The 71,523-nt window shown below is 43.4% G+C and overlaps 3 protein-coding genes across 5 annotated transcripts; 2 read left to right on the forward strand and 1 right to left on the reverse strand.

Moving 5' to 3' along the window:
* The first annotated feature begins 3,543 nt into the window (after positions 1-3,543).
* On the forward strand, positions 3,544-31,721 carry ACSL4 (acyl-CoA synthetase long chain family member 4). 3 transcript variants are annotated; one of them, XM_057399446.1, is made up of 16 exons: positions 3,544-3,638; positions 18,310-18,356; positions 20,641-20,880; positions 21,180-21,357; positions 22,075-22,184; positions 22,271-22,409; positions 23,131-23,281; positions 23,898-24,021; positions 24,788-24,859; positions 26,994-27,133; positions 27,585-27,757; positions 27,966-28,040; positions 28,253-28,444; positions 28,977-29,091; positions 29,781-29,938; positions 31,550-31,721. In XM_057399446.1, exons 3-16 carry the CDS (start codon positions 20,653-20,655, stop codon positions 31,705-31,707), a joined length of 2,013 nt encoding a protein of 670 aa, XP_057255429.1. In that variant the 5' UTR covers positions 3,544-3,638; positions 18,310-18,356; positions 20,641-20,652; the 3' UTR covers positions 31,708-31,721. The 3 variants fall into 3 exon arrangements, with proteins under 3 accessions (XP_057255429.1, XP_057255427.1, XP_057255428.1); XM_057399444.1 differs by having other exon boundaries at positions 3,547-3,638; positions 20,379-20,880; XM_057399445.1 differs by lacking the exons at positions 3,544-3,638; positions 18,310-18,356 and having other exon boundaries at positions 19,521-20,880.
* Positions 31,722-39,227: 7,506 nt separating this feature from the next.
* Positions 39,228-39,818, forward strand: KCNE5 (potassium voltage-gated channel subfamily E regulatory subunit 5). Its single transcript, XM_057399465.1, has one exon. The coding sequence runs from the start codon at positions 39,228-39,230 to the stop codon at positions 39,546-39,548; it is 321 nt and encodes a 106-aa protein (XP_057255448.1). The 3' UTR covers positions 39,549-39,818.
* Positions 39,819-48,527: 8,709 nt separating this feature from the next.
* NXT2 (nuclear transport factor 2 like export factor 2) lies at positions 48,528-53,308 on the reverse strand. The gene is made up of 4 exons (XM_057399464.1): positions 53,233-53,308; positions 51,134-51,220; positions 50,471-50,615; positions 48,528-49,635 (listed from the first exon to the last, which is right to left on the reverse strand). Exons 1-4 carry the CDS (start codon positions 53,245-53,247, stop codon positions 49,457-49,459), a joined length of 426 nt encoding a protein of 141 aa, XP_057255447.1. The 5' UTR covers positions 53,248-53,308; the 3' UTR covers positions 48,528-49,456.
* Between the last annotated feature and the right edge of the window lie 18,215 nt (positions 53,309-71,523).

Below are 71,523 nucleotides of genomic sequence, written 5' to 3' on the forward strand. Positions count from 1 at the left end.
TACATCAAGCTGCAGATGCCAGTTTGTATGGGTTAAGAAAGCAATCGGGTTTGTCTTCCGTTAATTTCCCTGTGAAGAGCAGAAATAGACTGCTCCTAGCCAAGAGTCTCTGAGCTGCCCAAGTCATCACCTTCCCAGGAGCTGACCAGCCACCGCTGGCAACAGCACACTGTGGGAACTTGGTCCTGTTCTTTGTCCACTGTGGCCATTCCAGCACCGCAGTGAACACGCCAGGGTACAGCATGGTGGAGCCAAACTCAGCTAATTCAACATTGAAGATTATAGGAGGTACAAAAGAGGTGGAACAAATTACAAATCTATTCTCTTCCCTATTTACTGTTTAAGATGAAAACAGACAGAAAGATGAAAAAGGGCTCACGTGTCTGTTTTAGTAGGGACAAAATGTGTAGCATTTGTTTACCTAAATACAGGCAGGTGAAATCAAAAGAATAGTTAATCTGCATAACCCAGACGTGCCTTTAGGCATCTTGCACAATCCAGGCCCTCTCATTAGTGCTGATTGACGCTGAGCAAAACAACAGGGTTTGAAACAAATTAGAACAAAGTGAAAGTAATAACGGAGCACCCTAAAATTCATATAGCCCAGACCAGGCAGTGATTCCATGCGGGCTCCATCCGAGGAAGCGATGCACCTTGTGGTGCTCTGTGAAAGAGGGCGATTACATACAGCATCCCCATTGCTTCTGCAGTTGTTGCCAGACTATTGTAGCCTCCTGCAAGGTGTTGTGTTTCATCGGAGCAAACTCCTGTTACCAAATATAGCTGTGGCTTGGTTTGTAATGTTGTTGTTTTCACACTCTGTCCCACTCCATATGGTGTGGGGGAGGATTGTGCTGGACTTGTGCATGGCAGAGATGGAGCAGGAAGCATTTCCTCTGCCTTTACATGGTGTTAGGGCCGTGCGCCTTGTCAAAAGCTGGTTATTTTGTGCTAATTCTCTTCCCAAGAAGCCTGAACGCCTGAACATGTAAAACCATGTGGCAAACTCCTGCATGAATCACAGGGATATTTGTGGCCTCTGGCTTTCTGAACCGCACTGTGAGTAATCCTGGTTGCTCTCATCAGTGCTCCTGATGAAACCCACTGCGTACGCTCTGAGTAAAGGCCGTTGGAGCCTCCAGCTCACCTCAGTGTCCTAAAGGAGGCAAAGCTGGGTGTGAAACCGGCCTGAGAGACCTGGGCCCCTTTGAGCTGTGGGCAGGAGCTGGTGTTCACAGATCAGGAGTGGTCAATGGGGCCCTGGGGCAGAGCCTGGACCGTGCCCAGTCACACACACAGACACACATGCACACAGACACACGCACACACACACATATACTCACACTCACACACAGACACACACCCCGCACACACACACTCTCACACACACTCACACACACTCACACACACATACACACACATACCCCACACACGCTCACACACACCCCTCCACACCCACACTCACACCCACACCCACCCACACTCACACACACCCCCACTCACACACAAACACACCCACACTCACCCACACTCACACACCCCCACCCCCACCCCCACATTCACACATACACCACACACACACAGTCACAGTCACACTCACTCACACACACACACACACAGTCACACTCACTCACACACACCCACACACACCTACACATACACATCCACACCCCACACATACTCACACACACCCCCACACACTCACACACACCCCTGCCTACACATACACCCACACTCACACACACCCACACTCACAGTCACAGTCACACTCACACCCACACAAACACACCCCCACACCCACCCCACCCCCCACACGCACACCCCCACACGCACACCCCCACACCCACACTCACACTCACTCACACTCACACACACACACACTCACACACACACTCACACACACGCTCGCACACGGCAGGGCCCGCCCCCTCCCCATATCCGTCAGAGGGGCGGCGGCGGGGATTGGCCGGTGGCGGGGGCTGGCCCCGCCCCTCTCCCCCGCGCTCCTCAGCCATTTTAGCAGCCGGGCCCGCCGCGGGCTGCGTTCTCCGCGGGCAGCACCGGGACTTGCGGTCGGGCCGGGCCGGGCCGGGTGAGCGCGGTAACGGCCGGGGAGGGCGGCGAGGGGCGGGGTTCTCCGTTCGGGGGCGGGACGGAGCGAGGCAGGTCCCGGCGTTGCCCGTCGGCAGCACCTGAGGGGAGCGGGGCGCGGGGCTGGCGTTCCCCTCCGGGCCATCCTCATCCTCCGCCCCCGCCGGGGGTGGGACGCGGCCGCAGCCCGCCCGGGCGGAGGCGGCCGGGTCAGCCGAGGGGAGCCGCGGGAGGTTACGTGGGGTCAGGGCTCTCCCAGGCTCCCGCAGCCGCGGGCTGCAGACGCGCCCGGGCCCGGCACCGGGCGGGGGAGCGCCGCTGGCCCTGGGCGGGGGATGGCACCGGCGGTTGCCCGGGAGCGGGTGCTGGGAGCGCGGGGCGCCTCCGGCCGCGGCCCTCGCGGTGCTCCCCGCGCGCCTCCCCGGAGCTGCCTCCGGTTGCTGCTCCCCGCCTGTCCCGGGGCCCGCCCGCCCGCTGCTTCCCGGGAGCCCGGCGCGCCGGCAGCGCCATCGCCTGCCCAGAGCCCCCCCCCCCCCCGAGGTGCGGCGGAGGGGGCCGGGCTCGGCTATGGGCTGATGCTGATGTAGCGCAATGTGATTCACCGCTCAGCGCGGCGCACGGGGCACGGCTTGCTGCTTCGCATCATGAGAGCACCTGGTGAAGTAAAGCGAGGGGACTGGTTGATGTTACCGTGCTGCTCCCCTCAGGAAAGCTTCGCCCTGCGGTGTTCTCAAACGCCTTTGTACAGTAGGGCTATTTTGGGCTTTATCTGGAAAGCGGGTGTATGTGCCCCGTTTTTTCCTGACATAATTGTGTCATATTCGATGTTTTTTTTCCAATGAGAACACTCGGTAGAGGTTACAGAGAAATTTAGTGTAAATTAAGGGTTGTTTCCTGTAAGGTGAATGGACAGCTGTAGTCCCCGGTGGTTATAAAAGATTGTCGGGTTAAAGATAACATCTGACCTTCCCTGCTTCCCGTTTCATCTTGAACTGCTGTAGCATACAAATATGAATACAATACAACATGCTTTGTCATTTACTGCTATATCCAAACTTGCATTTATAGCCTTGCGCATCTGAGGTGCAAAAACTAGCAAATAAAGCTCCAAACAGGAATTAGAATCATCTGATCTTTTTATCTGTTAAATTCTACCTTTTGAATCTGAGATTTGTCATCTCGGACCAACTGCAGGGATTAAAGACATGGCTTTATTTTGTTTTTGTAAGACTTGAACATCTTATATTTTAAACGGATAAATCCCAAACCCCAAGAGGCAGAATTAGCAGTGTTCCAGTTACAGGAAGGTGGTTTGGTTTAGCTCTGTTTTTCTTTTGCTCTTCACTGGTGGATACCAAGTTTGTGTTTTTAATACAGTTCTACAGAAGCCTTAAATATTTGCCCACAGAAGTTATTTTTAGGAGATATGTGTTTTTCACTCTCCTCTCATTTCTTTGTATTTGCCAGTTCCTTGTTGTCGTAAACTACAGAACTGCATTAACTTGCAACAGGCAAGACGGCTGCCACCCCCTGAGAGCCCTGCTCTGGTAAGGTTTTCGTGATGTGTTATTATCTGGGGACTTGCATCTCATGCAGACTTTACTCATGTGTTACCTGGAGGCTGTCTGTAACGCACACTGTGTTACCCATCGCCTGCTCATTGAATAATCTGACCTTTACCAGCAGCTATAGAATTTCAGCAGAATAAATTACTGGTGTTCAGTTGCCTCACATGAGGATTATGCTTCAGCCCCTTTACAAGACCAGAGAAACCATTCTCGAACAAGCCACCGAGGCAGGGCCTTGGATACAAATACATCCCGAGTGGTGTAAGATACATATCCAGTAAAACAGATGCAGCCTATTACATTGACTAAATGAAGGTAATACCCAAATGAAATAGTAAATAGTAGCTGGAGCCAAGTAAACATGCAAAATCTATTGAAGTTAATGATTAATAAATAGAATCGGGTAGTTAACGTGACAAATGAGTGCTTGTTTATAAGAAAGCTGTTCTGGATAAGGAATTGCTTAAGCCAAAAAGAGTTGATTATTAAGGGAAATCCTCATTGTATATGCAACCAAGCGTGTGGTCACTGTGGTTCAGGACATTTATTCTCAGGAGAGAAGGAAGTTTCATCGAAAGAGGGAAGCAATTTCCTGAGAAAATGTAGTTTTGTTCCATTTGTTCCTGGAGGGGGTTGTTATTTAGATGGTGCAATGTCTTCCACACTTGTGGAAGGCACATTTCAAAAGCTGGCGGATTAATTCTCCTGCAGCTAAAGAGTTGTGTTCATCATCGTTTCACAGTTAGCTTCTCTTCTCCCTGTAACTTCGATTGCTCTCTGTCAGTTACCAGTTGGAAGGTGCTTAGTGCAACGGAATACCTGTACAGAAGGGAAAGCTTAAGAAAGTATTTCTCCTCTGGAATTATTAATACTTTGCTATTGCTTTTTGTCTCCTTGGGATTTTTGGCTGAGGGTGGGTGAGGGAAACCAGGATTGCCCATCATCTGACACTCCAGTAACTGCGTGTTTGCTCCAAATCTAGAACTCTGTAGTTGGGCAGGTAAAAACGAAAGCTGAACGCAGCACTGGTTATTTCTTCTGTGGCTGCTTGCTCGCAGAATAATTGCACTGAAAGTAAAGCACACACTGCAAGTGGTGCAGCAGGTTCCTGTAATGATCTGTGGTGGGCGCAGAGCCTGTCAGCACCAAGGCCCTTATTCACAGGTGGGTGTTTGTGGTCTGGGTGGTGGATGGGGAGAACCTTGCCTCAATCCTGGAGCTGTGAGAGCTTTCACTTGCTTTATATGGATGTGAACTAAAAGACAGTGTGTGGAATAAGGCTTGTGCTTGCAAAGAGGAACAGCTCTGGCCAGCTGCCAGAGCTGCATGGGAGATTCAGTGGTTTCAGTTTTGGTTTTGCAGTAGGTACCTGGTATGATTCACATTGAGCCACTTGGCCAAGAGCAGCAGAAGTAACTGGACATTAACTTAAACGACAGCAAGTCTGCTTTCCTTGCCCCACTTCTTACAGCTATCAGTTCTTACCTAATATTCATATAAAGTGTACTTGTAATCAAGGTATTGCTTTGATCTTGTGCCAGATGTGCACAGCATTATTTACCCAACAGTGCATGATACACAGGTTAGGAATGAGTTGTGGGGGTGGCAAATCCTTACCCTGTTGTTGTTGCCCTGCATAGAAAGCCTTTCTACTATTTGGGCTACCATGCTACTTCAGAGCTGTGCTGCCATGGCTCATAGTAGCTCAGGAGTCAGGACTAAACTTGGCGCTGGCTTGAACTTGATCTTCTGCAGAGGTTAGATACGAGGAGTGTGTGAGTGAGGCGTGGTGGTACATCTGGCTGCGGAGTTATTTTGCATTTTAAGATGATCCCAAATATAGTAGAAAACTCAGAGGGCACATTGAACTGTTTTTCAGCAAGAAAAGAAATAGCACAGGCTGCCTTGGGAAATGGAGGAGCAGAAAAGGTGACTGTGGGCTTGGGGCCGGGAGGGGTGGGAAGTGTTTGCCAGCATCGTGCCAGGATGTCAGTTTGCGTTGTGGGTGATTCGGTGTTTTACAGTTTGTGAGCTGCTGTTGATGGAAGTGAAGTTGGAGCTAATGCCACTGCATCTAAAAGTCAGATATTTTATTTGCTTTGCTTTTGGGTTAACAGCTGTGCAGTGTGGAGGACGTGAGGAATTGCTTCCTTCTCTGCTTCAGATACTGCTAAGCACTTGGAGTTAGCACTGAAATCAGAGAGCACTCTTCACCTCAGTAAAGTGGTTTGTAAGGAATCTTAGATACTGAGAAAATACCTTTATTCCCCATCTCCTGTATTTAAACTTTGTGTGTTTTTCATAGTAGAGTTAATGCCAAATCAGTGGATGTTGTGCAGCTCGGAGCTCACAAGGTAGAGATAAAGTGATCCAACAATTAGCAGATTTAAGAGTCTTGGATTTAAAGTAATCCAAGGTGGATCCTTGGTTATCACTTTAAAACCAAGACTCTTAAATCCATGATACTTGAATACCACTGTTGTTCAGTGAGAGCTAGACTAATGATCTAGGATTTCCTTGAGTGTATATGGATGTGACTGTTGATTCACAAGAGTGTGTTCCTGCTTCATCAGTTCAGCATCTTTTTCTAAAGGCACATTTGTAACTTCCCTATTAGATAACAGATTTATTTGCTTTTTAATTCTTATTATTCATTCATTGCTCTGCCAGTAGCAGCTGTTCAGTGTCAGAAACTGGAGCCGAATACCTGTGAGTGCATCTGTTCTACCTTAAACTGTGCGACGATGCTGCAGCTCAGCTCATGATTTTTGCTCATTGCTTCTGTTGGTATGCAGGGAAAATGCCTGTATCCCCATACACTGGTAATGGGGAATATTTTACAGCATAGGAGTATAATGGCAGTTAGAATATTAACATATATATCAATTAAAAAAATCTAAGTATGCTTGAAAGCCTGTGAGACTAGAAACGGGTTGACGTGACAAGGACAACCTTAAAATAGCACGTCACATTCCAGTACCTGTGCTCTTCAAATTTGTACTAATTAAAGACTTTTACATTATTAGTTTAATAACTCTGAAGCGGTGTTTTGTTTTAACTCTCCTGACTATAGAAAGAAATTGAGAGTAATGCCAGGGCAGTTACAGAAATGCCCAGAGGATTTCTTTAAAGAATTCTCATGTAAAAATGTCTCTTAATGGCATGTTTAGCCTACCCCATCGTGCTTTCGTTAGAGTATATGCATGGCCAACATGCAGAAACGTTTTAACATATAGCTAATGGTTATGTTTTGCAAAATCACTTGTTAGATCTGTACAGCAGACCTGGCTTGTGTTTGGTTTTAACTATCTTATGCCACTGTGCAGCCCATTTTAAAGGGAAAATGGTATCGGTACAGCTTTATGTGTGACTTACATTCTAGGAGGCACAACAGTAGGTTCAGGTAACATGAAAGGAAGGTTATTGTGCACTGTTGTACACGTTACAAGATACAAGACATTCTGAACTACGTCTTAACTGAGGTTTTCCTCTGTACGTGCAGTTACTCAGTTCCAACTACAGTTACTACAGGTAGAAGTGTGGTTTATAAAACTGTTTGTGTGTTTGCAGAGTAACTTTAGAACAGGAACTGCAGTGGTGACAGTCCCTTTAGCTGAGGTTCTTAATGAACATTGCTCTTCCACAGCAGCCCCAGCACACGTGTGCAAGGCAGGGCTCAGGGAGCAGTGGTGCCTGTTGCATACCCCTGTGTGGTTCCACATCTCTGGGCTGCAGTGGTTGCGGTCAGCAGGGACTGAGCACTCAAACACCTTCATTCCCATGCTGGAATGTTTGACCTTTAAACAATGCAACTCAAATGTGTCAAGCACGCATGCGCTGCTGTGCGTTTCTTAACTTTCTTCCATTCCCAAAGGGCTGTGTTTTCAGCCATGGCTCTGCTCACGAGACCCTTCCCACTTCTGCAGTTGTTACATCCCTTACACACCATCTGCTCAGCTCCATCGTCAGGAATGGAGAGTGGCCCATAAAATAACTGAATAACTGTCCTTGTTGAGTGACCCTTAACCTTTTTTAAGGGTCTTCAAAGAATCCCAGACTGGTTTGGGTTTGAAGGGACCTTAAAGCTCATCCAGTTCCAACCCCCTGCCACAGGCAGGGACACCTTCCAGTAGAGCAGGTTGCTCCAGGCCCCATGCAATCTCACCTTGAACACTGCCAGGGTTTACACTAATCCTGCTTATACAAAGAGTAGAAAAATATCAGCATAGAGAAGAACTGAATAAATTATAATATTAAGTATGTTGCACCACGAAGAGATTCTGCTCAGTCAGCAGTTTGTGAGCATGTTCTGGTTTGTATTTCCCAACTCAGTTGCTTGGAAAAGAAATAAAAACCAAATAAAGGGTTTGTGCAGAGCACATGTGTGCCCTGAGGCACTTCTTCATTACATCTCGCAGTGAGAACAAAGGTTAACACTCGTGTTCAGTTTTCCTTTACAGTCAAAAGTGTTTCAAAGTGCGAGCTTTTCCCTCAGTTGCACAGATGCTTTTACAGGGGGAAGCACTGTCATACTGTTACATCCGATAGCTTTTCCTGGGATTATTTTCCAACATGCTCATTTCTGGCTGTAGACCCCAGAGGCCCCAGCTGTAGACAGCCAGAGGGGCTGACTCTGGCCCAGTGCAAGGCAGTTCCTGCCCTGAGCCTGCTGTAGGCACTGGAGAGAGCCCACTGTTCCTCCTTGGATCATGTCTCTGCTCTCCCCAGCATCACTTGGACATGGCTCTTTACTCCTGTAATGGAGTTTTTCATATTAGCCACTCTGCTCGAACATACGGACTTTACTCCTTGGTTCAGGATAACGTGTACTGGTGAGCCTGAAACTAATGTCAGCCTCGCATTGGTCTTCTGAAGAGCAGGCTAAAGCTATGCCACATCCAGCTTACTTGGATCAATAGCAAGCTCCATTAACAACAGTATTTGCTAAAACAAGAACTTTCCCAAAATAAAACCCTCCTATTTCGTGTGCATGCAGTGATTGCTCAGCTGGGGACAGGCTGAGGTGGTATTCTAAATAAGTGTCAAAGAGTTTTGTAAATTTTATGTCCATTTCTGTACACCAGGAGCCACCTGCACAACCTGAACCAAGAAGTCTGCTGAGAAAGTGGTGGTTAGAGAAACATCAGGCTGCAGATAATGAGTGTGTATCTAATGCTTTGCAATGTCAGTTCCTCACATTCAGTGAAGCATGAGGAGCATTCACTGTCTGTCGAGTCAAATACTACAAAACATTTGCTGTAACTTCATGCACTGCTGCAGTTTGCACTACTGCACTGATTTATGGCAGGGGGCACGTACAGCTGAAGGAGTCCCTGTTTAAATGAGTGCAGCCATCCTTGTCCTGTTGACTTTGCAGGACTGGGTGAAGCTAATGGTACAGTTACAAAGAGTCTGTATTGTGGTACTTGTTGGTAACAGGATGCAAGTATCCTGCTGGAGAAGAAAACTACCAAATTGGTGTAACTGGTCAGAATCGCTGTAACTCTTCATGTGGCCCAAGCAATGTGTCAGATGCTTTGTTCCTTCGTCTCCAGTAGCTGTACATCTTTTGAAAAGACTTCACTAAGTTCAGCTTACCTGAAGGATGTGATAAGCAGAACACACAGTGAGTCATTCTCAACAAGTGTTTTGTCTTGGAAGCTGCTCAACTGTAGCTTATGAAATGTCACTTCTTCAACTGTGCCAGTTGAGTCTGAGGAGCTGGAAGCTGCATATCACTGCACACTGCGTGCTGGCTCATAGCAAAAGCCAGGGATTTATGAAATGAGGACATTAATTTCATAGCTGAAACTGTCAACCCAGTAGTCAGCTGCTGTTTCCTGTGCCACACAGCCACTCTGGGTTAGGAAGAGTATCAACTCCTGCCTCAATAAATCACAAATTGTGCATATTAAAGTATTTTGGAATATGTAAAATCTGTAATAAATTTCTCAAAGGACCTTTTGGTGTTTAGGAATAGGGTTTGGGGCTTCTTTTTGGGCTTTCAATAAAGTGCATTAGTTACCACACTGCAGCTTCCATGTGCCTTTCTCTTAACACTCATTTCCATGCACACACCAAACGTGCAGCAGCTGCAGTCAGTGCTCACTCACTGGCTTCTGGCAAAAGGGAGGGGACAGACTGGGACAGCAGAAGATGGGTGGAGGCTATTTCTGTCAGCAGCAGCAGCAGCTCTGATGCTGGCAGCTCCCTTTTATGCTTGTCTAAAGTTCTTACAAAGCTACAACATAGAGGTGCAAGTAATTTTGTGTCACTGAACTAAATTGAGGTGACCGCTTCCTCCCTTGCACTGGTGCCTGTGGGACTGAGCAGGGACCCGTGGCAGACAACTGGCTGAACTTCAAGGCTGATTGGCTGCCTGGGAGTTTTGCAGCCCAAGGGCACAAAGTGGGATCACTGCAGTCCGGGTTTGCATCAAATTAGCTGCCATGAACCTGAACTTGAAGACTCTGATAGAGAGCCAGCAGTCTTATTGCACTGTTTTCACTCCTTCATTGGAGCCTCCATTACACTGCATCATGTTTCTGACAATAAATTTGCTCAAGTTGTGTTATACCTTAAAACTTGCTTTAAGTTCTGACCTCTCTAATCTCTTTTCTGTTCTTAGTATGGTGCTTTTGGGGGCTTTTTTGCACAATGAAAACATACATGCTAAAAGAATGACGATACTGTGTAGGTAAGGGGTAGTTTTATAGCACTACTTCCCATAGCTTTGTGTGTTACACAGAAGAGTTGAGACAGTAAATCTGCAACTAGTGGTAACGTCAAACAACAACGAAGTGATAACAGCAATAGAAAGGAAAAATGAAAAAGCAGCAAGAGGTTCTGGTTTGTGGTGCCTGTGGTCATCCTGCACGAGGCACAGAAGTGGGAAGTGAGGCTGGAGTAGGTCCTGTCCATAGCAGCCCATTAGTTTGTCATTTTGCACATTACTTTCCATGAAGACAGCTGTGTATACGGCTGATTCATGCTGTGTAAATACACGCTATAATGCAATACTGAGTTCGATAGCCTTGTTTTTGTGCTTTTGGTAGATAGATGTGTTTAATTTTCATTACGAAATATGGATTCTGTTTATTTCATAAGCATGCAGATAGTTTTGCATGTTTATGAGCTCCTGTGTTTGAACAGCGTGTTCAAAAGTGCTTTCATTATGAAATGTATCACCGCAGGGAAGAGGAACAACTGGAAGGTGAAACTAAGCTTGCTGCAGGGTGAGAAGGTGGGAGTTAGGAAAGGGATCAGGGCAAGATTTTGCCTTAGAAAATCACAGACAGCATCCTGCTCATGAAGTACTGACAGCCCCAGAGCGGCACCTCTGAATGCTCAAAGGTGGTTTGATGAATGATGATCTCATACACAGAATGGTCAGAAGTAAGTGGAAGGTTCTTTCCAGCTCATGTTACCTGATGACAGAGGATGGTGGCCATCCTGTGCTCTTCCTCCCCCCGTTCCCCAGTGTAAGAACATTGCAGTTACTCAGGTACAACATACACCCACTTAAAAAGTTTCTGTTTGGAAAATGTTGCTGTTTCCCCACCTTTCTGAGTTGTGATCTGTGCCCACACACTGGATGCAGATGTAAAGGGGGGTGTTTGACCTTATTCTCTGAAAGGGTGAGGTAAGGATAAGGTTTCTGGTGGCTGTTTCTCTAAAGTAATTCATTGGTGTTCCTCAAAGTGGTTTAATAAATTTGTTCCATATTACCTCTTGCTTTATAAGTTAGCCTTTTCTTAAAGGAACAAATTAAATTATCTTTTTTATTACTAACCATATACTGCTGTGTGATGAATGGTGTCATACTCAGGATGTTTCTGTCCCTTTTTCAGAGAAGTTACCAAAAATAAGCTAAATGGTCAACAGCATCAGTTTCCTCTTCGCGCTTCCTTCAGAATCTGTTACATCTAAGACCACTTTAGTCTATACAGATTCCTTCTTCTGCAGCTGCTACTGTGACTCATGCTTTATTCATACTAAAGGTGATCTGGTTACCTAAATAGCAGGTTGTGCCATCCCACTCCTCGAGCTGTAGCATTGTGGCTTGCTGCAAACGGTCACACGCTTTGTTTATGTCTGTGGGCCGTCGGGGCTTGAACAAATTCCTTTCAGGAAGCTGCTGGCTGTGTTGGTGCAGGGCTGTCCTGTGCTGGCATGTTCTGCTCCAGGGGAGGATCAGGCACGATCGTGATTACGCAGTTACACACCTCCTTGATCTGGTCTCGCTCTGGGCTCTCTCCGTTCCCAGCTCTGAGCACAGGGTGCTGTGACCCAGTCCTGTGAACGTGTCCTCCGTGTTCTGCAGAAGCTCCTTGGGTATTTTGGGCTAAGAACAGCAAAAGCTGCCTGAAACTGCCTGTACACCTTCAGCATGTCGGTGCCTGTAAATGAGTGTGATAAATGTGTGTGCATGGGTACTGTGGTGGTGAAGTTCAAAACGTCGCTGTTCAAAACTGTCTCAGAGGTCCTTTATTTTTCTCCATTTTGTTAACTTCTCCAAGGATTGTGCCAGTTTCTACCTGGTTCTCCTGCCTCAGTATAAATTCTTATGTTCCAGTTACTTTTGCGTTGTTCTGCTTTGGTAGTGTTACACTGCTCCCAAGACTGAGCTGTTAAAACTTGAATGTGCACTTTGCCTTATAGGAGAAAATGTACTGAAATTCTCTTGGTCATCTCAGTACCTCTTTGAAGTGCAGGTAAAGTCCAAGAACTGTTATAATCTAGTAAATCTAGTAAAACTTTAGAGTTGCAGCATGAAGTAAAGCTGCAGTATGAAGTTGCAGTATGAAGCTGCAGTATGAAGCTGCAGTATGAAGCTGCAGTATGAAGTTGCAGTATGAAGTTGCAGTATGAAGTTGCAGTATGAAGTTGCAGTATGAAGCACTGTCTTAGCAAACTCTTTATCTGGGAAATCCCAGTGTGGATCTAGAGATGAGAGACATCTAGAAATGCATTTAGGTATGTTCGGCTAGAAAGCGATAGGACAGGGTCACCATGAAGCAAGCAAGAGACTTTTGCATTAAGACCATAATAAATTTCAGTTCCTTAAACGTACAGAATCCATCCTCTCTGTTTCACTGGGGAAGATTGTGCTTGTGCAGAAGATGGATCCACTTGCTCCCAATGCTCCTCATTTTTATTGACTCCAAAACTGTTTTCATTACACAGTGAAAACGAAAACCAGAGCTGGCTCATGCTGGAAACCTCAGGGGCCACCAACTCAAATGTCCATGGGTGGGAACAGTTTATTACTCTTATTTCCTAAGAGCACGCCCAGTTCTCTGTCAGAACGTCTGCAAGGACAGAGTTTCTCCAGATGGCAAACAAGCAAGCCCGGTGCTTTTCGCTTAGTCACAAAGAAGGGGGGAATTTGCGTTTGGATGGGAGCTCCACGGAGAACAGGGCATGTGTGTGCCCAGCAGCGGTGCTCCTCCTGCTGCCTGACCGCACGGAACTTCGAACAGCCTGAAAGGACTTGGGAGAGCGCCCTCCCCAGCCCACAGGACCCTTCTGCGTAGGCAAAACCCTGCTAACGCACTACACCAGGAGGAACATTGACTTCTCCTCCCCCTGCCCCCTTTAAGCATGTAATGAATTTCACTGCCTAAACTATGACCAGTACCTGAGACGAAAGCAACGGAATGCACCTGATGAGAGAGACTGGAGGTTTCTGAAAGCAGTAAATACACAACTGGTGGCAGAATTTCTCATCAGAATGAAAGCTGAAGAGCCAGTCAGGTTTCCTGAAGCCAGAGCATAGTATTTGGAGCTACGGTCTGTTAAATTACACAAGAGTTGCTTTTGGCAAGACATTTAAAAAGCAGTATGTAACCACAGGGAAAGGGAGAGGCTGCTGGAGTCCATTATTGTGTCTGGATTTCAATAGAGCACGGGAGGTTAATGTTACTGGCCTTTCTCAATAGAGCATTAAGAGGGATTATGATGATCTTTGTCATTACTCTGCATGTTTGCTTGCTGGACCTGCGCTCATGCACTTTAACATTTTACTGTTTGAGTTGCTCCTTTCACTAAAGGTTATTACAGAGCAACGCTGCCAGATTTCAGGAAATCTATAAATAAAGGAAGTAGCTTTTAATGACCGGCTGTCCTGCGCTCATGTTACTGAGCTTTGCTCAGATGAATCTGTCAGCTGAATCCTATTTAAAAAGGAATTATTCAGTGTTTACTTTCTCCTCCTGTTTGTTCTTATGCAGGAATAATTCATGTTACTATTTCATCTTATATTGGGAACGCCATTTTACTTTTCAGTATTTCTCATGCGTCAGCACAAAAGCACACCCGATTCCTCCTTGGTCATGCTGTCCAGATGTTTGGTAACATAACAGACTTAAGGCCAGGAAGCAAGCATTGATGTTTAATCTACGCAGCCAGGGTAACGTCATTAATGAAGATTTTTGCTTTGTTGAGTGGAACATCATTAACATTTTCCAAGCTGAATACCATGGCTTGATCAGAGTCTGAACGTGAACGCACGCACGCCAGGCATCAGTGAAGCAGTTGCATCCAACAGGCATAGCATAAATACAGCATCTCTGGATAAATCCGGAAAAACTGTCACCCAGGGAGACTATTTCCTATAATCCATCTTTACTTGCAAAACAAAAAGCACCCAGTGTCTTAGCTTCCTTATGCTATGACAGGATGTTGTTGAAATGATTATCATAAGTGATGGATAATAACATAAGAGGGGAGATGAGCACCCTAATTGTTAAACAGCCTGTTGTCCATGCATATGTGCCTAATCATAGAAGGGTTTGGGTTGGAAAGGACCTTAAGCTCATCCAGTTCCAACCCCCTGCCATGGGCAGGGATGCCTCACCCTAGACCACGTCACCCAAGGCTCTACTGCCAGTAAGTTGAAAACAGATAAAAGTGAATGCTCACAAGACCTAGGGAAGCATCTAGCAGGTAACTTGCGTAGCTGCAGTACCCCCTTCATGTGCTCATTAGTATTACAGAAACGGCTGACTCGGAAGACTGTAAAGCACTGTACATCAGTTATGTACTTCTGAAAATGCAGGGAAAAGAGAGTTCCTAACTCCTGTCCTAAGAAAACAGCTTCTGTTAAGAAACCAGCTTTGAATTCCTGCTTTATATCAGATGTGTTCCAATTAGGAGACAGAAGCAAAGTCTTCTAGATGATCCATTCATTGCTGAGTGCAGTGAAATGGGGGCATAGTTTCAGAAGTTACCTGAAAGAAGTAGCCCTTTCAGAGCTTGCAGGCAAGAACCTTATGGAAGAGGTGGCAAAGAGGGCTTTGTAGGTCTCAAACTGATTTGATCTTCTCAACTGTGTAATTCAGCAGCCTTAGGAGAGACTGCTACTTTGGTATTTTTGCAAAGCAATTTACTACTGAGGGAGAAGCAGGAAATTAAAAGAAGATGAGAACATAAATCTTGCTCCTTGGGCCATCAGGGCCCAACCTCTCCATTGCAGAACGGTTGTGTAGCTGAACACACAACTAGTCAGTTGGTCCATCTCTATTACCTGTGGGAGGAGGATAAATTCTTATTTGACCTCTTACTCAGCTTTTGCTGGAGACCTTCCACGACCACATAGCCTCTAAACTTTGTCCTTCACCATGCTGCTTGCCTTTTCATGGGCTTGTTTCAAAAAGCTGGGTGGAAGCAGTACAGTCGCTATCTCTGCTGTCGAGACATGGGGTAAGAGTAACATTTGTCATACCGCATGATGAGACTGGGGTATGTATTGAGGGGATGAGGCTGAAACACTTACTTACTAGAAGTATACAGAAGATGCATTTTCCTTCTGAATTTTTGTGCCCTTTGGCCCAAGTGTATTTTGTAGCTGGTGGAGTTTTGAGGTAGTATCAGTATTTTTCAGCTGCCGATTTTCTCCCCTCCTCTGAAACACTGTCTGTCCAAGCCACCTCCTTACCATGTTCATGAGCTAAAATGCCAATGAAACAAAAGGATGCTGCTCCCTTACTTCTCTTACCACAGAAGTGTTGGAACAGCTGAATTTGCTGTTACTTACAGCGGCTGCTACCACTCACAATACTCGGCATAAATTGGATTGACTTGAAACCTTGTGTGCCTTAGGCTTTTAATCAGATTACAGCATAACCAGCACAGCTTGAGTGCAGGCTTGTGAGACAGGGAGCGTTGGAGTGAATGAGCCTCAAGTATTTACAGTGGAGATTTGGGGTAGAATTTACTGAGGCAAAAGTAACAGAAGTGGATCTAGAGGAAATCCCTTCCCAGGTCAGTGTGTGCTCACTGGGCAGCTTTCACTTGTGCAATCTTGCCTTGGCCTTCTACGTTTTCTGCCTTTAGGGCACACAAACAGCTCTTACCCTTTCATCAAATATTTGCTTGCCCTGATGGTGCAAGATCAGGGGAGAAAGTTTCACACCAGCCTGTTAGATCATTGAGAAATCCTGGCTAAGCCTGGCTGGTCCGGTTTCCGCTGCAGGTTGTTACAGCAATAGGTGTATGACACCTGACACAAAAGCATTCTCTTTTCCCTGACTGACATAAAGTGCATATATGTTCTGAGGTATTAAAACAGAAGTAGAGAATACAAAGGACAACAACAGTCTTTTTATTGATCTCTGCTGTAAAACATTGTATTAACTACTTCTTAAGCAGCAATAAGAGAAACAAGATTTCCTACTTGTGGGTTTGCTGTTTTGCATAGACTATATATATATTTAAATAGGAATCCTTGATTTCTATCAGCATCCACTGGATGTGACTTGCCCGTCTCCCTGTTTGTTGGGACACAGTATTTAAGCTGTACAGATATAGTAAGAGCTCTTGAAAACTCTCAGGCTTTGAGCTGCTATTGCATGGGCAGGGTGCAGAAGCACTTCTGAAAGCTGCTGGTGTTTGATCCGATTCACCTCTGGGGTTTTCACTGCTCTTTAACGTACAAAATTGTGTAAGAGGAAAATATGTGGAAATCTGCCTGTAGGAAGGAACAAACCCCGGACCTCGTGTCCTTTCTTTTCTCCCATGAGTAACTTGCATTAAGAATGACAGAGTTTGTTTTCTCAAATGCACTGACGTGATGCAAGAACTGAATCATTTCCCTTGGTTTTTCTTTTTTCGGTGTGTCCAACCCCAAAAGAGCTGCAGTTCGCCACAGGATTCTTCTAACTCTCACTGCTGTTTAGTCACAGGCCTCTCATCTCTCTAAATCTGGAAAACCAAAACGTGCAGAGAGCCTGGCAGTATGCGCTTGCTGTGTTTGAACTTGCTGCCTCTTCCTGGCAAGGGGATATTTCTGTCTGTTTCTCATTTCTGTTTGAAATCCTGGCTTCTTTCAGTGCCAGCACTGGAACCAATCCAGGACTGCTAGGTACTGATTAAACTCCCTTCCAAAAACTGACTGTAACTAACAAGCTGTGTACTTACTCAGGTCACCTCACGGGTTGTTCTCACGGTGTAGCACCACCTTTCCACTTACAGGTTATGAACACTTACTGTGGTTTCCGAAACATTCGGATCTGCCTGAATGCTGGAAAACTTCCGGAAATAGCTGTTCCTTATTCATACCGGATTGTTTTGGAAGATCCCAGAGCTTCCTGAAAGGAGTCAGCCCTGAGCACTTATGCTAAAGCCAGAACTGCGTCTCCATCTAAAGTTGGCAGGCGCTGGGCTGCAGGGGAACCGGGACTTCCTCCGATGGCGTTTTTAAACGAAGCAACTTCTTGTTTTGCACATCCAGGTTTTCTTCCCAAAGCAGGATACTACCCTGGCAGCAGGTGGAACCCTGCCGGCTCCAGTGGCATCCGTCTCACCACCCGAACGCTATGAAAAACTGTTTCCAAAGCTGCAGTGAATGAAGCTGATAGAAAAAGAAGTGTATTTTCTTCTAACTCTGTTACACAGTAAACGGGATCCTTGGCAAGCTTTTTATCACAAGAGGAAGGACAATAAACACTGCTATTTGTATACTTCCAATATTAAACCGTTACAAGTGCTTTGGGCCCTGGCTAGTTAAAACCTTTCCTAGCAAAGATCATTTGCTGCCTTATTAAACTGCAAAGGGTGAAGTTTTTAGGTGCAGGTACTTGAGTTACACTCAGAAATTCTAGTAGTGGTTGCAAACGCTGGGTAAGTTGATGCTGCCTGTTTGAATAGTTAAACGCAGAGAAGATGAAAGCATTTCCTCCTCTGTGAATAGTTGCTTCCAGAGCCATAAACCCTCTCCCTGTTCCCCACACACGCTTTTGCCATTAATCTCATGAGCTTTTGTGCCTATCTAAAAGCTATTTTTCTTCTTTAAAAAACCTGCCAGTTGTTTTAGATTTTTAGTTAAATGAATGACAAATGATGAGGAGAGGAGTGCCTCTTCTTTCCAGAACCTGAGCTCTGATTTCAGACTTTGTTCTGTGGCCTTGGCTGCAGGACAAGAATAGAGTGTTGCATGTTATCTGCTTCTGAAGCTTTTAATTGAGGATATCAAAGAGCATCTCTTCCATCTGTGGCGTCTGCAAAACACAGTGTCAGTGCTTGTGTGAGCACTCACATCGGTTATGTGTTTGGTGTGGTAAGCTTGGGCTGTCGAGGTTTGTGCACACATAGCATGTAATGGTAATAGGGAAAATTTACCTCATGAAGGGTTTTTTCTGTTTCCATATAGGTCTAATCAACACTGAAAAAGCCTCGGTCACTGCTGTCAGATACCTTGTAAGTACCTGTCTCTGTGTGTGTGTGTGTGTCAGTTTTTGTAGGAGTATGTCCTAAGGAAAAGGCAAAGTTTGTCTTTTTTGGGATTTACGGTGTTTTTCCAGCTGATGTCTATTGAGAATTGCAGCTGAAGCATTTTAAATTACCACAGATGTCTACAGATAAGCCAAGTGTCCTGTTCTCATAAACACTTCCTACACTTTTCATCCAAGTGTCTGCTCACACGCCTTTTGTTGGGAGCTGCGGAGCAGTGGGAGCTCTCTGGGGGGTTTATTTCACGTGCAGCATTGTGTCTAACCCTGGCATGCACTGAAGGTTCCTCACTGCAGTCTTAGCACTATGGCTGGCTTTTGTGTTAACACAAGCTCAACTGCTGCTTCTGGAGCACTGGATTCACTGGGATGAAAACACACAGGATTTGAGTATAAACCAGTCAACTTCCATAGCAGAGTTTGGGGAAGTGTCTTCTGCTGAGCAGTTGCTGGTGATGACGTTAACTAGAGCAGAGTAAGCTGATAGTTGTGAAAAGAATGGAGTGTTCACTTTTTATAAGCAGAAATATGTGGAATACTCTCTTTCTGAACAAGTCTGAGCTTAGTGGAGTACGTTATACTGGTATTCAATATAAATGAACTCTATAAATGTCATGAAAAAATGAACTTTGCAATAGTGTTATTTTAGGTATCAGCAGATCTCTTAATTTTCCATTACCGGTGCTGTTGGTACTGGCTACAACACAACTGCAGATGCTGATCTTATTAAAAACCCCAACAACCTATTAATAGCTTTCTGTTATGCTGTTAGTCGCAGTTGTCTGGTTTAACCTGAAATGTTAATTGTAGCCTGCCTCCTCACCTGGGGCTGCCAGATACATTCATCGAGGTTCCTTTTGGGGTGTGCCCACACTGAGTCTTGAGGGAGCCCTGAAAATTCCCCCGTTCTCATCGTTATTTTGATCGGATTCTGTCCATCAGGGACTGGGCTTTGGGGTAAGCTACAGGCAGTGTCCTCGCTGCCCCGTGTCTGAGCTACTGCTCTGGTGGTAGCGCACCTCTGCGCCTGCTGTGAGCATCATTGGTGCTGTGTCTGTGTGCCACCCAGATGAAGATAAGAACCTGTATCTCTTCTGTGCCAGCGCAGCCTAGTTACAGACCAGTGGGCTAGGTGTCCACAGCTGAGGTTTGCTATGATGCTTTTGGTTTTCTCCCAGTCACCTTCGGTCTTATTCAGGCCCAGTTCTCCTTAATGAGGAAAGACTTCTGTCAAAATCTTGCCAAATTGTGCTTTATTTTAAGTTGGATTAAATTGGTCTAAGTGGATTCCACTTTTTCAAACCTGGAGTTCTGAAACACCTATATTGAAGTACTTTTTGGAGGGAGAAAAGCAAATCTGTGTAATCCTTCTCCCAAGAGCCTGAAATTCATAGTTGAAAAGTAACAGATGAATAATTCAGTTGCTGGGCAAAGTTTATAAAGCCGTTTTGGACTATTATATCATTTTTAGATTACAATCTGTAGACTTCTGAGGAATCTGTTTCAAGATACATTTTAATCTGAGTACGCATTAATATATTCTGAAAAGCAGTAAAGAGATGCACTGTGTCTATTCCCTGTAGTACAAATATTTAGGGGGAAAACAACTTGACCTCTGCCATCATTACACAACTGTAGCATTACTCAAGGAGCTTAAATGCAACATTATGATGGGAAGGACAGACTTCATCTCAATGGCCCTGCACTATTCAAACAGAGATAGTGGGGAAAAGCCTTTGAAAAGTAAATATTTGTGGATGCAGCAAACAGCTGTGGAAAAGACTCATCCCTTTGGTCTCCAGAGCAGTACGTTGCTGCATCCTGCAGGGTACGTGCCTCTTGAATCCGTTATCTCAGCCTCCTCTGTCTTGATGTGTTTGAAGTGAACTCTTAGAAGGACTAAACCTAATGGACTGACTGTAAGGTTACTAATTTAATTCTGTTCTTCTTTTTTTCCCCCTCTCTGCTTGGCTCTGGTCTTCACCCACAGGCGTCCATTGTTGGCTCTCCAAGGTTACTAAACTCTTAGCAACTGTTCTGGAACCTAAGCTTCACTTACCTTGCTGCATCGTGCCGCACTGCTGCTTTGCTCTTGCCTGCTTCAGAACACAATAAGAGATTTTCTAGTGTAAATATCTGCAATGAAACTTAGACTAGAAGTACGTGCCATCCTCTTGCTGCCTGTGTACTTGTTGATATATGTGTACAGTATGCTTGTATTTATTCCATGGTATTTTCTTACCGACGTTAAGAAGAAAAAGGCTATGGCAAAGCGTTTAAAAGCTAAGCCCACCTCGGACAAGCCTGGGAGCCCCTATCGCTCCGTCACCCACCTTGACTCACTAGCACACATAAACATTCCTGGAGCTGACACACTGGACAAGCTGTTTGACCATGCTTTGGCCAAGTTTGCGAAGAAGGACTGCCTTGGGACCAGAGAAATCCTGAGTGAAGAGAATGAAATGCAACCAAATGGAAAAGTGTTCAAAAAGGTAAGGTTTGGGGTTGAGCTGCTGGTTTGGTTTTGAGCTGCTTTGCCTCAACAGTGGAGGTTTCCTTAGAGGTCTTCCTTAATCATCATCTTATGATATAAAATGTCCCTTTTCTAGTAGTTAACAGAACGCAGGAGGCACTATTTATTCTACCTCAAGAAAAATGAAAGCAATTTTATCTCCTCTAATGAATGGCAGCGTGTGTGCTTATGGTGTTAGGCACCAACTCGTGTAAGCTCGCAGAGCTCTACCAGCAGCTTCTTGTCATCACAGTTGTTGGTTTTTTCTCCCCTCCCCAGTTAATTTTAGGCACTTACAGATGGTTATCCTATGAAGAAGTACATGAGAAAATGAATCGTTTGGGGCGAGGAATGACTGCCCTGGGACTAACCCCAAAGAGTACGGTTGTGATATTCTGTGAGACCCGAGCGGAATGGATGATCATGGCTCTGACCTGCTTCAAGTACAACTTCCCTCGTGAGTGCTCAACTCATTTGTTCCAGGGTATTTTAGAACCATTTCCCAGCACTCAGTATTTTGAATCTGCTGATCCTGTCATTGACAATACAGGAATTTCATAAATGTAACTCTGCCTATGGTCTGATTCTTAGCAGTTTCCAAGTCTAGTCTATGCGCTGTGCTCATACTTACAAGACTGATAGTTCTGTTTTTGTTGCAATAATGTTCTAGATGTTAGAAGACAGAACAGCACAGTTACTGTTCAGTTGGGCTTTTTAAATACTCTGAAGGTATCAGTAGCTGTTTCTCCCCCCAGAGTGTGGGAAGGTTTTATGGTATTTCCTTTCTGTATCCTGACTTACGCATCTGAAACACGAAATGGTTATTAGAAGAGAGAGGAGTGGCAGAGTAACCAAAATCATGTGCTCATCTGAAGGGGGTTTGGTGACATTTTAAAGCCGATTGAGTTCATGACAATGATGAATATGGGCTTTTTCTTTTTTGTTAATTTTGTTTGCTCTGCCCTTATTGCAGAGCTCTCGTGTGGCAGAAAATTCTTAGGTGGAAAAATTAAAAGCTGGTTTGTTTCCAAATTAGCAAATTCCCCCTTGAGCTAACTTTATCATCATCACCCTCTGCTCCCCGCTCAAGGCTTTGCAGTCAGCTGCACAAGACCTTTTGCATTCAGTATTACTTGACCTTTCTTTCATGTTCCCTCTCTCCTTGCTGTAACAGTTATTACGCTGTATGCCACCCTGGGGGAAGAGGCAGTAACCTATGGTCTCAACGAGTGTGAAGCAGCGTATCTGGTCACCAGCGTAGAACTTCTTGAGAGCAAACTTAAGGTAATTTGGTACCCGCTTCACCTCGTGTTATTGCCCTGTGTTAATTTTACCGTGCAGTCAATGTTAATTTCATTTCTCTTCTACAGACTGCACTGCCACAAGTCTCCTGCCTGAAACACATCATTTATGTGGACAACAGGAGTATCAATAAAGCGGAATACCCTGAAACTCTGGAAATTCACAGTATGCAGACAGTAGAAGAGCTGGGAGCCAAACCAGAGAACTGTAAGTGAATCACTTCACAGAGAAGCAGGCAAGCAATGTTAACAGTGAAATCAGACCTAGGTGAAGAAGGACATGTATCAGAAAATCCCACCCATGCGGGTCTCCAGCACAAAGGCAGTGGCAGGTGCATCCTCTGGCTTCCTTTAAATAGATGTCTGATTTCTGTTTACTGCCCTTCACCTTTGTGAACAGGTACTTCAGGATAACACTTTATAGTAGGTAAAATTTTAGAGTAATAGAAATAATTATCTGTAATAACCTATATTATCTATAATAACCAGAACAATTTAAGACCACCTTTATCAAGTGAAATAGGATCTGGTGCAGTGTTCCCTTTTCTGCTATCCTTTTATTCATCCTACTTTCACTAGGATGAGAAAGCACTTGATCATCTTTTTTGCTTAAATCACCAGCCTGTGCTTAGCCAGCTCTCCCTCTTGAATAAAAGAGGAGGTAAACTGGCAAAGGAGTTTTGTGCAGGGCAGCACACATTCCTTTCAAAACCTGCCTTCCCTCACCTCCTCTTAAAAACACCACTGATCTTTCTGTCATGACTTCTGCATCCAGCACTGAGCACTCAGCAGCACACTGTGCTGAGGCACGGGTTTCACACTGCTTGATTACAGACATTGCCACATTGATTAATTACAGAAATAGTTTATTACAGAATATTTAGAAAGTAAGTAAGAGTTAATAAGGATTTTTCTCCTGCATTTTGTAGCAAGCATCCAGCCAAGCAGACCTGCTCCTTCAGACTTAGCTTTAGTGATGTACACCAGCGGCTCTACCGGGAGACCTAAAGGAGTGATGATGGTGCATAAGAACTTAATAGCCGGAATGACAGGACAGTGTGAGAGAATACCTGGACTAGGGTAAGAAACAGTTGTCATGTGCACAGAGAGGTAAAGCAGAACCTCCAAAAGTACAGAGGTTTATAGGAAGTCTGTTGCTGGCATCCGGTGTTATTAAATTCTGTTATGAGCCCAGTAATATTTAATTCGTAAGAAATAAATCTTGTGTTTGAGTTCACCCTCTTGTTTGAAACTACAGTTGCCACCAGATAAAGAGATACCTTGTGTAGCTGTTTTCAGGCAGCTGGAATCACTGCAGTGATCAGCTGTCTTTCTACCCAGTATATTTTAGAAGGAGATGCTATGATGACTGTCAAGGATTTGGAAATGATTATTTTTAAATATAGCGATTTTATCCGTAATTCCATACTCAGAAACAGCAGTGGAGCATTAAGGAATCTTTGAGTTTCCAAGAGAACAGGGCAAATCCTATAATTCATACTGACTTCAGTAGGGTAGGATTTACCCCATTCTGTTTATAAACTCTTTGAAATCACACCCTTCTTCCATGCAGAAGAATAAGCCCTACTTGTGGCTTAAGTCTTTCAAGACGTAATAACTAAGCACACAATAAAGCTGTTGAAGAGTGTTCTGAGTCCACTTGTGCACCAGTGTTAATCAGACAACCCTGTCCTAGGTCCAAGGATACTTACATCGGTTATTTGCCTCTGGCCCACGTGTTAGAACTGACAGCAGAAATCTCCTGCATCACTTATGGCTGCAGGATCGGCTATTCCTCTCCACTCACGCTGTCGGATCAGGTGAGGGCTGGGGGGGAAGCAAAAGCCAACTTCAGCTTTTGCAGTGTGCAGTCTCCTTGCATGGCTGCCCTCTGCCATTCAGGAAATGCTCATGGATGTGGCACACTTCAGAAAGGCCATTTTTTGGTCAGAACTCAACACAAATGACCATTCCTGTGAACGGCAGCAGCAGGTCATCATACAGGAAGCTTCTGAAAATCACTACTTATATAATACTTAGGAAATCTAAAAGAAAACCTAATAAATGCATACAGCATTATCCACTTGCTATGGGAAGAACAGCTATTAATAGATGAGCTGAAGGTGACGCTGTTTAAAGTGATTTGAAGTTTTTGGTCTCACTTTAGCAGTTCTTCATCCAGTTACTGTAGATCATCTACTCAACCCATTGCCTCTTCCACTGAACAGTTAAATGAGAGCAAATTAAGCTGGAAAAGGATGCTGCTGTATGTTTACCTGGTATAGAGAGTACATCAAGCAGAAAAGGAGGAAGGAGAAAGCAAGTACTAGAGGGAGGAAATAAGAGCAAGATCTGCAGACTGGACTTAACCAAGTTGGGCTTGTAAAACGTGGTTTTTGTTGAAATTGTTGTTAGTTGTTACTTTTCCCATCCTAATGGAGAAAAATTAGGCAGGAAATGTTTTCTGGAGGGGCAGAGGAAGAGGTTTAAATTACATGCTCATGTATCTCACTCTCTTTTTAGTCCTTTTCTAAAGAACTGCTTGGGTTTCAACTTTGTAAATTGACATCTTTTTCCTTACTACAGTCAAGTAAAATTAAGAAGGGAAGCAAAGGAGACTGCACTGTCCTCAGGCCTACACTGATGGCAGCTGTGCCTGTGAGTATGCAGCAGATATGTCTAGCAAAAAAATGATGCTTTCTTCATGCTAGAAACAATCCACTTACTAACTCTTTTTCCTCTTTGTGTGTAACTGTCACTAATAGGGAAAAAAAACCACAATATAGAATTGTAGTTGCCATTGCCTGAACTGAGTGTAGTGGTGCTGCAGATGAGCTCAAGAATAGATGGATGCTGAAGCCAAGACACTTTTTGGTCTGAAACTGTGAATGTGTTTTCATAGTTACAAGTGATGTTTTACTGGGCCGCTGCTACAACAGTAGGACACAGTCGTAAAGTCTCTGACAGGGTTGTGAAGTGTCTGACATTCACAGCCTGAAACCCCTTCTGGCACAGGGGGAAAGCGGGGTGGCTTTGGCCAAGATGGACACTCCAAGGATATGGGTGTTTGGTGAATTATAGAGCTTGGCTGCGCTGCTGTAGCTGTTGGGGTGCTGAGTCTCAGGTGCTTGTCTCCAAGGTAACACTTAGACCAAGTCTCCCTGGCTGTTCTTAGGGTAAGGAGGCCATGCTGTCTCCTCTTACAAGGAAATATGATCAGGAGACTGTAACTCGTATTGCTTCTGTAGCTTACGTTAGTATTTGGGTGACCAGGGTTCTGCATTCCACAAGGTCTTGATGCTATCCAAAAATTACACAAACCACCAGAACATCACCAGGGATGGGAATGTCTAAGGAATGAAATGGAAAATAATTCTGGCGAGTCCAGAGGCACAAACAAACATTCTAAATACTTCATTCAAGCAGGACATTGTAATAAGACCACTCGTTCCTTCCAGCCTCTGTCATTCCAGATACCTTGTCATGCCTCTGTAGTCTTTCCAAAATGCTACAAGTAATTCTGCTTCAAAATACTGTCTGGTTTTGGAACTAGCAGCTGATACTGTGCGGGTGAACTGCGCTGAAAATAGAGTATGTGTTTGCTGAAATGCTAGTTTCTGTCAGTGCCAGTAATGAGGATGTGAAGGAGCTAATCAAAACCCCTCATGAGAGTGCTTTCTGATAAGACTGTGATAGTTTGAACTCTGATATTCAAAGTACCTAATTTTCATAGCTTTCTTTTCGATTTTAAATTGACTTCTGTCAGAAAGCGCGTAAGTCCATCACACCATTGTGCTGTCACAAACTCAAAGGAGCTGATCCTTCCACTTCTGTTAAATACTTCACCACTCTGAACACTGTGTAAGTTCTGTATATTTTAGTGATCACAGGCTTATTACTTTAATGGAAATGAGTTTCTTGTCTGTGGGGTTTTTGTCAGGTAACAAGAATTACTGAAACCACATTGCTTTGAAAGCTGAAAAACTTCTCTTTGTAAAGGAAGCAGTGAAGTGAAATCTCATAGTTCATTCTGTGTGCTTGCGAACTGCTGTGGATAAAGTACAGCACCAGGACTCCTAAGCACGATAAATCTTGTATGGCACATTCCACCCTTTAGCAAAGAGATTGAGCTGAACTTGAATTCAGATCAGTTTGTCGCATTTAAGTTCAGGTTAACAATGTAACTGTTATCACCTGGTATCAACAGTGTAAGCAATACAACATAGCATTACCCAAGATTTGTAGCTGTGGTTGATAAAAAGAAGACATCTTTAGCATGAGGGGAGGAAAGTATTTCACAACTAAATGTGAGGTTCAAAAAGGTGCTTGTAGAAATGCAGGGCTGCTATGAACTACTGCAGTACACCTGAAGACCTGCAGTGGTTACTCAATTACTTGCCTGTGTGCCTAATTCAAGACAAGTGTTTTAATAGGAGATACATACTACAGCACGGGGGTTCTTCCTCTCTAGTGATACTGGTGTGAGGAGAAAACAGCAAATACAGGAGTAAGGCTCAGTCACTCATTTTCTGCTTCATTTTTGATGCTTTGTGCCACCCATTTTGAATAGCTCCAAGCTGCAATATTCTATAAACTGATCACACATTCAAAGCATTACAGTTAAGCATTGCCTAACCAATGATGCAGTCGTTTTTACTCTTACTGTATTACCTGTTTCAAAGGAAGAATAATAATAGGGGTGGTTTTATTCTATGTTGCACATGGAATTTCACTTACACTCGCTAGGCTGGCCTGTGTGGTAATTTTCCTTGCTTTTTTTAACACTTTCCAGGAAATAATGGACAGAATTTATAAAAATGTCATGAGTAAAGTGCAGGAGATGAACTACATTCAGAGAACTCTGTTCAAGATAGGCTATGACTACAAACTGGAGCAAATCAAGAGGGGATACGATGCACCTCTGTGTAACGTGTAAGTCTAATTCACAGTCCAAATGGACCTTTTTCCTTGCGGTTTGTTAAGACAGTCTAAAAGCACAATCAGCTCAGCTACCTGACACAGAGAATTCTCATCTAACACACAAATCTTATCTAATCACTGAAATAATCCAAGTTCTTACTGGAAATGGGTCAGATACTTAATGGTAAGAGTGACTCATCTCCAGAACAGATGACTGGTTAGTTTTCATTGCATTGGGGTTTTTGGTAGTAAAACTGGAATGTTTGTTTAGTTAAGTTACAGGAATTCTACCATCTTTAAGTGTTGCACAAGAGGTAACATTCCCGATTCTCCTGCTGTCCGCTGAAATCTGTGAATGAAGTTAATTTGAAGGTGTTCCAAATAGAAAACTACACAAACCTTCTTCGTCCTTTCTAGAAAAGCTGAGGGAATGGTTTTTAAGGCTTTTTTTCCTTCTTTCAAGGCTCCTGTTTAAAAAAGTAAAGGCACTGCTGGGAGGGAATATCCGTATGATGCTCTCTGGAGGAGCGCCCCTCTCACCTCAGACACAAAGATTCATGAACATCTGTTTTTGCTGTCCTGTTGGTCAAGGCTATGGACTAACAGAAACATGTGGAGCTGGAACAATTACAGAAGGTAGTAAAAATGCTTCTGGAAATATATAATTTGAGATATATATGTATGTATATCATATATATATGAGGGTTGGGTGGGGTTTTTTGTAGTCTGAACAGCTGTAGTGCTTAACTGCAATAAAGTAAGAAAAGCTACTGCCTTATTTATAGTTCAAGTGTGTATTTCATATGACAAAAATAACTGTTTTCTTCCTTGTTCTCTCTCCAAGCTACTGATTACAGCACTGGCAAAGTCGGAGCTCCTCTTATTTGTTGTGAAATAAAACTGAAAGACTGGCAAGAAGGTGAGAGTATGAAAGGTTTTGATTTCAGAGTAACTGATGTAACCAGTGCTTACGTGGTTCCTTTGCCTGTCTGCTTGGCTCGGTGTAGCACATGAAGTGGTTGTTCTTTTGTAACAGTCATCAGTTTGTGTACTTTAACTTCAAGTTGAATATTTTCTTGGCAGCAGAATTTAAAGTTCAGTGTAATTGTGTGTGGATTTCCTTGTTTTCAGGGGGCTACACCAATAAAGACAAGCCTAATCCTAGAGGAGAAATCGTCATTGGTGGACCTAACGTCTCAATGGGATATTTTAAAAACGAAGAGAAGACAACAGATGACTTCTCTGTTGATGAGAACGGTCAGAGATGGTTCTGTACAGGAGATATAGGGGAATTTCATCCGGATGGGTCTCTGCAGATCATAGGTTGGCCTCAGTTTTTGATACCTTAACATATTACAAGATCTTGACTAAACATAATTACAAGCATGCTGTTAATCCTGTTGTTGGCTTTGCTAGAGCTAATCTACTGAAGGTTACCTGCTTGAGAATCACAGGGTAAAACACATTCCCAAAGGTGCTCGCAGCTGTAGGAATATTTTGGACGTGATGCTGTTTCCTGTGACATTATCACTACCCAAGTTTAGCACATGGACTTTAAAGAGTAAATGTAAGATTGATTTTTGGTATCAATTACAAAGCTTTAAATCCCCATCACTTTGGTACAAGTTGTGTGACAAGCAGTGTAGCACTACAGAAATGTGTTTAGAGAAGCCTTTATAAAGTTGGTTTATAAAGCTGTTAGCTGCTTTCAAAGTTTATTAAGATGCTTTTATTCATGTTTATGAAGAATCTTGCATAGCACTGCACATATAATACATATACAGTGGTTTTGCAAACGAGCCTGTGGAAATGCAAAAGTTTAAATGGAGCCGTTTTTGCCTTCTCCTACTCCTAGATCGTAAGAAAGACTTGGTAAAGCTACAAGCAGGAGAATATGTATCTCTGGGCAAAGTAGAGGCAGCACTGAAGAACTGTCCATTGATTGACAATATCTGTGCTTATGCCAAAAGGTAAGAGTGGTATTAATTTAGAAACTCCATCGAGGGTAAACATGAAATTCAGGCTCTGACCCAATTCTCTGACACTAGACTGTAGTTTTCCATGGTTTCCATTGAACACACACCCTCACCCCACACCCCCAGGGTGCAAGTTATAAACAGCATCTCTGAAGTAGTACAGGCAGCCAGATTCCCTAAAACCTGAAGAAGTGACCTACCTCTGTTGGCATTTCTCCTATCCTAATGCACTCCAGCTCCATCTCATCCCTTCCCTAAACAGGTGTCATTATATCTAGCATGTGTTTTGGCTTTCTGGCAAAATACCAGAGTAAAGTTAATCTGGCCGCTCTGCACCTGATCCAGAGCTCTCCACGGGGTTTTGGAAATTCTCCCAGTCTCCTCTCCCTCCCCTCAACTTAAACACGCTACATGAAGGGGACTGAAGGGAACTCGCTAAACACCAGATGTAGCTGCGGAGCTAAACAGAGACGTGCTCATGACATTACTGCAAAGCATGATACCAGTCAAACCTAATGTTGTAAAACAACTTAGAATACCTCTGATAAGTCATCGGTTGTGAAGAGTTGATGTACAAGAAGGATTCTGTATGGGGGAATCTGTGGGAAACATCTGACACCCCGAAACAGAAGTCTCAACTGTTTGGATCTTTCTTCCTTTCCCCCCTTGCCACCGTATGTTAGCGACCAGTCGTACGTGATCAGCTTTGTGGTTCCTAATCAGACGAGGCTGACAGCATTAGCGGAGCAGAAGGGTATCAGTGGAACCTGGGTAGATATTTGTAACAACCCTACGATGGAAGCTGAAGTCCTGCGAGAGATTAAAGAAGTGGCAAACAAGAGTAAGTAAAGCAGCATGTTGTGCTAGCCAGTCTCACGTGCTTACCCAGCAAGTGATCCTCACTAACTGCCCTTCCTTCTTCCTGTTGCCTCTATCTGCCAAAACTTAGTAGTTTAATTGGATGCAAAAACCCCACATCAAACTGGTGAAACAGTTAAAATAAGGTCCAAGAGAGCTGAAAATTTGGAAGGGAAGTTACAAGACATTTGCTGGTGAGAAAAACTGGCTAAGCAAAAGACTTCAAAGCGTTTCCTCCTCCCCCCATGTGACTTCTTCCCCTGCAGCTCTGAAACAACCATGATCCCTGTGGCTGTAATGGCTTAAAGGCCTCCTATTCCTTGCTGTGGTACTGAATGATCAAAAGCCTCATCAGTCCTTTATGGTGCCAAAAATGTAACAAAGTCACTGGGGAAGAAAGTCTCTAGAGCACTTGGGACAGCATATGAGGAGGTGGTAAAAACGGACATAAGTACATGCTGAGCACTGCCTCTCAAACTTCAGAGAGGAGAAATGTGCCTTTTGAAACCAAGAAAACAAGGATGAAAGGCACTTCTGTTAAGGCTTCCTTTAGAAAAAGATAAATCAGTCCCCCAGGTCTCAGACTTGGGTTTAAACATTTTAATCCATGTTTTCTGTCGTGAACTAGGCAAATTACTATCCACATAGGTAGCTTTGTTTATTCAAAATCCGTTGCTTGTGTGTTCTTTCTGCCTTCTGGATGGTGCTCTGCTATTGGGATCCTACTTTCTCCAGAACTGTTTTAAAGAGCTCATTCCCGTTTTCAGCAGAACATAACGCACCCTGTCACGAGCAGGCAGAGAGCTAAACAAACTGACAGAGTACATTACAATCCCAGACTGAAGTTACAGAGAACAGCTCCTGGTGCAGACCTGGAGCCAGACCTCGTCTGGCCCGCATCTGCTGCCGCCTAGAGGCGACACTGCCAGACATTGTCTAGGAATTCAGCCACAAGTCTATGGATGTGGGATCCCAAAACAGGGCTATGTGCAGGAGCTGACAGCAGAGTCCATCAGGTATTGCACACGTGCAGCAGCTCCCTACTCTATCCCAATGTCTCTGCCCTTCTCCCTTAAGCAGTTACCTGCCTTCTCCTTACCCTCTTTGGCCTGTGCAAGGGAGAAGCTGCTTTGGTAGCAGTGAGGCTGTGCATGTGCCAAGCCGCTGCTTCCAACTGAAGGGCAAATAAGTAACTAATGTAACAAAAATACAGAGAAGGCCCTTTATTCTGAACTTTAAACAAACTCTTGGGAAGCAGAAATTTGGGAAAGAATCATTCAACCATGGCAAGTGAAGAAGTACTTCGTTGTACTTTAAATATGAAGCACATCCAGCTAGTCCGAGTTAGTCTCATTATTACTACATTCCTACAATAAAGATACAAGTCTGGACTTCAGCGTATCCTCTTGGGACAGTCATCTCAGATCTCCAGGCTACACACTCATTGTTGCAAGCTTTAGATTTTACACTGTCACATCCAGTACAAGCTATAATACTAGAATATCTGCACACTATCTCAGCATTGGTACAAGAATTAGTATTTCATTTGGCTGTGTAATCATAGTCATGCTTGTGTTTCTTCTTGTCCCTGCAGTGAAATTAGAGAGGTTTGAAATACCCATCAAAGTACGGTTAAGCCCTGAGCCCTGGACCCCAGAGACTGGGTTAGTAACAGATGCCTTCAAGCTGAAAAGGAAAGAACTGAAAAACCATTACCTCAACGACATCGAGCGAATGTATGGAGGCAAATAAACAAGTTGTGTTGACCAGGTTGTGCAGATGGTTCCTTCTCATGCCTCAATTTTGAATGTCTGTGTATGCTGTAGATATCACACATTCAGAAAATATACCAAATGGATTACTGTTTCTATAATCTGTATAGAGTACAACAGAGAGTATCTTAGACTCCAGATTCTTAATTATTAGCAGAATAAGATGGTCTTTGTAGAGTTTCATGTGATGATCTCCAGTTTGGAGACAGACATCACGATGTGAAGCAGTATGACCAGGTAATTTTATCGCTGCGTTTCTCTAGCACATTCAGACTGCTTACAACTTCTCCTTAATACATTCTGAAATCTGGCCTGAAATCTTGAGAAAAATCAGTGTAATGGTGATGATTCTTCTGTTATAGTAAGCCACTTAGTGAGAGAGGAAAAGAGTATTTAAAATCTACCTTTCTCCATTTAAAAATTAAAACATTAGTCAAGGAATTGCTAGAGATCATTGATAATGTACTGCCTGAGAATGGATGGATACTTCTGCACATCAGTTAGCATCCTGAATATTTACAGTGCCTAAGAGAGGATACAAAGTAGACTTACTGAAATAAAGGTGAACTGAAAAGCTTTCTAAAAACAAGGTATTTGAGATTCCAGCTGAGAGTGTTGAATTAACTCTTTCAGCTTCCATCTCACCAAATGGGGTTTTATTTGCCACTGAATTTTAATTCAAACAAACAGAGCTTTCCACTAGGACACAGAGCATAAAAGACAAAGCCGTGCACTGCCGTACAAGGGGCTGATGAGAAATCATCACCTGAATGCAAAACTTGACTCTCCACTGCCAAAGAGCAGTGACATTGCTGGGCTGTTGTCTCTAAGTGGATTTGAAGCGCCAGTGAGTGTTTGGTTTGGGGTTTTTCTGAAGGGTGGTTGGTTTTAAGGCACTGATCCTCTAAACCTTGACATACGTGTGAACAATGGTACAGGTCACCTGTATGTCATTTAGAGGATCAGGGTCTAAACATCAATAGTCGCTTTATGGAAGGTATTTCCGTTCACCTTTTAACTACAGTGAGTATAACAAGGCAACAGAAACCAACAGTAGTTTCCCCACGTAGTCTTGTTGTACTTACAGAAGAGTAGTCTGTGACCAGGGAACCTTTGTTTTATGGAACTTGTGAAAGGGACAAATCACTCTTTACAGAAATTCATTATAAAAATGTGCTGTTATTAACTGGAAGTCATAGATGTGAAGAAGTGGGAAGATACAACTTAATAATAGTTCATCACTTTGTGTGCAGAATCCTGTACTGTGTCTCCTTTTGACTTGTAGCTAAGCTCCCGCATTCCTGCTACTCTTCACACTTGAACCATAAGTGCTGTAAAAAGTGGAGGCTCTTGATACTGTTCTACTTTGCACTTTCTTAATCGTTTTATATATGTTGCTTACATTTTGTACAGCTGTGGCCCTCAACTGCTATATATTACAAATTCATTTTAAAGTATTTATAGATTTCTATTCATAATATTTGTGTTGTGTATATGACGGTAAAGAAAATATTTGGTATTGTCACTGTACAGAAAGTAAAGATTTTGTATGATGCATCTCCTGAACACACTTGCAATTCCAGGGCAAGTTTTTCCTTGATTGCATGTATGTGCATTTTTCCTTTTTCCAGTTCAAACAGATTTGGCAAGAATAAGTCATGGCCGTGTACTCATGAACTAAACCATCCCTTCTCCTTGGGACCAGCTTCAAACTGCCCTGTGCATAACTTTCTCTGACCAGTCCAGAACACTGCCAGCTCCCCTTCCAAGAATGCCGAGGGGAAAGGGAAATGGAAAATGGCACAGGGCTGACTGTGCTTAGTTGTGCGTGGAACCAAACAGTCACTAAAAGGAATGAGGAAATAGCTTCTGTAAGAAAGAAAATGATTTTAATATACAGGTATGACAACAGCAACTACTTCCCATCTAAGGAGCAACTTCTTGAACGACTTGCTCATGGAGCCACATTACCAGTTTTTCCATGTTTCAAATTGGTCACTATTCATCACAGAATCATTACAGAGCCTTTTGTTGGCCTGTTAGCATCACAGAAGTGAAATACATGTAAGAAACTTGCACTTGACTATGTCTGCAGGTTCTATGGGTTTGGTTTTTAAGCCATGAATGTATTTATACGCAATGTATTTTATCGAGACTGCAGGTATGTTCTGTGTCTACACATGCGCAATGTTAACATTTCAACAGTGGAATACAATTTAAATGGTTCAAAAAGCTGTGTTCTGCAAGCTCTTTGTGTTGCACAAGTTGTCTCCAATTCCTGTCCAGTGCCTCACGTTCTCTTGGAGGCTGAGCACACCTTAGAACACAGCAGCAATGAGCAGGTGCTACAGATGTTGAAAGCACAGCCTAGCATGGGCCTGGTTTTAGGAAGTGGCCTAAATGTGCATGTGCTGCAAAAGGCAATTTGATCCACATCAGCTTTTCAAGCATTTTTAGAGGAGGCGAAGGATTACATTCAGATACGGGGATTATTTACAAATGTATTTGCAGTTTGGCAAGAGCTTTATCCTCTTTCTTAATGAATTCTGAATACTTTTGTGACAGCTTGGGGAGAAAGAAACAGAGGATGAGCAAGAATGTCATTCTTGTCATTAGAAGTAAGGAACTCGGATGCATAGATAAACAGTGGAAGGCTTCAAAACCATTACAGAATCATGTAGGTTAGAAAAGACCTCTAAGATAGTAGCATTCAACTGCTAACCCACCACTGCAGTGTGAGGGAGCAGTTCATTTATGAAACGTGAAGATTCCAGAAAGCTCACAGTAGCTGCAAGATCTTCAGAAAGCTGGTTCAGAACTTCAAATTGCCCTCCTCAGCCTGAGAAACAAGTTGAAAGAGAAACAAAATCCAGTTTGGGCATCTGATACAAGATGTTTAGGCATTCTAGTTCAAAAAGCCCCATGGGATATCTAGAGTTTAAGTACCATAAAAGTGGGTCTAGAAAGCTTCACGTGTGAAGGAAGATTGCAGTTAAGTTCAGGTGGCCTGAAGAATGGTGAATTGACAAGAGTAACCTTCAGCTACATACATATTGCCCTAAGACAAGCACAAGAGTTATCACCATTGGAAGAGAAGAAGCAGAGAGTAAGCTTACACTGAGTGACATTGATTATTAGATATTTTAAAAGAAACACCTTTAAAACTATTCCTTTCTAAATGCTGAACTAGTGCCTCAAGATCCCTACCTTCTGAAAGGCAACAGAGCCTCTGTGTCGATAAAGGTTGAACAGCACCTTTTAGAAACAGCTTCAGCACAGAACTGGGGCTGGGGCAGGAGAACCAGGCTGCTGCACATAATGCAATAGTAATGCTGCAGGTAACAGCAAGGTGTCATTAAACGGCTTGCAGGGGGACAAAAAATGTATAAACAGAGAAAGCGATGAGTTATTCTCTTTAAGAGTAGGTGTTTAACCAACCCAATCCAATTTTAGTGCCCATTGCACCATCTTTGAGCATAGCATGACACAAGAGAGCTGCCTGCCGAGGAAGCCTGTGTGTTGAACTGCCATTCCCATCGCACACTTTCTGGCTCTATAAGGAAAAGGATGCGAGTTGAAAATGTGGGTCACTAATTTTCAGACAGAAAACCCCACCAGCCCCAAACCTACCCTGTCCCAGAATAGTTATTTCAAATAACTACGTTATATTTGAATGATCAACCAGGGATGTTCTGCAATTACATGCCATGCAAGAAATACGTTCTCACTATGGATTTGGTTTTGGTGTGCCGTTTGTTGTGTTGTGTCTTGGTTTTGGGTGGTTCTGAGCAGGCTGTTTGTTTAACAAAGCCTGTCTAATGGCTGAACTCTATTTACATGAGAGTAAATCCGTTTCCCTTGTGGAGGCTAAAATTTAAATATCAGACATTTAAAAGGAATAAATCTTGTGCTTTTTAGGAAGCCATGTTTTGAAGAAAATCAGATTTATTCTATATTGCCAAAGTGCTTTAATGAAGCTGATTATCACAGGGAATTTGTCCAAAACTATGTGCAATCCTGCCATCAGACCAGTGATAATGACATCATTAGACAAACAGCTCCGGGCACTGTGTGTGGTCCTCAGCCTCCTCACCTGCTTTGAAAGGGTAAAAACAACACCAAACCCAACTCTGTTGCATTTTTCACTTGTTTTCCCATTTTGGAACACTAATAACTTGCTCACTAATGAACATTAACAAAGATGCCAAGCATGTAACTAACACCTTCACCTGTCCTCTGTTACAGAAGGGTGACCACCCCAGCTATGCTATCCCCGTTACCTCTGAAAACCCAAACCCTGAGCATGAAACCCATCACTCTTAAGACATGATCTCCTATCATTACAGTTAACATCTAAAGCAAAGAGAGGCCATGTAAGTTTTCCTTATTTGCCTTTTAACAAATTAAGTGGTGGGGGAGTAATTCAGCACTTCTTGATTTGAAACAGCATTGAACAACTTCTAACAGGCTTCCTGCATTGCTGAACCTATTTAAGACTAAGACTAGCCTGACTACACATGGAGTCCACACATTATTGCTGCACTCAAGGAAAGGCCCAGCCCTGGGAGGTGTTGCCAGGGTTTTATTTGTTTTAAACAGCACTGTATCTAATCTAAACCTTTCCTGTTGGGTATAGAGCAGCTCATTACCTGCAGTGCTCCCCCAGGGAGGGAACATGAAGAACAGATCACTGTTCTCTACAGCTGCCTGCCCTACTCTACTTTCTGCCTTTCGGTTCTAATCACATAACCTCCAGATGAGCCTGGTTTTATGAAATGCCATCAGGGTCATTAAACCCTGTCGGCAAATCAGTCCACTTCCCCCCCCCCCCTTCCCTGCTCCCGCTCCCGGAGGGATGGGGAGGAGAATCAAAAAATGCAACTCCCACTGGTTGAGATAAGAGCAGCCCAGTAACTAAGGTATAACACAAACCACTGCTGCTGCTACCAATGATAATAATGATAAGGGAAATAACAAGGGAAGAGAATACAACTGCTCACCACCTGCCGACCGATACCCAGCTTGACCGAGCAGTGATCTCAGCCCTTCCAGGTAACTGCCCCCAGTTTTACATCCTGGGCATGACCAATACCTCTTTGGTCAGTTTGGGTCAGGTGTCCTGTCTCTGCTTCCTCCCAGCTTCCCCTCCTCCCTGGCAGAGCATGAGGCTCACAAAGTCCTTGGTCAGACTAAACATTACTGAGCAGCAACTAAAACCATCGGTGTTATCAGTGCTGTTCCCAGGCTGAAAGTCAAAAACACAGCTACTAAGAAGGAGAAAAATGACTGCTACTGCTGAACCCAGTACAGTCACTTAACCAGCCCCACTCTGTCCCTATGTTCAAAATACAACCCTCATCCCCTCTGCCCTATAAAGCTCAGGGTAGTGACCTCTAATTTCATTGCCTTCCATAGCATATTTGCCTCTCATCTAACAGGGAAGCTCTCACCTTGTGACTTTTTGTCCTTGTTATCTTTAAACCCAAATCTCTGCTGTGAACACCTTCCTGTAGCACAGTAAGGATGTTGCTGTGAGGAGTGGAAATGCACAGGTGGTGACAGTGACTTCCTGAGGAGCTCTGCAAACAAATGCTACACCACAACCCAAGCTGACTTTCCAGCAAGTCAGAGTGACTCAGTCTTAACCCACATACACCCCACTCTAAGCACTTACTGGCAAGCAGAGTCCTTGCTTTCAGAGGAAAGATGCCAAGGAAATTGTTCACACCGACAAAAAACATCCTGTAGAAAAGCAAATTAAAATCTGGCACTCTGTGAAGAAAAATCTACTGGACCTTTGGGCTCTGCTGAAATTCTAAATGGATATTCAGCCCTTCTAACTGGAGCAAAAACTGTAACCTATTGTATTTTCCATTTTATTTCCACTGTCTAGCTGATAATGTACTTTCAGTAGGTCACTCACAAGCAGTGAAAAAGCAAGGTGCCTGCACCACATCTGAGCCAAAAACTTTGCTTAAGAGATGTGATTCTGTAAAAAGACTCCTAAAAGGACAAAACGCACCCATATGCACATCAGCAACCTCCTCACTGTGCAGGCAGCAACCTCTCACTCATACCCTACTGCCTGTAAGTCAATACCACACTGACTTTGCCTCCCAGCTGCCCTTACAGATGGACACTCCTGGTCTGCTGTTAAAACATATCCTTCTCCCTGAAAGCAGAGAAAGAAAACAGGACAGGACACAGTGATCAGCCCTAGCCACCTCCTGGAAACAGGCAAAGAAACTGCACAGGGTGAAAACAACTCTACATGCTGGAAAGATTGTGATCCTGTAACACATACCACCAACACATCCACCTACAAGCACGATAACAACTGAATTTAAACAGTTACCAGATAAGAGCCTGGAAGGAGGAAAAACCTGAACATTCCTGGGATGTCAAAACCCCCATAACTATGGGCACAGACCTATGGGAGGGAAAGGAAAGTAAATGAAGGAAAGTTGCGTGTCTGGTACCGCCTCAGAACCCTCTCCAGCACGAACACCAAGAACAACCCAAACCCCAACCTGCTAACACTCAGCCCTCTCCTAGCCTTTCTGCTCAAAAACAACCCCTCTATCCGCTAATTCCAATTGTTTTAATTATTTCATTACTCTCATTAATTCTCCCTCTGGCCCTCTGACCCCCACGGCTGCTGCCACTCAAGCTCCTGTACCCACCACCTTTCCTTGCAGCACTGCCCTGCTTTTGCCTGTTCCATGCCACTCACAGCCAAGTGGCTCCATAAGCCAGCCAGGGCCTCCCACACGGATCCGGTGCACCACGATGCAGGGAAATGACTCTTGCACTGGGAGCAGCTGAACCCATGCAGCTCTGCCAGGCTGTCTTGGCGCTCAGTGCCTGGGTGCAATGGGACTGGAGAGATGCCAAAGCTCCCATAACTAGACCCAGCTCCTTCCTGCTCCTTGGTGGACCTACACTTACCCAAGTGTTCACCTTCATGACAGATCTTGCTCCTGTGATTCAAGGGGGGCTGGCAAGGGGTCTCAGTTTGCTCAGTTCTCTGAGCGAAAGGGAGATCTCTGTTCTCTCTCTGCTCCCTCACAGCTGGTGCACAGTGAGGCCCACTGGTCCCACTGTGTAGGATGTGCTCCTGGTCTCAAGGACACAAGCAAGGGCTGCTCGGCTGCACCTTTCAAACAGAATTACTTTTACCCGTTCTAGCGTGGGAGAGGGCGTTTGAGTGCAGCCTGGCACCGTGAGGAAGTGGGATCAGCCTCTCCAAACACCAGGCTGTGGGCGGCGGCGGCAGGGCAGGCAGCGCAGCGGGAGAAAGGCGCAGCCCCACGGCCCCGGCAGCGCCCGGCTCCTCCCGAGCAGAGAGGTTCGGTCCCCGGGCTCCGTGCACGAACCGCTTCATCTGACCTGCGGCCGTGATCCCCCTGCACAGTGCGGGGCTCTCCGCCACCGGCACAGCGCGGGTCCTGCTCACCGCCCATCCCGGGTACCGCCGCTCCGAGCCGCCGAGCCGGAGCCATGAACTGCACCGAGCCGCGGCGGCTGCAGGCGCTGCTCAGCGCGCTGCTGCGGGAGCTGCGCCGCGGCGGCAACGCCAGCGCGGCCGGTGCGGGTCCCGGTGCTGGTCCCGATGCCGGTGCCGGGGGGGACGCGTCGCTCTACATCCTGCTCATCATGATCTTCTACGGCTGCCTGGCCGGGGGGCTCATCCTGGCCTACACCCGCTCGCGGAAGCTGGAGTCCAAGCACGACCCGTACCACCTCTACATCGAGCGCGACTGGGGCCGAGCCGGGCCGGGAGAGGAGGGCGGCCCCGCCGAGGGGCAGCGGCTGATGTGAGCGCTGCCCGGCCGGTCCCTCCGGGCCTGCCCCCTCGGCTCCCCGAGGACCGGCGGGGTGAGGAACAGATCGGCACCCGCGGCCGGTCCTGCAGCGGGACCTGCTCTTCAGCTCTGCACAGATCTGGACTGCTTTTCTACAATGAACACCTGCATCGCGTACGTACAGAGACCACTCTCATCAATCACCTCTAGAGCTTACCTAACATCTTCTGCTCTAAAATCAGTTAGTATTCCACCCTGTTACCCGAACACAGTGCTACTGCTGTGGGCAGCCTTTCACAGAATTAAAAGCAGCTGCCCTATCACTGTATTACGAACCCTTCTATCACTTTAGAGCACTGGCAGTCGTGCCAGGTACAAAGGACTGGAAGGGTCAGGTCTCGTTCTGATAAATCAACTGTTCTGGAATCATTTATCAAAACAGGAGCTCAGAGGCTGAAGGTGCTCCCACGAGAAAGCATCAGAACCTCATCACAGTATTCTGTGCTGATGGACAGTAACTGTTAAAGGCATCAATAACATCCATACACACACTGAGACATGGAATTGCAAGAATACCTTTGTACAAGTTAAACCTTAAAACACCACACAGGATATGCTCTGTGCAAAAAAGCTGGGCAGGCAGAGGTTGTTTGCGTGTTCTAGCCATGTTAACAGTCTGTCATTGCTTGGTTTGGGCCTGGGGTGGGGTTTTTCCAGATAAAGATTAAGGAACAATTCCAAGGAACAAGCACCTTCACTAGGAATGGTGCACCACACTATCTGAACTGCTATTTGGATTTTATCCAAACCACGCTGCAGGAAAAAGCAGCTTTGACATTAACTTAAAAGGAGGAGAGTTTTTTATGTTATAGACTTCCTAACACTCATGAATATTCTTTCCAACAGCAAAACAGTCTTACATTTGTCTCCTACTGCACCTTACCCTCTCTACTACAGCTCTGTGGAGAATCACTGTAAACTGAATACCTGAAATGATGAGTTTAAAGAGAAATAAATCCTCGAGAGGACTGGCAGTTACCAAGTCAACTTTGTCACTGCAAACGACTGCAATAGCCACAGACTAAATGACAAAGTATTGTTTGGTATCAAACACTAGCTTGTGAATACCCAGACGTCTTCATTTTTGCACATATTAAACCTTCAATGCACTATGTGCTTAACACATCCTGTTTAATGCCAGCTGGTTACTAACTGCTTTCCACTGCTTCATCCTATAGACAAATTTGGAGGTTGTGGCAATCCTTGGAGTCAGTGTCCAACAAATCCACTGATTCATAATCTGTTTCTCTTCCCTCTCCCCCGAAACCCACAGTATGTGTAACATACCATTATTTAGGTCCTACCTAGAAAAAGAGCCGCCCTTGTGAAAAATTCACCTTCCATTAGAGAGTTCCCAGTAAGGGAAGCACAAGGCCTCCTGCCAAGGCACTAACAAAACATCACATTCTAATTATCTGCTGTTCCATCTGTACCTTCCAGTACCTGAAAGAATTGCAAGGTCTTGGTGAACTGCAGCAATCTGTGATTTACATCGGTCCATCTATTCTTATCGTTGCAGTTCAACAGTAACACCATCAAGCATTAACTGCAGCTTACACTGGAACAAGATTTACGTCATATATACAGATAAATACAGTATGTATCCACAAATGCAAGTGGCTATACAGCTGTGTTACTCGCTTCACACATACTCCTGGTGTCTCTAGCAGGTGATTTTCACACCTGTGTATAGGGATGCTGCCTGGTCGCGTAGGGATTGGGTCAGGAATGCCAAGGCACAGCTGGAGCTGAACTTGGCAAGGGACACAAAGGATAATGAGAAGGGCTTTTACAGGTATGTCAGACAGAAAAGGTCAAAGAAAGTGTACATCCCCCAGGTGAACACAACTGGCAAACAGGTAACAATGGACAAGGCTGGGGGACTCCTCTGCCTCAGTCTTCACAGGTGACCTCTCTTCCCACACCCTAAACACAGACAAAAGTGCCTGTTTATTACTGCCTGTATTTACACCTCATCACTGTAACTGTTGGGTGCAGAAAGTCTGCAAGAAAATAAGAATTGTTTTTATTCTCCACACCTGCCAGTCATCAGGGAATAACAACCACTACACAAACTAATTCCATTTAGAATCCTAAACCCTTTGTTTAGAATCATAGAATAGTTAGGGTTGGAAAGGGCCTTAAGATCATCCAGTTCCAACCCCCCTGCCATGGGCAGGGACACTTCACACTAAACCATGTCACCCAAGGCTCTGTCCAACCTGACCTTGCACACCGCCAGGGATGGAGTTACTATGATCAAGATGATGCAGAACCTGCAACTATAAAGATACAAAATACTTTTCAGAGCACTGTTCTTTCACAGTTTATCTTTTCCTGTGAACACACGGTACCATTTTTTGTTATAGCCCACATACTGTTTCAAATTCTGTTAAACCACAAATTAAAGGGAAAGTGTGCCATGGGATAGTTACAGAGAGGAGTTAAGTTAGAGACTCTAACTGACAGCAGAGTTATCGAGCCAAATGAAGCCCTCAGTTTCTTGAAGACTCTCCAATGAAAGCAACACCCATAGAGTTCAGCTAGAATCAGGAACCCTATGGGTTAGACTTGCCCCACTGAGCAGCACTGCCCCAGGTCTGGGAGAAATACAACCAAATGAAGCCTTTCATAGCAAAACTTCAGTCCATTAGGAATTCAAGCCTCCTAAATCAATTCACTTATACACAAGAACTCACAATGCCCCTCTGGATCATTCTGTCCAGAAGAGCCCAAGGATTCAGCATGGATGTCTTCAGTTCTGAAGAAGAATGTGCTTTAAACACTCAGAACCCAGGAACATGCTGTAGCTGACAGGAGGTTACACTGCAGAGCTGATAATGTTAAGTTCACATACAGTTCATTCTCACCCCTTTGGCACGAATACACACACCAAAGTACTTGAACACCTAAGTGGAATTCCCATTGTGGTACACAGAGACCTTGATAAATAAGTATTAAACCCAGCAGCAACATTCATTTGTGTGTGTTTGATTTAGTAAGTCCCGGTTGGAAACCTTAAAGAAGCCCATGAAACTGCAAACTTCCATGAGTGAACTGATTTAGACTGTAAAAGACAAAAATTACCCACCAAAATTCAATTTATACATAAATACTATAGTCTAAGGCACCTGTATTGCTGATGCAGGGCAACACGGTCATTTAGTCTCTGTAAGTCCATTCAATCACTGGACACAAGAGATAATAAGATAGATTTATTTGCATTATTAAAGGATAGATTTATTTGTATTATTAAAGGCATCTTTCTGAAGGGATGAGCTCAGCTATCAATGACCTACTTCTTCACAGTTAGGATCAGAGATGAAAGGCTTGTTTAGAAAGACTGAACTGCTCTTTCCTTCAGCACAGGGGGAATACTGAAAGAGCAATTTCTGGATTCACTTTTAATATAGCTGAAAAAATACCTTCTCTTTTGTCCCTCAACTGTGATTTATTTTTCCCAGCGTTCCTAAACCTTTACACTGCATCAGCTGTCAGAGCCTTGCACAGGATAACTGCAATATGTGACTGCTTGCAAAGCCTCACTGAAATCTCCACCTTCCAGCACAGCAAGACCTTTACAATATATTTGTTTCTAGAACAGTGTCTGCTTCCATGCAAATACTGACCTTGGATGTTCATTACTAACTGGATGATTTAAACAGCAAAGGAAAGTTACCACATGAACCATTCCTTATTTGAGTGTTTCATTTCTTCCTGGCAGAGAAACACCAGAGGCACAACAATATATTCTCAGTGAAAATAGTTACAATCCAAGAATCTGGCACAAATTTTGTCTGACTTCATGCAGGTATTTGCTGGACAGCAGTCTAAACTTTCGTACATTTTAGAGGGAAGCATCACTTTGAGATGGTTACTCCAGCCAGTTCAACACTGTTCACAGCTTGATGGTGCTCCTGGTGAGGCACTTGCCATGGGGTTATTATTCCTGACACATTTTTTCACTGCAGCACTGACAGAGCTCACAGCCTGCCCCAGCACCAGGCTGCAACAACCACAATGTGTAACATTGAACGCAAGTAGTAAAGATAAGGAAGCACAGATGTATTTCTTGCCCTTTTAATATTATAAGAACAAACCATGAAAACTAGTAATAATAATAAAGGGGCAGAACATCAGGTAGAGTTTTACATTTATTTTTTTTTAATTAATCTTACAAAAAGTCTTAATTTCAAAACTTACAAAATATATTAAATCGTGGAAAATTACTGATAAAACAGCATCTCTATAGTGTGCTTTTCTCCCATCAGGATAAGGAAGCGTATGCATATCAAATCCATCAGTACAAATGATTCATACCATCACAACAAACCCCTTTTCTTCATCGAGGGCAGTCTTGGCTGTAGTGATCATGAAATGGTGGAGTTCAAGATCCTCAGGACAGTGAGAAGAGCATGCAGCAAGCTCACTGCCCTGGACTTCAAAAGAGCAGACTTTGGCCTCTTCAGGAACCTGTCAGTAAGGTTCCATGGGATACAGCCCTAGAGGGCAGGGGGGCCCAAGACCCTTGGTTGATATTCAAGGATCACCTGCTGCAAGCTCAGGAGTGTTGCATCTCAACTAGAAGGAAGTGCAGCAGGAGGGCCAGGAGACCTCCTTGGATGGATAAGGGGATGCTGAGGAAACTTCGAGGCAAAAAAGAAGCTTGCAAAAGCTGGAAACAAGGACAGGTGGCCTGGGAAGAATACAGGGATGTGTCCGAGAAGCTAGGGACCAGGTTAGGAAAGCTAAGGCCCAGTTAGAATTAAACTTAGCTATTAACGATAACAGGAAGGGATTCTACAAGTACATAGCAAATAAAAAACAGAGAGGGAGAATGTAGGCCCCCTCAGGAAGCTCTCCGGAGAACTGGCTCCACAGGATTTGGAGAAGGCTGAGGTTCCGAATGACTTCTTTGCCTCGGTCTTCACTGGCAAAGGCTCTGACCAAACCACCCAAGTCTTGGAAGGCAGATGCAGGGACTGTGAGAATGAAGACCTTGCGCCCACTGTAGGAGAGGATATGGTCCAAGACCATCTTAAAAATCTGAACGTGCACAAGTCCATGGGTCCTGATGAGATCCATCCACGGGTCCTGAAGGAGCTGGTGAATGAAGTTGCAAAGCTGCTGGCCATTATATTTGAAAAATCCTGGCAGTTAGGTGAAGTTCCCGATGACTGGAAAAAGTGAAATATAACCCCCATTGTCAAGAAGGGGAAAATGGATGACCGGGGAATTACAGAGCAGTCAGTCTCACCTCTGGGCCTGGCAAAATCTTGGAGCAGATTCTCCTGGAAGGCATGCTAAGGCACATGAAAATCAACAAGGTGCTTGGTGACAGCCAGCATGGCTTCACTAAGGGGAAATACTGCCTGACCAATTTGGTGGCCTTCTATGATGGGGCTACAGAACTGATGGACAGGGGTAGAGCAGCTGATGTCAGCTACCTGGACTTGTGCAAAGCGTTCAACACTGTCCCACACGACATCCTCGTCTCTAAATTGGAGAGACATCGATTTGATGGATGGACCACTCGGTGGATAAAGAACTGGCTGGATGGCCGCACACAGAGAGTTGTGGTCAATGGCTCAATGTCCGGCTGGAGACCAGTAACGAGTGGTGTCCCTCAGGGATCGGTGTTGGGACCGGTCTTGTTCAACACCTTTGTCGCTGACATGGACAGTGGGATTGAGTGCGCCCTCAGCAAGTTTGCCAATGACACCGAGCTGTGTGGTTCAGTTGATAGGCTGGAGGGAACGAATGGGTTGGAGCAATCCCAGGCACAGCTACAGGTTGGGCAGAGAAGAGATTCAGAGCAGCCCTGCAGAGAAGGACTTGGGGGTGTTGGTCGATGAAAAAATGAGCATGAGCTGGCTTCAGTGTGCGCTCACAGCCCAGAAAGCAACCGTATCCTGGGCTGCATCAAAAGGAGCGTGACCAGCAGGTTGAAGGAGGTGATCCTGCCCCTCTGCTCTGCTCTTGTGAGACCTCACTTGGAGCATTGTGTGCAGTTCTGGTGTCCTCAACATAAAAAGGACATGGAACTGTTGGAACAAGTCCAGAGAAGGGCCATGAGGATGATCAGGGGCTGGAGCACCTCCTGTATGAAGACAGGCTGAGGAAGTTGGGGCTGTTCAGCCTGGAGAAGAGAAGACTGCGTGGAGACCTCAGAGCAGCCTTCCAGTATCTGAAGGGGGCCTATAGGGATGCTGGAGAGGGAACTCTTCATTAGGGACTGTAGTGACAGGACAAGGGGTAATGGGTTCAAACTTAAACAGGGGAAGCTTAGATTGGATATAAGGAGGAAGTTCTTTACTGTGAGGGTGGTGAGGCACTGGAATGGGTTGCCCAAGGAAGTTGTGAATGCTCCATCCCTGGCAGTGTTCAAGGCTAGGCTGGACAGAGCCTTGGGTGACACGGTCTAGTGCGAGGTGTCCCTGCCCATGGCAGGGGGATTGGAACCTGATGATCTCAAGGTCCTTTCCAACCCTAACTATTCTATGATTTTAGGATTCCAAGAAACAGCACAAGTATTTTAAGTCAGTTTAACTGTAGTATCTCAAAAGAACAAAGCAACATGAGTGACTGATAAAGACAACACAAGGAATATACAAAAAAGAGATCTATTAAATCTTCAGTAGTCACAATTTAGTATGTGAAAGTGCTCAGCTCTTCAGCTGGCTTGGTCTCACTGCCTGGTTGTACATTAATAACTTGGTATCAAACAGCAAAAAATGGTGGCAGTACCTCCTGTTCACAGTTTAGAGCATAAACATCATTGCTTTATAGATCGCTATTGTAAATTCTGGACATTATAGCAGAGCCAGCAGCACTAAACCAGCTGGATGGTTTGGTACTGAATGGAATAAAAAGCATTTGTATGCTCTTTTCTCCTATTTTGAGCATAGATGTTTTAACAAGCAGTGCAGAGCTGCAGCATCCCGAACTTCTCCAGCTAAGATGGAACAGATCTTTTGTTGTGCCATTAATTACTTGGCTGTAAAATCACTGATTTAATCCATGAGCTACATTACACTCCACAAAAATATTTATACACCAGCATTTTCAGACAAAAGAGCAACAGCTAATCATGGTAGCACGGAATCACCCTAAGTGATCCTCATTGGAGGCGATGGCACTGGGCAGTACTTAACTGGCACTTCTCCCTAGGCTGAAGCAATTATGTTCTAATAAGTTTAGCTCCAAACCCCCTTGTATGCATACCAAGTCCAATTCCAGCTATGCATCTTACTAAGTAAAAGTTTAAACTGGGTTTGTGCAGCTAAGGCCAATTAGTGAGCTTCCTAAATGATGCTACAGGTAGCAATGGCTTTTTTTGTTTTAAATAGAATCCCAGCCTGGTTTGGGTTGAAAGGGACCTTAAAACTCATTCAGTTCCAACCTCTGACACATGCATGGACACCTTCCATTAGAGAAGGTTGCCCCAAGCTCCTGTGTCCAACCTGGCCTTGAACACTGCCAGGGATGGGGCAGCCACAGCTTCTCTGGGCACCCTGTGCCTGCACCTCGGCACCCTCACATGGAAGAACTTCTTAAGGTCTCATCTCACTCTCCCCTCTTTCTTAATATTCATTGCAGAAGTCAGATTTTTAAGCGGCTTGCCTGTGAATAGCATGAAAATAACTGAAAATAACATTGGGCTAAAACTTTGCCATATATATTCAAAATCTCCCAATCTCCATACAAAAAGCTTAAAAACTACTATACAAATAAAAGCCTGAATAAAAATACCCAATAAGTATTTATTCCCAGTACAAGTTTATCAGGTACAGCTATAAGTGTGTGTTCTGCTGACTGCCTTCAAAGTTCAACAAGCAAATGCTAACAGTTGCACCCATCAGTACGTTTCAACAGTCAAAACCTGTTTTGTGTATGGAAACACATCTGTAACACAACTTATACAAGCAAGAGCAAGTTAGCAAACCAGAAGAGCACAGCACGGCAGCATCACTGCTCAACAACGCTCTGTCAGTAACAGGCAAATGTAGGGTTTTCTTTTCAAACTTGTAGGAGGAACGCAAATCTAGAAGCCTGGCATACTCTGTTAAGAACAAACAGTAAATAAACAGACCAATCCTTCTGTTACTACATACAGAAATAACTATTTACAGTATTTACAGCTTTCACAAATTCTGGACTTCTTGCATTGTTTTGCAGGAATTCATATTCTTCAGGATAAAAAAATAGTTACACAACAGTTCAGAACACAAACAGCTCCCGAATAAAGACAGGTAACTAATTCTGTAAGGCACTAGAGTGCCTTAAAAGGAAATAAACCCACTCATTTCACCTAAACATCCCATTATTTGTGAGTCTATATTGCAAACTGCACATTTTATGATGTCTTACACAAGTTGGATAATGCTCATTTTCACAGTTTCCCCGATTTAAGTCATAAAACAAGTGAGCCAGTCATAACAGCTTTTGCACTCAGGATGCTGTTGTCTCTGTGATGTATATTAAGATCAGAGTTACAAGTTCCCCCCATGTGATGTATATTAAGATCAGAGTTACAAGTTCCCCCCATGTTTTGTCAGCTACAAGCAAGTGCACTCCCAGGTATATAGCTATTTTTTTTACTCAGCTTAAAACAGAAATGTACCAGTTTGAAACAAATCTTTTGAAACTCAGATTTACTCTCGAGTTCCCAAGTTAACATGGACAGTTTTAACTTGCAGTCTTGAAAACTGTTTTAAAGCGGCTGAATGCTTTAAACCACAAATTTCAAGCAAGACAGACAAAAATTTCCAGAATTAATAATTTAAGGCAATACTTAATATGAAACGACAGTAAAAATCTGCATGAGAGGAAGACGGTAATTGTGTTTACAGCTGTTCTTTTAGGTTGAAAATAACCAAAGCACCTATTCTGTATAACAGTACTGAAGAGAAAAATTGAAGGCTTCACAGTAATACACACTTTCAGTGCCACTTCTTTACTCCAATGTGTCCTGAAAAGACAGCAGGAATTCAAAACTTGCAGAATGAATACAGGAAAAATATCCCAGACTTCATAGCAACAGAATTAACAGTTAAAGCAAACAGAAATGCTGCAACTGACCTATTTCTTACAACTTCAAGACTTCAAAAGAAAAAGAATCCGTTTGAAGTCTTTCACATGCATGTGACAGGAATTGTTGGCAGAGGTGCTCCGAATCATTCAGCATGCCGTACACATAAATCGATGCAAAATAACTATAACCACAGTCTGGGAAGCTCAAGACAAAAGGAAACCTGATGAGATTATTTAGTTCTTTCATAACAGAGAAGGTAACGCTACCTTTCGAATGGATTGAGATGACACACTCAGGAGCTGTATTTGCTACTTTCACAAACATCAGAAATTACTGTCAATTCCTCCTAGCCTCTTACAACAAAGAGTAGGTAACTTTCAGAATTCTATCTACATGCACAAGCATCTTCTCCAAAAGAGGGAAGATGCTATTGTAAAAACAGATCTTTTCAAGTTGAAAAACTACATGTTTGGTCTGAATTGTCCATTAAGAGAATTTTGTGTTCAATTAGTAGAGTTTCAGCATTATATACGAGAAGCCTGAAGTGGCAGCATAGCTGCATGTAAGGCATTTTAGGAATGATTCCAATGCAACTCACTGCCTTTAGCATTTTATTAGGTTCAACTAACACCAGCAACCTCTAACATTTTAAGATTGTTTACTACTAAACCTAAAGTCACTGAGACCAACCCTCAAACACTGATGATAGACCCTCCATAAATGACAGGCGCAAGACGAAGAGCAAGTGTTCCCCATGCAGGACAACGGCTGTCCATACAGCTGACTTCAACCCGTCCCATGAGAGAGGTCACTTCCTCAGCCAGTCCTCACTAACTGGCCCAGTCCTGAAAGCGGAAGCAGTCACTGGCAATCTTCCACACTGTGTTGGTAGGAGTGGCCTGTGCTGTCAGCAAGAAGTTCTGGTTGAAGTAGCGCTGCTTGTCACCGTCAAATTTTACTGTCCCGCTTGTCACCACGAGGACTGTCGTCTGCCCTTGCGTAGCTTGCTCTTCCCAAGGAGAAAAAGTATTAAGAAAACAACTCAAAGACTACCAGGTAAAGAAGTAGGAAATGTACACGGTAGTTATATTAGTTGTCAGCTAACACCTGGTTACACGTTTACAGAAAGTACAGTTTTGTTGCATCATTTCTGCACAGACACAGGTGTATTTGTTGGCCAGCTCTGCTTTTTAATGGCTTTTCCATTTTCATCTCATGTTCATTTTAGAGCACTGTAACAACCACCTGAGTTTTTGCTTAGAACACATACTCACATATACACACACATGTATATTTAGGAAGCTGCATACACTTTTGTCCCTGCTTACATTGTCCTTACTTACATTCCCAAAATGTCCATTAGAAATAATTCATTAACTTCTTAATTATGTAAGCCTTCCTATAGCAGTCGTTAATGAGAAATCTAAAGAACTTGACATCTATTCTAGATGTGAAGAAATCAAAGTACATACAGGTAAACAATCTGTTCCACATTATACTGCAGGTCAGCATTAGAGGCTACAGCAGAGGTCTCAACTCTTAGACACTGTCAAGTACAACACAACCTTATACGCCAGACTTTTTCAATACACGAAAAGACATCATATATGAATATGAACTTCACAGAAAAGTCCTTAAAATATTTTCCCAGATATGAGAAAAAGTGTGGATTTGCTGCATCTCTCGATTTGTGTTTTATTTATGCACAACTTCACATTTCAACCCTCAGCATTTTTTCTCAGCTTGTTCCAAAAGAAAGATTAAACACTATCATAATTGCAGTTCAGTTTCAACAGTTACAAAAAGACTGACAAATAAATGAGTGAAGCGGAATACAAGCTTACCATGAACGGGCTGGCAGTCCAACACGTTAACCTGGAACTCACTAGATGGCAACATCTCAAAGAACTTACTCAGTTCTTCTTGCCCGGACACTGCATTACCGTTCCAAATTAACGTGGCTTTGTCCAAATAAAGTCTTGTTAAAGCCTGAAAATACATATTTGGGGAAAATGTGTAAACACGTAGAATGGACAACATACAAACCAATATTCTTTGAATAAGGAATGTTGTGAATTATTGACTTCTTCTATTATTCTGATAGATAAAATGCCCTCCTGAAATAAAGGCTCCTCAAGACCCCCAGAAACAGAAGTAATAACTGCTAATAAAAGTAGTTTGGGAAAAAATTAAGCTGAATCTTGACAACAGAGACAAATAAAGCGAGTTTTATCTGCCTGTGTTGACCAAACCCTGTACCTGTAAAACACAGCTGGACACAAACTGAACTATTATCATTAAGAAGTCAAAGGCACTTTCTAAAAGGGTACTTTTTACAGTGCGCTGCTCAGTAACACAAAATCCTCTGTGGGGCAGTTTAGAGGTCTCAACTCAGCCAATAGGATACACAGTAACCACCTTCTGGGTGCTTTCAAGTGTAATGGTAGTTCGAAAAGCAAGAAAAGATGCACAAGACGGTCCTAACTACTATCACAATAGATACATACCCTTCTTCTTTTATCCATTGTCTCATAATAAATGTTGACAAATTCATCTGCAGCTCTGCAAGCTTGATCCACGTAGGTTTTGAAATCCTAGAGAGAAGAAATCATACCAAATTACTTAGGCAACTTTTTGCAACCTGGCTGTCTAGGTGATTTTTCCAGCAGGTCACCTTGGTTGGTCTTTTCCATCCTCACTGAAAAACTGTATCAAATAATGTTGAAATTGATCCCAAACTCCATTTCTACTTTCAGGAGGTATCACCTTTTAGCCAGGTGACAGCTTTAGGATTCATTTTGAATACTGATATATTGATTGTATTTAAATTGCAAATATTTACACTACAAAATGGGCTACAGCTGGCTGTAAGTTGTGTGAACGTGCAAGTATTCAGTGGAAATATTTGCTGCTGTGACGCTGCTCTGAAATAAAGTTAGGGAACAAGATTTATTCAAGATATTTCTGAAAATCAGCAAGAACCCCATCACACTGTGATAGTCTCACACTCCACAGTCTCATTTTTTAAAACACCTTTGTATACACATATGTAAAATGTGTGTATATGTATTATATATGTGGATATATAGACAGAAAAATTAGATGGAGAGAGAACATGCACACACACTGGATGTATTCCAGTATCAGTCACTCTAGAGCTATATCCACAGATAAAAACCTAACAATTCTCACGTCTCTCTACTTTTATTCGTCCACAAGTAACAGCCTTTGTTGCTACTGTGATCTCATTCAGTTATTGTTTTCAGTTTGTTTGGCTGTTTGGTCCTCAATTTCTCACAGAGCCTGAACTCTGGCATCCTGGAAAGTTGTGATTCGCAATTTCCTGCCCATATATCTATAAACCTGTGTTGGTTCTGTTACGATATTCTGTTTAAAATACAATCATTTATCATTATTCTATTTCAGCATTATATTCTCAGTATTTACAACTTACAAGGCTATCAAATAATATCTGCTCACTCCACAAAACCAAATACTCTCATGTTACTATATACTTTTCTTTTGATCTCCTATAAGGGCACGAGCCTGCTCTTCATCTTCCTATCTTTGCCAGCAACTTCAGAAGCCACAGGGCATTTCCAAACATCTACAGCAAACTCATCTTAAAGATGATGTATTCCAGCAAGTGCCAAGAGAAACTCTTTGGCACCGTAAGACAGAGTATTAGACCTCCCACTAAAGGAACAGTGATTATAACTCAGCCTGTTAATGTTATTTAAAGTAGATAGTTGTTACTCTCAATCAGCACACCCTTGCGCAGATACACTTTCTAACCAGCAGCCAAACATTGCCATTTAGCTGCCAAACAGCCAGAACTGAAAGAGTGTGAGGAAGAGCATTAAGGAAACGCCAGGAGACTGCAATGAGCTGTTAGGGTACCTTCAGTGGGTGTCAAATGGGAAACACGCTTTGGCAGTTTTGATACTCCAGACAAGTTCTTTACCACCATAGCCTGGAATACGTTCTTAAGTTCTGAGAACAATTTAGGTTGGAAGAAGCTTCAGGAGGTCCAAATCCCTGCTCAAAGCAGAGACGACTGCAAAGCCTGAGACAACTTCAGAGCCAGACCTGACTGCTCAGTGTCCTGCTCTGAACATCTCAGAGGACGGAGCTTTCAATTTCTCCGGCTCCTGTTCCAGTGTCTAACCACCTCCCTCGGGAATCTTTCTTCCTAATATTTAATAGAAAGGCATAATTAAAAACAACCCATCCAACAAAACCCCTCCCCCTGAAGGCTGAGGACAACCCCAAGAAACCAGCCAATCCACACAGCCTCTGCCGATCGTGTCTGTAACACGCACCGCACCAACCACCGTCCGGCCCCGGCCCCCGCACGAGGCCGAAGGCACACGGAACCGGGCCTGTCCGCGGGACCAGCCGCAAGGAGCCGCGCACACCGCTGCACCGAGGCGCTTCCCTCCCCACCCTCTTCCACCGGCGGCCCTGCCCGCGGTATCAGGCTCCTCCCCCGAACCGCAGCAACCGCTGCCCGCGGCCCTGCGCGGAGACCCTGCGCGCCAGCGCGGGCGAGGCCGCGGCCGCAGACGAAGCTCCCCCCCGGCCGAGCCCGGCGCCACGGACTCACCACGGAGGCGGCCATGGGCAGGCGACGCGCGGCGCGGAGAGACGACGCCGGATGTGCGCCGCCGTCGGGCCCGCCGCTTCCGGAGCACGCGTGACCCGCGGAAGCCGTTCCGAGCGCCGGGCGGTGCCGGCGGCGGGTTACGGCGCTTGTACAGGGGGTGCTGGAGGCGCCGTGCAGGCCCGGCGGTACCTCGGGCACCACAGCACAGCAGCACTGGATGGTTCTGCTGTGGTGACAGTCGGTTATAGTTCATGTGGTGATCACAGCATCACAGACTGCTCTGGGCTGAAGGGACCTTAAAGCTCATCCAGTTCCAACCCCTGCCACGGGCAGGGACACCTTCCACTAGAGCAGCTTGCTCCAAGCCCCTGTGTCCAACCTGGCCTTGAACACTGCCAGGGATGGGGCAGCCACAGCTTCTCAGGGCACCCTGTGCCAGCGCCTCAGCACCCTCACAGGGAAGAGCTTCTGCCTAAGAGCTCATCTCAGTCTCCCCTCTGGCAGGTTAAAGCCATTCCCGTTGTCCTGACCCTACAGGCCCTTGTCCCAAGCCCCTCTCCAGGTTTCCTGCAGCCCCTTTAGGCACTGGAGCTGCTCTCAGGTCTCCCCTTCAGGAGCCTTCTCTTCTCCAGGTTAAACCAGCCCAGCTCTCTCAGCCTGGCTCCAGAGCAGAGCTGCTCCAGCCCTCGCAGCATCTCCGCGGCCTCCTCTGGAGCCGCTCCAACAGCTCCACTTCCTGCTTGTGTTTGGGGCCCCAGAGCTGAACACAGGACTGCAGGGGGGTCTCACCAGAGCAGAGAACCCCCTTCCTCCACCTGCTGGCCATGCTCCTTTCAATGCAGCCCAGGATCTCCCTACATTTTGTAACAGTAGTATTAATGTCATGAAGCAGCATTGACCTTGTCTGGGAGAAGCACAAGGCCATCGGATGGCTCCTCTGCAGTGCATTCCAGCTCTACCAAAGAGGTAATATTTTTACTAATAAAACCCCATGAGTTTGAGTACTTCATCACCTTCCAGAGCTGTGAAAATGTTCAAGTCTCACGTGCTTTGCTACAAGTGGTTAATGGTTTTTAAGCAATCTGTATGTTATTTATGAATGCAAACAAGGATAAAGATTCCTTACACACCCTGGCCAATAACCACAGTAGAAAAGGACACATGTTGGTTACTTGACAGTGCAACTTGCCATCACAGACAACATGGTCAGGTATTGTACCCTATGCTGGAGGAATGTGGATATAAAAATAGGCAGAAGCTCCCTAATATCCCTGCCGGATGTGCCAGTGGGGTGGAATGCATCCAGGGCCGTGTTCGCACTGCGCGGAGGGAGCAAGGTGAGGGCATGAAGGAAACTTGCGCTGTTTTCCTGGAACAAGCTGGGTTGTAAGGCTGGCTGCTTAAATCTTCATCATGCAGTGAACAGCAGGAACGAATCCAAAGAGACTCAAGAGGTCTGCAATTAATTACTAAAGATGATGTGGAGCTGTCTGGGAAGAAATCCTATACTGGAGGGGATAAACACTCTGGGAATGGAAAGGTGCATCTGTGAGAGGGGAAGACTGAGTTCGGGTGAGGGCATCTGAGGCTGTGCCCTTTGGGATACCAGATCCTGTCCAGCGGCGTCAGCTGTACACTCATTTGTCACTGCTGTGTAGGAGTTGTATCACTATCAAACAGTGTATCCTGCTGAATTCACAGCTGCTCAATGAACATTGCTTAATACCAAAGTTCAGACGTCCTCCCCTTAGACATCTCAATTTACTGAAGTCATCGCCATATTATCTATTTGCCTCAAATTATTAACAGTACTTCCTAAAACTTTTCTCATATAATCATCAATTTCCAAATAAAACAAAAAAGCAAGACACTGAAACCCTATACGATTCGTTCAAGGTCACAAAGGGAGACAATTGCAGAACTGAAAACTGCAATTCTAATCTTTCACTTTCATCATATAAACATCTTTACCCCATTCTCAGGTCTAGCAGTGTAAAATTAAACCAGAATTACTCCCATTTGATACATCCATTCTCTATTTCATGTTTATTTTCATCCTGATGATGATGAGGTCTAAACTTCTTGGGAAAAAGAGATTATAAAAAAGGAAGGAAAAAAGAAAGAAACCCACCCCACCCCCGTGATTAATTTAAAAAATGAGCAGCAAGCATAATGTTTACAGGTGGGGTGCAAACTGCTTAAAGACATTAGAAATATGGGCTATGCAGAACAAATGTGTACCACATAGCAGATATGCTTTATAGAAGACCAAATGATTAATAAGAGCAGAGAAGAAGTACAGAAACACTCTCCAAAAAATTGTTTCCAAATGGAGGAAAAAAACCAAACCATAAAGTTTGGCTAGGAAGATTTAAAAAGAAAGTAAAGCAAATCAAACCTAGTCCTGAGAAACATTTTACTAAGGCAGAAACACTATGAATGAAATCCTTTTTCAAAGGCATCAAAAGCAAGAAACTGTGCCAGAAAATCTGTAAAGCCAACAAGTGATCAGTGTGCACCAGAAGACAAGGCTGTAGTAGAAAGCTAAACAAACCCTTCATGTCTTTGATCACCATGAAGGAGCTCACAACATATCTTATGTAGAGTCTTTCTTCAAAGGGAATGAAATGCAGGATCTGTCATGAAATAGAATGTCAGTACCAGAATATTAGAACAAATCCATAAAATAGTGGGAAGCCATATGCCAGGTTACATGCTCCCAAAGGACATACTAACCATGGTATGTAATGTGTAATTTATGATAGGCTCTGTCCTCAAGGAATGGAAAGTGGCAAATCTGAGGTCAACTCTCTAAAAAAGCTCCAAGATGAACCTGTAAATCTGATGTCTGTCCTGCACAAGTTGGTAGAAATTATACTAATGAACAGAAGTTGCTGGGTTTTGGATAAACACAAGGTATTAGGGTAGACCCACCACAGTCCTTTAAGGAGAAGTTATTCTTCACAAACTTATTAGTTCTTCAAAAGAGACAAGAATCATGAAGGTAAAGAGCCTTGGTAGTGAACAATTCTTCCACGATTTCCTTAAAATCTCAGATTTTCCTAATCCATGGTTCTAGAATACTTGGAAGCAGTTAAGTAGTTTGAATATGAAACAGTTTATTTAAAGGTACAAGTCCAAGTACCATTCCAACTGATGCTATGGAATAACGAGACTCTGCTTTCCTTCTCTCACTTCTCTACCCAACCCAGTTACTAGGAATCTTGGTAGCGTTTTGCTGATTGAATAAAATTAGACTTCCAGAACACTGACCTAAATCTGACTCCCTGAAAACAGATTTTCTTTACTGAGAAAGTATCATTTACAGAGGAAAGAAACAAAGGAGTCCATCCGACACATTCCAGAGATTTTCTGCATGTTCAGGGAATATGCTTCCCTTGAGCATAATTTACTCAAGCAGTAACAAGCCTTTCATTTGTGTAAGTCTGAAGAGTAGTAAAGCAGGCAGAATTTCCACTTTGAGTTGAACAAATTACAGCCATACTGTATATTGTCCAAATGTTCCCTAAATATGCATGTGGATTTAGTTCAAGTAATAACCAAGTGCAACTCATAATTTCTCTTCAAAAGCCCAGATACTCCTCACAGTTCCTTGACCTTTAGTTCCAATACCTCAAGCCAATTCACCCTTGCTCCCCAGACCTTTATATTCCAGAAGGAATGTATGAAAGAGAAATGCCGGAATGACGCAGCAGCAATGCAGAGTTCAAGCAGTTTACATCAAGATGACTCATCAAAATACCTTTACTTGTGAAGATGGTTCCTGGAATATGCAGCTTTACTACACCCACTTACCATATGGAAGGGAAATGGTGAATTAGTTTAGATCTCACAGAATAAATCAGAGGCAGAACGTGTAGCTTTATTCAAATAGCTGGGATCACTATGAGATGAGCTGGGATATACGGGGTGGTTTTGATTCTATAATCAATAATGCTAACCTTTAAAATTATTAGTTGCTGAAAATCTTCCCAAATAGCTGATACTAAGAACACTCAATTAAACCTGTAAATCAAATGGCAAATAGAATGACGTAGTTCTGTATCTGTACGGAGATAGGAAGTAATTCTACTTAGAAGTCACTGCTTTATCACTTCAGTCAGATCTACTCAAAGTGTTACAATTAATGATAAGTAAAAATGTACTAAGCTTTCAGAAATGCATTCAGCCATCTGTGTAGTAACGTTACCCAGATGTACAGAAGTTTAAGGAACTGTCTCCTAAAACAAGAGAAGCAACTGAGCCTAGCCAGTTCCAGACAGGTTCTGATTAATGCCTATGAAGTTGGATCATGACTCAGTGTGAAAGCCTGAGCAAGGGCTGAATGAGAACAAATTTGATCTGTTGATTTTAATCGGAACTGGGAGTAGGTCTCGTGCTCAGTGCATTCACACTTTGACCTATATGCTGGTTACAAAAACACTGATAAAGCTGGAGTTTGGATTTATTAAACTACAGTGAACTTCAGAAGGCCTGGTTTGGCCAGTTCACTCTCAGCATAACCCGTGTTTGTTACAATCCCATGGGGACTCTGGACTGTGCACCACTCCACCTCAAATTCCTTTCATACCAGAAGTGGAGGAATGTAATGACTGACTCTTACCCTGATAAATACCCCTCTTGTTGTTTTAAGAACAGAACCTGCAGTATATTGAAGTGATAGCTGTTCCACTGACCCACTGGGATCTGGTGAGATCAAGTACAAATAACTTGTATTTAGTCCATGTCAAAGCTCTCCCGAGGGGGGATACATTTTCAGAACAGGTCAGTTGAAAGTGTCACCACAGTTGTGAGTTAAAGACACTTGAAAACCTATCAATTTCATTAGGTAATGAAACAGGATTTGAGCTCTCATGAAAATCTGGCCATATATAAGTAAAACCTTGCTAAACATATCTGAATTACAGTGGACTCCACCATAGTTAACTGTAGCAAGATGACAGCCAAAGGATTTTACAGACATCACTTGCACATCATGACCATGGTTTTCTTTAACTTGTGTGGGTCTGAACCAGCACACTCCATAATCATTTGCATCAGGGCTGCAAGCTTTGAGGCTGCAGAGTTTGTCTGGTCCTTTTTCCCGTCTCTAAGGAAAAAGGTCACTAAGGGTCCATCAGAAGCTGAAAAAAAAAGGTACTGTGAGTCTTAATGGCCATCAATGTCCCCTCCAGGTCCAGGTCAGAGTACCAGAGATTTATGGGCAGCAGGAGCTGGAAAATGAGTTCCTTTTCCATGGATACTTTCAATGAAGCCGTCATTTTTAAAGTCAGAAACACAAACAAGAAACAAGGAAGTTCTGTTTGTGAACCGATTTTTGTATGTTTTTGATCAAAAGCAGTTTTTCTTTCCAATTTTCATCTGTCCCCCCCCCCCCAGTATCTTTTTCCCTTCAAAAAAGGAAAGATACATCTTTTAGGAATTGTCTAATTTAGCTTAAAATAAATTTTGATTAAAAACATTTTTATGAATAAGTTTTGGATCAGCTGTAATGGAGCAGTAACCACTCCACATTATAGATTTAACAGAAGTACTGAGCGAAGCTCACTCAGATGGGAAGGGCCTGCAGGGCTGGAATTACGGTTTAAATGCTGTCTGAAATGGTTAGTTCAGGGCAGCTTGTAGCATATTCTGAGCTCACTTTACATTTGGCTCCTACCTGCATGCTGGGCATCAGTAGGTAGGCCACAACAATTAACTGGTCAGTGGGATGACTTAACAACAGTCAAGTGCTAAGGAATATTTCTCCAGGCCAAACATACCTGTGGCCATTTAAGAATGATTTTTCAGTGAAGAGCTGTTTACTTTCAACTGGAAGTAAAGAGTTTTGTCACTTGCTTTTGTCTTACAAATGGCAGTATTACAAGAATCCTGTGTGATTATTAACTGATTATTTAACAGATTTGTATGAAAATGGTTTATTTTCATTCCCTGGATACTGCAAAACATTGAGCATTGTCTGAGCATCTGAACTGTGGCTCTGCAGCACACCTTTCTTCCAGACTTTCTGACTTTCTCCATATTAGCAATCTACTCCCTGACTATCAAGCTCACCTTTTGCAGAGCTAATTTAATTAAACTGTGGAAGATGCCACCTTTTCTTACCTCTGTATACCTGGCAAGCTAAAATGGAACAAAGAGTGGTCTTGCAAGCAATAGTTGGCAAATAAAGGTAAGTAGCTGAAGTTTATGACTGGGATGAGAAGGGGAGAAAAGACAGGTGAGAAAAGCACCAATGTGCTCTTTTGAATTTAGCATACATGTCACCCACTCCCAAAAATCTGTGGTCCCATTTCTAATCCTGTGCTATCCTCAGCTGTGCATTCCCATCACTTCCTTTCTGTCTGTATTTGTGTAGGTATTTACCGAGACGGATCGCAGAACTGATCTGGCTGAAAACCATACAGTGAGATGACACTCATTAACTCACTGCAGACCATGATGCTTGCTGCCACATCTGCTAAACAAACCCCTTCCATCATTAGACAAGAATCCACACTGACAGCACAGATAAACTCACTGAAGTCTCGGCTACTCACTGACTCATCCACCTTTTGCTTTACAAATATTTGAAGAAAGATAGCTGGAAGGCATCCTGATGTCAGTGGAACACTTAGATATGAGACAGAAAAACACAGACCACAGAAAGGAGAAACAGAAATCATCATATCTCCTATTTTCAATGCTTCTATAATATTGATTGCTCCTGACAGATACACATACATCAGCAGATGGTGAGAGACTTATTATTTTACAGCAATGATCCATCACTTTACAATTTGTCATCAGCATTTTAGAGTGTACTTTTTAGAAAAGGGTTTATTAAAAAACCCCAATCAAACAGCTTTATCACATTATTGTCTCTTCCAGAATGTTCTATCAATAAATATAAAATACCAGGAATATGAATATTCCTGGGAATATTCATTGGGATTCAACTGAAAAAATGTTCCTTCTTTTCCCCATTGACATTTGAGAAGGTGAAGTGTTAGAAATACATTGTCTTATTTTAATGAGGCATCACTTGTTGTTTGGTAGATACACATACTGTCTGCTAAGCACTGACTGAAACCCAGTACTAAAACCTGGAACCAAAAGCAGCTATTTTGACATGAGGACCACATGTGCAATACAGAACACAACTGTAAGGACAGGCAGCTTTGCTCAACAGTTCAGTACTCTGTGCTGACTTAAACTGCAAGGACAACAGCACTGAGTGTTCCCTAAAATACCAGGAGTCTGGCAGTCAACTGGTAAAAAATGGCAAAACACCCACTAGCTCTAAGGGAAGCCAGATCTGACCTTTGGCTTGTTTGTTTTGTCTAAACAGGGAATAAACAAAGTTTATTCAAAATGTGAGTGACCTTAACCACTACCTTGGTTATGCAGCCTCATTGCTCGAGCTCCAGTTTTAGCAGATACCTTGGCTAAATGTCAAACAATTCCATCAGCTCATTGAAGGCAAATACTAGACAGAGAGTGCATCTGAAATCACCTCCCCAAGTCCCACTCAATTAACCTACTTGGCTACAAGGTGATGCAAAAATCAATATTTGGTAACAGATGAGTGTGTTTCACATGAAACCCATCAATAGGCATCAGAGCAATTTCCATTTAAAGACAAACTATCAAGCAGCTTAGGTACCAAAAGCAATGCAAATTTAAAGAGCTGTTACGCTGGGCAGGATATCCCCCCAGTTGCAATTTCAACATATCATTGCTTTTAATCAATTATAGATCACTTTTCTAAAATAAACATAAAAATAATGACTGTCACTTTGGGAGAGCCCCCCTTCCTCTAAGCATTTTCAGGAATATCCATTAAAACAGTGATGTTTAGTCCCAAAGATGAGAAGAAGGCCTTAAAAGCAAGCCAGGACATGTTTCCTTTTTACCTCACCTATTTTACATGTTCTATATATTTATGGAGACCCAAACCTAGGTCAGTGTATCACCTCTTGGATCTATTTTTCTGTTGGCTGTAACCTTTGGAATGGATCTCTTAGAAAGGATGTAAATCTTCTCACCATGTTTTTCCTGCATTTACCAAATACTCAGTAGGATGAATTCTCATTCCTGCTACAGTTATTGGTAACAAATGTGTAAGTACTGATTTACCAAAGAACACAGGATCTGATTATTAACACCCATGACTGCATGAGTCTGCCAATGAGGAATATGTTTAAAAACCACAGTAGTAAGTAGGGGGAACACAGGCTGTAAGTGATTTATAGGAACCTTTATGATTTTATCATAAAAGAGACAAGAAAGGTAAACACTGAGAGAAAACAAACCCATAGACATTTCATAAATGGTGTTTCTGTGTTTCTTCAAAGTTCACATCAAAGCAAGGAAAGGGATCATCCTCTTCAAAAACACTGATTCCCTGTGTTGCTGTTGTCTTGAGGAGAGGTTTAAGGATATGAAGATACTCTTCAGAAACAAAAAGATCAAACCAAGTGAGAAACGTGAGGAATTTCCCAGGTGACCTCTGGATTTATATTTCAAGATTATTTTGCAGGGATACTGAGAGATATCCTTTCCTTTTAGTCACTAAAATAGATCAGATAATAGGATGATTCAGGGTAATAGGCTGTAGAACCTTACATATTTAAACCTCCAGTCAAATCTATCCACCATCCAGGGCCTTAGGTGGCATTTATTATTGATCCTAGCTAAGTTCTCAGAAAGCAGACAATTTCCTCAATAAAGGCTCAGCCATTGTTGCACCTGGCACAGTGTTCCAATAAGGAAAATGAAGATAGAGATAAGCTATCTATAGGTGAAATGCTCTCTCTGCTTCTGAACAACCCAGGAATATCTAAAAGACAAAGTACAAGAAAAATTGTAATCATGTTTTAAAACCCCAAGGTGAATATGTTAATGGAATTACAACAGTCTGTGTCCCAAAATTCTTATCTGTTAATAAACACTGAAAATCTTCTCCCTAGTATTTAAATTTCAACACACGAACACACCACTATGCAAAAAGATGACTTCTTAAGGATCAAGAGCAGAGCATCCCAGAAAATGGTAGAAATGCCATCAAAAGAAACAAGAATAAACCAACATGCCAATGCTCCATTGATTTATTCCAGAGCACTGCACCTGGCCCACCAGCTGTCATACATATTCCATCTGGAGCAACAGCCATTTGCTCAGTAGTTGTCATGCTGTCTGACATGACCAACTGCTTGTTAAATTTGTCATCAGGGATTCTCTGTACGGTTCGAAATCCTGGAAAAAGGTTACGTTTTGTTCCTGTCCTTAGGTTTTGAGCATTCTTCCTTATATTATGTGCAAGGTTCCCGAATGAGATTTTGTGCAGGTCCTGTAGTATCTCTGAAGAGGGCAAGTGGTTCACTGTGAGCTAAGGACACCCAGGTAAGGGGAGGTGGGAAGTAATGTTTAATGGATTAAATTATGTGGCAGAGAAGATGGAAGGATCTGGTCAGATCACCAGGCTAAGAACATAAGACTAACATATCCATTTTATACAAACTGTGGGGGAGAAGGAAATTCCAGATCATGGAAAGTATGGAAGATGTTACAGCAGTCACGCTGGTGAGTGACCTTGGAGAGTCATAGCTGTGAGGAAAGAGCAAGTATGTTTATTAGAAATGTTATTAGGGCATGTTTTGCATGAAGCAGTGGAATTTGAATGCTAGATGAATGAAGCGGCACGTTGTTCCAGGATTGAGCAACAGGCAGCACACTGGTGGTGTTTTCTGAGAAGAAAATATTCCACAGGAAATGAAGCAACACTATGTGATAGTGTTGCTTAGAACTGGAGAGGTAGACCTGAAAAACTTCTGAGCACGGACCGGCTTTGGGGTAAGAGTTGCTGAAATCACCACACAAATGTGCCTAACAAACAAGAAAATGTGGGAATTGAAGACAGTCATGTAATATTGTGGAGAATGGACGTGTACCCATCAAGATAGATGGTTTATGAACTGTCAGAGATAAGCACCAGGAGTGAAGGTTAGGAAATAAGTAGATCAAGATGCGTCCTGAAAAAAACTGCTTTTAAAGTCTATTCCAGTGAGTAACAGAATCAGTAAAGCGTGTAATGGATGGGAAATGTAGTTAGCAGAGACAGTACCTGCCAGACAATCATCCACCTAATTACTTCTTTGTAAGTCCTGTGTGTGGCACAGGAGAATATGGCAGAGTGAAACCATTCAGCACCTTCACTTCAACTGCCCACAACATACACCAACAGACACAAAACCTCACTTCGAAACACCTTCCCACTAACATCACGCACCGTCAGAGGCGTGTGTCATTTATGAAGCTCTAGGGCAGACAGTGTATGTTCCACACACACAACAGCCCTGTCCTTGAAATAACCTCTTCTCTCTCTGCTGCATGCAGCCAGGGTTGGTAGATGCCTCCTAACAGGCTTTGCTTAAGTTTTTGGACTAAGCTAAAGATTAAAGAATACTACCTAGGCAGTTTTTGAAATTGGATCAACAATGTGGACTTGCTGTAAATAAATCACCCAAAATATTATTCCTCCTAAAATAGGATGTGATTAAACCCCACTAAGCTCAAGGAGTTTTAAAGGGGAATCTGTAGCGTAAAGGAACAGAAATAAACAGCAGACACCATTGTCTCCATCAGTCCCTTAAAGAAGGACAAGTTTTTTACTGAACTTCAGTGAGTGATGCTGATCTTTAACTTCACCGAACGTAGAAAAGACGGGGATGGAAACAAAGACAATCCGGTTGGACGTTCACTGCCATAATTCTTCCCGTTCTCACCGAGAGGTGGCACCTGAGCACAGCCTGCAGCAGTCCTCTCCCCAGCACCTCCGGCATGACAGCATTCCCTCTTTCCACACTCCGGGAACGACTTAGGAGGTCAGACAAGGGCTAAACATTCTTAGACTACCAAGCAGTATATGGTTTGTGACTGAGGTCAAACATCAGGCTAACATTTAGTCATCACATGTCAGAGTAAAGTCTAAAGGACAAAATTTGGTGCAATATATTTACTTACTCCCAGTGGAGGAACTTTGGTTTCAAAGAGTAAGGAATGAAAAACAGGAAGATGCATTGGTAAATGTTCTCTACCATAGTCACAGGTCCATATTTAGCTGTGGCTAAAAGTGTGGCTTTCAGCTGTCTGGGCATTCATTTTTAATGTACTGATCACACCAAAACACCAATGAAACAACACTGTGGAGCAGTAGGTGTCAGAATTCATTGTTCCGCAACTACCAAAACGTAGAGCACTTTCGTTCACCTGCGATGGGGACCTGAAGGCTGTGTCAAACCTTCCAGCCTGAGCGGGGACACTGATAAGAGTTAAACAACTTAAGAGTACTGAGACAAAATTTTACCCCCAGCTCAGCCAAGGCAGCCACCAGCTCAGCCAAGTGCTCAGACTTCCCAACAACTACTTACCTCAGCAACATTAGTAGTAGTAATTAACAGTAATACAGATGGTTGCATTCCAAGCCCAGCACTCTAGTAACCTCACGGATTCTAACTGGGGCATCTGTTGCAATCTGGTAGATCTTTGATAAAATGTTGGTGAGAGGCTGCAAGACCATAAACATGTGACTCCTCTAGAAGGGAAAGAGATAACACTTGTGTCTAGTGAAGATTCCTGCTCACTGTTCAAACACCCATTCTCCAGATTGAAGGAGCAAAAGGTGAGGGACGAATAACATTTCTGTAAAGGTCTGACAACACTGTAGAATATTTTCTCCTTTTGGAATTCAGCAGGTTGTCCAAAATGTTAGGTATTTGCAAGAATGCTATGGGGGAATGTTCCTGAATATCAGAGGCCACACACACAGCTACGGCTTTTTAGTGTATTAGGTCTCTGTCTAACATCCTAGGCATGAAGAGAAAATAACATAGTATTCCTGAAATTTGGAAGTCACATTGTAGTAAAGGATCTTCAAACACAGACAGTATCTTTGAGTGTCTCACAGATACAATTACGGTATTTTTAAATGAACTACTTCTATATTCACAGATACATAAGATGATGTGGCACTTTAGCACAGAATCAAAAGAAATGCTTCCACGGGGCTTTTTTTAGTTTCAAGCAGAGAGACAAGAAGGTAAAATGACAGTGATGGCACAGAGCTTCACATGCTCAGCTGCTGAAAAAGAACATGTATATGCTTCAGTTCTCAAAGACAAGTGGGCTCTGGAGTAGGCAGTAGCCTGATAGATTGATACAGACAGGGAATTTTGGCAGTATTTGCACTAGATGCCTCAGACACTGAAGACTGTTGAGAACCAGGGGGATTTTGTCATTGTCAAGGCTTCTATACACACTGAGTACATACTTACTTCTGTTTCTCCTATCACACAAAGGTCTGAAAAAAGAACACCTCTTCCCAGCAGCTTAACTCAGGTGACAGTGCCAGTCCTTTGCCAGAATGAAGCATACAGCCACTGTGCCCTGAGAGCAGCACCACCAGTGCCCTGGTGTATTCAGCAGCGCTCTACATTCAACCAAGACTATGAGTACTGGTGTCAGTTGCTGTCTGGTTGGTCTCATTTGAGAAAGGAGACAGAAATGTGCACAAGGGACATGTTCTAATTCTTATTTTTAGACAGATCTTTACAACCTTGAACAACCATCACGCGAAAGAAGACAGTGCTGTAAACAAACTGTGAACTAGAAATTCTAAGGCAGTTCTAATTCAGACAGTAGGGTCAGGGAACTGCAAAGGGTCTGTGAAGTAGAATGCATGGGGTTTGTCAGAGTATATGCCTCCTATAGCCATCCACCTGCCTGTAGGTACCATCTGCCTACTTTGAAAAATCTTACTGCCAGTTGCTTTACAAGTCTGTCTGACTTTTGAAACCATATATATGCAGTCAGAGACATTACAACATGCCAAAGCAGGCAGTAAGAAATCATACAATCAGCTAGGTTGGAAAATACCTCTAAGATCAAGTCGAACCATTACCCCAGAAGAGCCAAGTCCACCGCTAAACCATGTCACACCCCAGTGAAGGCTTGGACCAGTGTGGATGTTTTATGGACCAGCAGCACAATTCAAAACAAATTAACTGATCAAGGATATTACGCTTAGGGTTGGTACATGCAGTGTCTATGCATTTGACAATGGAAGCTTATAGAGAAAAATTAATTTGTTAACATGAACAACACTTCTACCCCCTGCAAAATGTTTTAGGATGTAGACATAACAGTCAAGCTTTGAACAGGTACTACCTGAGCAATAAATTCTGCTGAACACCCCCCTCCCTCCATCCATTTTATTAGGAAAGAATTCACTATTCCTATAAAACTCCTAAGTGGATTACTTGTGGTCATGTGGTGATGATACTTGTAATTTTATTTATGTTTTCAACCTGTAAACCCAAATCTGTATCCTATTTTAATGCAGTTTAGACTAAAGGCATGGACATTAGGAGAGGCTATTTTGGGAAAATTCTAGCTGCAAAAGAGTTGTGAAATAACATAACCCCTTTAATAATAATTAATTAGCCGTGTTTTGAACTTAAGCCTGTATCTGCATCCTCAAGCTGGCATGGCCTCTGCAGCATGTGACACCTGTTACTGCAGGGGCCTGCAATGGCACAGGTTCACTTGCCACCACACTGGCAGCTATGCCAAATAAGCTGATGACTACCTCTTGTTTGCACTGGTGGACAGCCAGTCCCTGAAAATGCATCAACGTGGCTGCTTCCTACCAGATGAGAAGGTGTGAGTGCCTTGAAAGCAGGCATGTAGAACAGCAGAAAAACTTAATTTGCATCCCTTTATAAAATATGTCTTTGTATTTGTAAATCCAGATCTGGAAGTGAAGCTTGCATAGACAAAGTAATTTGCACACAAGAAGAGAGAAAACATTCTGAGCAGTTACACTCTTGTAAACCCTGAAATCAAAGTAATTACTCCCTGAGTTGGTAATCTAGCTCCTGGAGTACAGTCTATTTTTATGTATTCCCTAAGGAGGATTCAAGTTAGTAGCCTCTGTACAATGATTAAGTTTCATGACGAACTTGGAAGGAAGATGGTAACACTAATGATGAGGATCAACCTGCTTTCTATGTCTACACTGGTGATTTGCAAAGGAACTTCCCAGGTATTTGTCTCTCATCTCAACAATTGTTTCTACTTACCTCACGGTATTTCAGTTCTTGAGGCACTTTTGGAATGGAAACATAGGTTTCTTTCCAGATGAAAGTGATATTAAAAAGGAGATACACCCTCTTCTCAGTGCTCCAAGAGGGAATCCTCCCAGCAGTTACCCATCACACCATGTATGAATCCAAACATCTCCACACAGCCCTCTCAGCAGCACAAGTACAAAAGATGAGATGTGATCTGCTTCTGCCTGCTGTTCTTTACTGGTTTGTCCTGACAGTTTGTCAGAACTGGGTTTTACATCTTGTCACTCATTCTTTTCCCCTTCTTCTTTAGCTTTCATGCTCTTTTTGTGCCTTGTCCTTCTTAGCCTGCCTTCTTGTGGAAATGTCATGACTTAACCCCCTCCCTTCTTTCAGCACCTGACACCCACCATTTTTGCATATATTTCTCCATTTCATTTACATTTCTTCTTTCTTTTCCACATGCCTTAGCTGAGATCACCCACATGGGACACAACTTTCCTACAGAGGCGCAGACTGTAAAGAGAGCAATGGTTTTTTTGGGTGCTTTTGAAATGAAGCAGATCGCAAACTACTGTGTACAGGCTCAGCTGCTCTAAGTCAGACAACACATACCACCAAATAACCTTTCACACGAATCCTCAGCAGAAATGGAAAGAAATGGGCAAACAGCTGTTTCAGCACAGCAATTCAATTACTATGAAAACCACAGCCATGGCTTTTGCTGAGGGAAAATCGCTGGGAGGAGTACATGACATTGTCATACTGCAGGGCAGAACACTAGGAGGGAGGGTATCTTATTGCGAAGTGAAATGGTGAGGTAATGGTAACATTATTTTATGAACTGCATACACATCAAGGACAACTTTAAGCTAATATACTGGAATGTCTTGAAATAACATAAAAAATAATTCATCTGACCAGATAACAGGCACAGAACACTGTTAATGACAATGCCAGCCGTAAAAGCAAGAGGAATTTGGTAGGCTTACATTGACCTGGGTTGCAGACCAACATTCCTTGTGTGTGTGTCAAAGTTATTTGTTTTTTCCTCCCCCAAAAGGTTAGTATAGGAAAATATAACAACATGTTAGATGAATCTACCATATGCTATTGCCTACTAGCAATGAAGGCTCATGAAAATCAGGCCCTGATTGTCGTGCACAGTCTGTGAGTAAACACATCAGAAGTTACTGAATGTACTTGTAAAAGTAGTGCAATACAAACCAAAGTAGTAACAGTGTCCCGAGCACTCTGTTATTGTGCGAGCAAAGCATTCAGTCTTTGTTCTGCCCAAGAGCAACACCCAGAAAATTGGTGTGACCAGAGGTGTGGCCAGAGCCACAGCAAGTCTGAAATGGTGATGTTGACAATCACATGGTTGTTATTTTGCCCTTTAATAAGCTCTTCTGCATGGTAATTGGACACGTGCTCACCCATGTAATATAGAGAAGTTCTGCTAAAACCAGTAACGACCACTCAGCAGCCCCTGTCAGCCAGCACTGCTTGGGGCTGAAAACAGCAATGGATCAGTCCTCACAAACCCCAGAAGCATTACCAAATGCTGAGTGCCTTAAGCAGGGCTGTGTGATATCATGCTATTAATGATGTTGCCACTGATTTCTACAGGAGCCTGTCAGGTCTAAAGCCATCCTATGATCTCCACTGTCTGTTATCTGACCCCCAGCACTAGCCCAGCTGTTATAAAACAGCATTCATCCACTATGTATTTTATTCACCTGTTGCTTTGTGATATGTATCAGTCTTTGCTCAGCTTTTCACATCACCGGTATTTTGTCTTACAGGCCTTTGTCTACAGTCACCCTTGACAAAGCCCTCCCACCGTCTTCCAGCTGTCCCTAGCTGTGCTCAGGAGGCAGCATCACATCACTTTTTATCACAGGACTGTGTCTCACTATCTTTTTACTATCAAAACTGTTTCTTTTTTTATGAGTGTATGTTTTTCCCAGCATGAATTATTTCTCTTGGACTTTTCAGAGGGTTGATTTTGTAAAATACTGAGAACCTTCAATGTGGAACACAAGGGCGTCAGCACTACATGGGATAGACCCATCAGTTTACATAGGCTTTGCACCTGCAAACCCTCAACGAATTCAAGATGGTACACTGCAGACATGCTCTTCTTTAGACATTCCAGGTGAACGCTTACCAGAGCATATTTGAATGAAACTATTTTAACAGTTCTTCCATTATTTTGCTCTGCTGTTTTATACTTTTGTGTTTACCTTCTTAGACTTCTGAGTTTCTGTGCTTTGCCGAAGCCCAAAATATCTGTCAAAATATCTACCATATTTTATCTTCTGAGATGCTTCCTGCAATGCCAACGTCAGTCCACCTTTCCTACGTAATGCCTTTTCAAACTTCTCCTTCCCAAACACAAGTGCTTTTGCATACTATAATGCTGTTCAAGCAGTGCTTTCATTCAGGTGGAGGAAGAGTTATAAGCTGATGGATCTGTTAAAAAGCATTTAGAACTTAAAGAAGCAACAAACACACCAGGTTGCTGTTCCCTATGTCCTCAGCCTAAGGGTAAAATAAAATGTGAGGACTTTTGGAAAGTTTCATATTGCTGCATTTTAGATTAGGGGTCCTGAAAACTGAATCCTGTATTCATCATTAAAGCATATTTTTGAGGTTTTCCTTGACTACAGCTGACTCGAAAATAGCCTCAATGTTGGACTTCCTTTTCCTTTGAATCTAGGTATCAATGAAGGAAGTTGTAGTTCTTACTAAATAAACACATAGGCCAAAGAGGAACCAGTGCTCTTCATTGTTTAGGGAAATAATCTGGCACTTAATGGGTTCTTTATGGCAGCTGAAGAGGAAAGTCATTAACAATTGATGTTGGGAGGGCCCCTGGCACTTCCCTCTAGCAAGAACAGTAGCTGTGTTTTTATAACACAATCTTGCATATTTGCTAAATCGTATGTATTCGTGTTACCCTGACTTCTGTTAGTTGAACAAATTAAACTCATATATAAAGCCAAACAATTAGAAAACAACTAAAATGTGACAAATGAAATGCTGATTTGGTATTGTCCATCTCACAGAATGCTCTCAGGAGCAAGAGTTTAAGGATAAAGGGAAATCGGAAGGGAATTGTATCAGAAAGTGAAATTAGTTAGGGATTCCTGTATTCATCACCACGAATCCAATCAGGAATTAATGACACTGGAGGAATAATTACATGCTTAGTGGAGTCTTCTGTTTTTTTTACTGTTGTATTTTTATGATTGTTCCTATTCTCCCTGGTTTGGAAAAAGAGGGATTGAAACAAAGTCTAGACCTGGAAATCTAGCTTTCCACCGATTTATAGTGTAGAATAAAGAGGGGAGGTGAAAATCAGACAAACAAAGGCTGGAATGTTCTAAGTGTTAAATCCAACATACACTAATATATTTTCTTAACCTCTTAACTTGGTTAAACCGATTCTAAAATCCTTTTGTTTGCTGTGTAAACCTGTTCCTAGTGGAAAAATCATCCCACAGAACAGTGCTCAGCATTTTTCAGAATGGTTGTTGCATCAAGCTCAGAAGATGCTCTGAGAGTAGCAACTCTGCACAACGTCTGGGCATTGTGTTTCCCAAACTCACATTTAATTACAGACATTTTCAGGTAAATGAATGCACAAAATTCTTCCTTCTCGTGTTTTTATAGATCTGATCTATCTGACTAAATAAATCCAACTAAACATTGCACTGACTAAACTTTCAGGCATCATCTAGATAAAAAGAGTGTTAATTAAACCAGTGCCATGCCAGGAGAAGAGCAAATTAAAACAAAAGGCGGTACATTTGTTATTTGTAATCTATCAACTAATAGGAAGGAGGTATTTAGTGACTGGACACAGCAGAAGCAGTATGGTGTGAGAAGGGTGCAGCACTCCCTTGCCTCGTAGGTGTGAGATCAGTACCCATTTATGGGTGCAGACAATGCAGACTCAGACGGGCTCTTCTTTCCTGCCAAAGGGGACTGGAAGTGATCTGAAGTGCAAAAAGAGACAGAAACCACTGACTTCAGTGGAATGTAAGGCACGCTTTCCCCTTTGTTTTCCAGCATGTTTGACTATTAAAAGAAAACACTGTCTCTAGCTTTTAGTCTTTCCAACTATAACATTGGCCAAAGCTAGAAGGTGCTGAGC

The sequence above is a fragment of the Pezoporus wallicus genome, unplaced genomic scaffold (assembly GCF_028554395.1).
Source record: "Pezoporus wallicus isolate ANWC-B61680 ecotype Strahan unplaced genomic scaffold, APGP_CSIRO_Pwel_v1 contig_13659, whole genome shotgun sequence".
Classification (NCBI taxonomy): domain Eukaryota; kingdom Metazoa; phylum Chordata; class Aves; order Psittaciformes; family Psittacidae; genus Pezoporus; species Pezoporus wallicus.

Bases quoted from the DNA above. Each gene is read 5' to 3' on its own strand.
- ACSL4 (XM_057399444.1), top strand. From the start codon at position 20,530: ATGAAACTTAGACTAGAAGTACGTGCCATCCTCTTGCTGCCTGTGTAC. The intron at 21,358-22,074 runs GTGAGTGCTCAA...TTGCTGTAACAG, and splicing joins CTTCAAGTACAACTTCCCTC to TTATTACGCTGTATGCCACC. The intron at 29,939-31,549 runs GTAAGTAAAGCA...TTGTCCCTGCAG, and splicing joins TAAAGAAGTGGCAAACAAGA to TGAAATTAGAGAGGTTTGAA.
- KCNE5 (XM_057399465.1), top strand. From the start codon at position 39,228: ATGAACTGCACCGAGCCGCGGCGGCTGCAGGCGCTGCTCAGCGCGCTG.
- NXT2 (XM_057399464.1), bottom strand. The intron at 50,616-51,133 runs GTATGTATCTAT...ATGTATTTTCAG, and splicing joins CAATGGATAAAAGAAGAAGG to GCTTTAACAAGACTTTATTT. The intron at 49,636-50,470 runs GTAAGCTTGTAT...CTCCTTGGGAAG, and splicing joins GGACTGCCAGCCCGTTCATG to AGCAAGCTACGCAAGGGCAG.